Source organism: Berghia stephanieae, chromosome 7 (assembly GCF_034508935.2).
Source record: "Berghia stephanieae isolate SIO BIC M18660-M18661 chromosome 7, UCSD_Bste_1.3, whole genome shotgun sequence".
NCBI lineage: Eukaryota > Metazoa > Mollusca > Gastropoda > Nudibranchia > Aeolidiidae > Berghia > Berghia stephanieae.
In genome coordinates, this window is record NC_088366.1 from 25387132 (window position 1) to 25452335 (window position 65204).

General features: G+C 34.9%; 1 protein-coding gene and 1 pseudogene across 2 annotated transcripts; one reads left to right on the top strand and one right to left on the bottom strand.

The window, feature by feature from the left end:
* Positions 1–2506: 2506 nt before the first annotated feature.
* On the bottom strand, positions 2507–51050 carry LOC144976938 (Y+L amino acid transporter 2-like). Of its 2 annotated transcripts, XM_078921563.1 has the most exons (11): positions 51034–51050; positions 38152–38748; positions 35157–35282; positions 30600–30699; positions 29668–29712; positions 18096–18219; positions 15409–15512; positions 14182–14278; positions 7873–8022; positions 4893–5070; positions 2507–2696 (listed from the first exon to the last, which is right to left on the bottom strand). In XM_078921563.1, exons 2-11 carry the CDS (start codon positions 38603–38605, stop codon positions 2632–2634), a joined length of 1443 nt encoding a protein of 480 aa, XP_078777689.1. In that variant the 5' UTR covers positions 38606–38748; positions 51034–51050; the 3' UTR covers positions 2507–2631. The 2 variants fall into 2 exon arrangements, with proteins under 2 accessions (XP_078777689.1, XP_078777688.1); XM_078921562.1 differs by lacking the exon at positions 51034–51050 and having other exon boundaries at positions 38152–39192.
* LOC144977707 (5S ribosomal RNA) lies at positions 31327–31445 on the top strand (annotated as a pseudogene).
* Positions 51051–65204: the final 14154 nt, after the last annotated feature.

The following is a 65204-nucleotide window of genomic DNA, read 5'->3' on the forward strand; positions in this document are numbered from 1 at the left end:
ACTCTCAACTTCTCCTAAAATCTCAAACCTGTTCAATGAGATAATTTTGATGCAATTTGAAGTGTCGGGTTTGAAAAGTTTCAACAATTGAGGAGTCAATTTAATTGGTTGATATAATATTTGAAAATGAATCAGAAACAATCTGTCTTTCGTTGTTGTACTCCATCTATCTCTGTTGCAGGGGAGATAATCGAGATCGTTTATATAGGCTATAGGATTCTATGTGAGATTTACTTCCCCTGCGTTTAATGAGCCTGAACGTTAAAATTTCCGGTAATTGCTAATCTCTCCTCTTATTTGTATAAATTATTGATCAACAAAACCCCTTAATAATCCAGAATACAGCATTACTCAAACAAGGACGTGGCAAAAGTAATTAGAAAATGAATTAAACATAATGCTATAATCATGTATGTTCTAAATGATTTTGAAAGGTTTTGAAATATACATACTGGATAAAATAATCTCAAAAAAGTAGCCATGGAAATTTTTTATGAGAATTATATTGACGCAATGCATTTCTTTTTAGTTATGTTATAGCGTTGCCATTAAATGCTGTATCTTTCAACTTTATGTATTTATTGTAATGTAATGGTTTTGTTAATCAAATGCAACTTTGTTTTTGTTCTTTTTTTATGAATAATATCAATAGTTTGAATATTAGGATACATTGGAACAGAACGCGAGCTTCTATAATTATAAAGCGCATCATCAGTGCCAATGTTCATGACACCCAAATCCCCCCCCCCCCCCCTTTTTTTTTTTCCCCCACTTTTCGGCGTTTATCAACAATCAATGACGAACCAAGACTTTATTTTAATGCAAGAGGAAAAAAACAGTGACGCAGGCTGGCACAGATGATTATTCTATTCCACCAGTCGCAATAGAAATCCAGAAACATTTATTGTACGTATTAATTTGTTGACCCCGTTTTGGATGTCAGAGCGGTGTTACGGGAAGAGACGTGAATTCATTGTTTTATTTCACTTATTATTCTTTTCGTGTGTGTGATTTGTATTTTTATTTTTTGTGTTCTTGTTCTTTGTTGTTTTTGTTTTTGTTTTTGTTTTTGTTTTTGTTTTTTTGTTTTTTTTTTTTTGGGGGGGGGGGTTGTCTTGTTTTGTTATGTTTAATATTGTTTTTGTTTTTGTTTGTTTTGTTGTTGTTTTTTTGTTGTTGTTGTAAACATTCAATTTTAAGCTCCAGGTTACTCACTCTCTCAATCCACTCTGCGCCGTCGGGTTCTTAACGCAACAACAAGGTATCGCCAATGTTCTCGGTCTTTCGTTGCATGGGTTGCGGTCTGTAGGCTGATGAGACCCTGGGCTTTTCCTTCTCTCTGTGCAGTTTTTCAACGGTTTCCCCACTGTATAAGATCGTTTTGTGGTGGCTGGTCACATCTTAGAAGAAGAGAATCTTTTAGACACATTTACGCACAATAATACGGTTATACGGGCAAACAAGGGGATGCCAAGCTGTTAAAATGAGCCAAAAATATATGTAGTGCCGACATGAATTCAGGTCTGTAAATTACTTTTATTTTGCCCAAAATTGTGAAGAAAAAAAACCCCATAAGTACTTGATCTTTTATATAGCGCAATCTCCACTGAACGTGCTCAAATCGCTTTACATGGGGCCCTTAGCCAACAGCAAGATTTAGCATGTAGGTCGAAACGTGATGTATTATTGTAAAACATAGAGAAGGCTACCAATTGTCGATAGCAAATAACAAACTTATTCGATCCGTTATTGAATAAGTAAGCAATGTTCTCATTGTTTCAATTAAAATCAATTCACCTATCTCTGTTCTCCTTTAGTGTTTAATAATTTAAATAGACCTGGCCTCACGATTTCCGTTAAACAAATTATTGTAAACAGCGTGGAATAAAATAAGGCATCCATCTTGAAACCGGAGATTACAATTTTAAGATGTATTCAAAGGGAAGACTGGATAAACCCAGGCGTCAGCCGCAGTGCAGGACATCAAAGTAAGCTAGAGGATGTGACTTGCTCAAGGTCAAAAAGCACGTCGATGAAACAAGCACTTCAGTTCTGGGTACGAAGCAAAGACCAAATCGTTTTGCCAGGATGTTCTAAAACATGACGCATTCAAAGTTAATCTAGACTTATAACTTTGGCGATGTGTTTTAATGACTCATAAATGTTGAGCTTGTTAACATAAATTACCATTTTTCGTTAGTACCTTTGGGGAACAATTGATTTTACTATAACAGCAGTGGTGTCCCAATCATCCTTGGTAAAAAAAAAAAACGTATGAGATCAATAAATATTTCCTCACGCAACATCCGGTTTTACGAAAATTAGATTTTAACACGCAATGATATCTTTATTACCATTATGATGATTCTTGGGGTCAAATATTTATTGATTCATGATTGAGGTTATTGGAGGGGCATAACAAAAGTATTCTTAACCCCCGCGTTTGAAATACCGAGCACATTCCCTTCCCAATACATGCTATCTCTCATGATCGAGACTCCAAAAGTGGGTTTTCAAGAATATTTTATTAATAAGCATAATAATGCATTAAGGATATCAGCTGTGTTTTAATATCTTACAATCAAAATCAAACATGACATACATTCTATACACCATCACTTTTATGTTGTTTCAATCGTTCTGGGGTTCTTCGTGAACTGCAGTGAATAATTTTTGTACAAAGTTGGAGCATGATTCTGTGGACGAGAAACAAGACAATTTAACATTCAATAACTCAAAATCAAATTTATTCAAAACAATCAAAGAAAAGTTAAAATGTGACGACTTTAATCGTCTATTATGATGGATTGAAACCGACGGATACTAACTTGCAGGTATGATAACTCAAATTGTTGTGAGTACATTGTTGTAATGGAAATACTCTCAAACCAACACAAAATAAGCCCATTACACCAGTGCTAAATCAAGCCCCTAATAACATTTGATTATCAGACCTGCAAATACCATGTATACGTCGGTTGGAACAGATGTAGAAATAGAATAAAGTTAAAATGACAAATAATTCCCTTTGTTTTCTTTCTTATTTGCAGTTTAAAAAAATAAAATCACTTCCTTTAATAAAGCACAATAAGTTAAGACAGGTTTCATGTTGTAGACTGTAAACTTAAATAAATACAGTAAATTAATGATATCATAATACCAATTTGTGGGCGGGGAGAAATTTATCGCATAAAATATTTTAACTAGAAAGACACAGAGGGCGATATATATATATATATATATATATATATATATATATATATATATATATATATATATATATATATATATATATATACATATATATACATATATATATATATATATATATATATATAGAGAGAGAGAGAGAGAGAGAGAGAGAGAGAGAGAGAGGGAGAGAGAGAGATAGGAGAGAGAAAGAGATAGCGAAATAGAGAAAGCTAGTGGAGAGAGAGAGAGAGAGAGAGAGAGAGAGAAAGAGAGAGAGAGAGACAGAGAGAGACAGAGAGAGAGAGAGAGAGAGAGAGAGGGAGAGAGAGAGGGAGAGTAAGAGAGGGAGAAGAGAGGGAGAGAAGAAGAGAGAGAGAGCAGGCTAATCTCTTTTTGACCTAACAGTCCAAGCTGCTAAGCACTCAATAAATTTGTTTACAACAGCTTAAAAACATGAATGTTTAACAACTTATTACTTCCTCAACGTTATAAGTACACACGCCCATCTTTCCCATAGAACCGACATCGGAAAAAAAAAAAACACATATTAAAAATATTGGCCAGGAAACTTGTCTTGAGTTTTCGACCAAATTTTCCATGCCACATATTTTTAAAAAATAAATAAATAAATTTTATAAAAACATTTTTTTAAAAGAAAGAATGAAAAAATAAATAAATAAATAAATAAATAAATAAATAAATAAATAAATAAATAAATAAATAATAATAAAAAAAAAAAAAATATATATATATATATATATATATATATATATATATATATATATATATATATATATTTATAAGTTTTAAAACGACGTGTTCCGTGAGAAAGCGTATGGTCCATCCTTGTTAGCCTGATATTATCTGCAATATAAAACAGTAACCCTCTGATGTGCTGATGGAATACCCGCTATTTTTTTTTCTTTTTAAAATAAGATTCCAAAAGGTTGGATCCTTACACTTTTAATTTTACTGACCCTGTTTGTTATGTAACCATCAAGTAAAGAGTTACAAAATCAAAAAAAAAAGTATGAAATAAATATAAGACATTGTCCTGTAAAATATTGTATATTTAAAAGCCATAATTTTGTCCAAGTCTGCGCAATTTGAGGAATAGCGCCTTCAGCCTTTCTTGTCCAAACAATCATCAATAAAGACTCACATGTTTTCTCACAATGTTATCTTTTTCAAGTGTTTTTTTTTTTGTTTTCAATATTTACATCACTTTCTTCCTAAACACATTTTCCAGCATAACAGCTTTTATACAGCACGCTATCCGCTACAGTGTTTGCTCAAAGCGCTTTACAAGGGATTCCAAGACAAAAGCAACACTAACTATAAAATAGGATGAGGCAGGACGACTGTATATTTTAGGGCCCTATTATAATAGGATTCAATAGTCTGATGTCACGACCGCCCAGCAAAGGACAGCTTGGTTCTAAACATAGAAAATCGGTAATTTTTTATTCTCCATGCAAGCTAGAACTTATTCACATGTCATGTGATCAGAATGTATAAAAGTCAAAACGTGATCAGATTTATAATGTTTTTCTCCTCTGGATTCACTTTTATGCTCGTTGGAGAAGTATTTCATAAGCCATTGTTTCGATATTTTAGAATCAGTTACTAATTTACTATGCGTCATTACGAGGGAAGTTACGTCACGACTGTTGGACCCTATTGATATGATTGATTCTTACTCAGTGCGACATTAAACCATTCTGGTTTCCTTTTCCACTTGACCCCAATCAGATAAACGGGAATCCCCGTTGTTATCATGACCACTCCCATGAAGCATTCCATCGGGTTGGTTAGCAAGGGTGTGACAATGAGGAACGCACATAGGATCAGGAACAACACATGGAAAATTAGGTTCACCTGCGGGAAAAAAACCAGAAAGCTCGATATTAAATCAATAAATAAATAATAAATAAATAAATAAATGCCAAAAATGATGGCTTCAAAACGAATTAATGAAGGGAAGAAAAAGATGCCCAAAATCTTGTAGTCTGCTGATGTCCTGTAACGTTGCACTTTACACATATCCATGGAGATGTGTATTGAGTTATTATTTTTGTACGCAATTCATTTTCATTAGGTTATTGGATATTATTAATTCATGTGGTATTACAAGGTACCGCATTATTTTTGTTCGTTGTTCAAGCCAGCACTTCATGTTGTGCATATGGTAGAAAAGATCAGTATCTTTTATTTTCTTTTAATAAAAATTGGGAAAGTCCATCAGTATGAATCGATTCATTTGTAAAGATGATTTTAAAGTGAACATAACCAAAAGTGTGAGGGTTTTCTTTTTTTTTTTAATTTGTTTGTTTTGTTTTGTATTTCTTTTTGTTTGTTTTTGTTTTGTTTTGTTTTTATTGGGGGGGGGGGTTAATTGTTTTTTTGTGTGTGTGTGTTTTATTTTTGTTTTGTATTCCAAGAAATCTTTATCATTCTTTTCAATAGAACACATGAACTAAACCCAAGTCATTCGTGACCAACAGCCACGAGCAGTTATGATGTCGTGGTGAACTAGGATATATTACGTCTCAAAACTGAATTTAAAGACAAAATGATCGGAATGAATATGAATGTTTAGTTTTTCCCTCTTTGAGAAACAATGATATTCTTTCTCTTCGGCAACACAAACAGATACAACCCATCATATGTTCTCATATGTTATTTGGCTATGTTATAAACAATTTACAATATCTAAACAATATCTAAACATCTCCTACATTATTATACCAACTGGAGGCGATGAGTCACAAATTTTGATTGGCAGCATCTGCCACTTTGCTGCCACTATGATTGGCAGCATCAAAATTAGCCCGAAGTATTACCGTTTTGAGGCGGAAAGTCACCAAAATAAAATAAAAAATCGTTCCATTTTTTTAATCTCCGATGGGAGATTTTTTTTTTTCTTCTTTATAGACAATTCCAAGGGAAGACTGGAAAGACAAAGGTGTCAACCTCAGTGTGGGCCGCAAAAGGGAGCCAAGGTGACGAAACTAATTCGAGACCAACGGCAAGGTCGGGAAACACAGTCGGTCCGTTCCCTTGAGATCTTTAGTGAAAAAGGATTCCCTCCATCGGTTGCTGAGATTTCTGTTTGTTTCCTTCATTCAATATTTTTTGTTTTGTGTTCATGTTGGGTTTTTTTGGGGTTTTTTTATTTGGGGGGGGGGGGGGGTTGGGTTATTTTGGGTTGTTTTTTTAAAAGTTTTCTTTTGTTGTTTGTTCTTTTTTTATGGGGGAGGGGAGGTGGGTTGGTTCGCTTTTTGGTTGTGGTTTGTTTTGTTTTGTTGTTTGTTTTTTTGGGGCGGAGGTATTTTTTTTGTTTTGTTATTTTTAAAAAGACCAAAATGACATAGCTGCAAGACAGGTCGCTGAGCCTCAACCTGTTCAAGGATAACTCATAAAGGCGGCAGTGTCGCATCCATGAACATAAAAGAAAGGAACTTGAACAAAGGGGGCGTGGTCTTCTTTTCGTTTGTTAAAATACAATGACTTCCGCCATGCTCAGAGACATTTCCATTTTAATGGAGTACTGTCTAAATCTCTAGTGTTTACCTTAGATAACTCATAATTTTCTATAAAATACTCTCAAAAGTCTTTGCGATTTTTGCAATCATAAGAATTGTTATGATATAAACTTTGTATCAATCATAATGGTTAACTTTAGGATTATAAAATTCACAGTACTTTTGCCTTTTTAAAAGGCTAAATTAGTTTAAAATTAAATTTCAAAATTCCATAATAAGAAATAGTTCCCTGTGGCCGTCTTGTCATATCTATGGTCGTTTATGAGATCTGAGTCTCTATGGAGGCAAAAAGCCTTGTTGTTATGTCCCATTACTATAAAATGATCTAACAAGCCCTGTGTGGTCAATGTAGACCGTTCCAATAATAGAGAGAATATGTGATAAACATCACAACATATTATTGTCTTCAACTTATGCGGCTCTGTGGTCTTGTAATATATGATACTCACTTTTGGATTGGAACATCCTGGATTCGATCCTCACTCGGCGCATAGCTGAGTCCTTGGAAAAGGCTCTTTACTCACAAATCTCTCACCGAACTCAGGTGTACAATGAGTACATGTTCGTTAACAGCGTTGGCTCTGTCGGAAAAAAAAATTATGTCGCCTAACAGGCTCATAGCTCGTAATATATGTTTCTTGTTGTTGGTGGTCAGGGACCCTATGTAAAGCGGTTTGAGCACGTTTACTTGATATTGCGCTAAATAAAAGCTCAAGGTATTAATTGTTGCTTTGAACAAAAACAACATTGACTCAATGGACCTTATTAACAAATCTATCGTGCTATCAGCGCAAACAAAGTAACATTAACCTATGTCTTAGAGCGGCCCATAGTTGCGTTAATGTAACTGACTCTTTACTCACATTATCTCATCATACTCATGTGTAAAACAGTTAATAGTTAGCATCATTGTCTCTGTGCAGAAAAACCCTGTAATATTGCCTCCAAAAAAATCGTCATGCCTCGAGATAAAAAAAAAAAAACGTTAGCTCAGGATAGAGAAGGATGGAAAATGTTTGTCTGTGGCCTACAACCTGGCCCAGGGTGAAAAAGGCAATGATGATCATCATCATAATGATGATGATGATGATGATGATGATGATGATGATGATGATGATGATCACACAATTCAAACCTTGATGGGTCGTTTCATATTTGGTCTGGTAACCCTGAGAACGATCAGCCCGACTACCACCAGAGACTTGAAGACTGCGTCAGCGAAACTGGCGTAGTTAATGAGTGTTATTACATCACTGGAGCACAGCCATAGCATAGCTATCAGAGACTGGAGATGATAACAACAAAATATCATAGGTAATTTACATATCGTTTTATTCTACTCAATTATAAAAGAAAATAAGAGCATTTATATAGAGCAATATCCACTGAACGTGCTCAAAGCTCTCTGGCCAACAGCAACACGTAACCTATAGAATGAGACATGACGCCTTTTAGACGATATTACATTTTTTTTACAGAGACAACGCTGTTAACGGCCACGTACTCATTTTACACCTGAGTATAGTGACTGAAGGTGAGTAAACAGCCTTTTCCAAGGACTCAACTATGCGCCGAGCGAGACCTTCCAATCCGAAAGCGAGTGTCATACCACAAGACCACATAGCCTGACAAATTAGTATCTTGTCTCAGAAAATAACGGGATGTAGTCTAGTAATATTTCAAAGCCAATGGAGCCGGCGTTTATCCCCGTTTCTATAACGTGAAACGGACAATAGCAATTGCTACAGACAGCATGTTCGATTTAAAACTTATGTGTCAAATAATAACGAAATGTAAATGCTGCTGCCCGAAGCTCCAAGAAATAAATAATATTGTGAAATTGATTGTAAGCTTCAATTTAATTACAAAAACAGATCAAATTAACGTTTCGGGTTTCCCCTTTATCAACAAAACAGGATGAATGAAACACCACAGATGAATGAGATAATGTGGCAGTGGCGTAGTTAGGATGAATAAACAAACACCATTTAAATAATAACGAAGAGTGCCATTCTTTTTTTTTTGTCGTCCTGTCCTAATGCGGTACCCCCCTAAGTTAACTTGTGACGTCATCGAGCCCGTTGTCATATCATTCAAAGATAACATAACCAATATGTGTCTGCTTTGTTCGTCCATTTAGCGGAGGAAACATGACAAAATACTAATGTCTGTTTATCTGTTTGCCTGAGGAAATAATATCTGTTTGTTTGCCAAAAATAAAACTCGGATTTTTATTAAAGTAACGTGCTAAGCGTGTCCAAAATTAATTTAGATGTCTGTTTGTTTGTGTGCACTCACAAGACACAGACAGCTGACTTGCTGGAGGACTTTTGGGTTACTTGTTGTTGTTGTTGTTGTTGTTGTTGTTGTTGTTGTCATTATTTATTTATTTTTGTGTGGGTTGTTTTTGTCTGTTTCGTTTTTCTTTTGTTTTGTTTTGTTTTTTGTTTGTTGTTTTTTTTTTGGAAAGGGGGGGGGGGGGTTGTGGGGTTGGGGTTTTTTGGGTTGTTTTTTTTGGGGGGGGGGGGGGTGTTTTGGTTTTGTTTTTGTTTTTGTTTTTTTTATTTCTTATTGAGGGAAGTTGAGTCTTTTGGGAGTGGTGGGGATATTTAATATTAGGCGGGATTGCTGGAAACACTGGTATTGTGTGCTGAAATAAAACTTGAGAGATTTCTTTTTTTATATAAATTTATAGAAATCGAACGTGTGCATTTTTTCTTTTTTTTTAAAAAATAGAATACGGGTCTAGAGATTTCCCAACAATCTTGCCTCTTACTCTCGATAGTGATTTGAAACAATTCAATGACGACGCCATATAAACATCACTGGCATAATATCAAAGATCAGACAAAAGGCACAAGACAGAGACAATTGGAGAATCATCACTGCAAGAATAAGAGGAGCGGCCGAAGCTGCGAAGTCGAACGACATAGAAAGCGGAAGGCTTTAAGTCAGTCAGTCAATGAGTCCAATTGCCCATTTGACATTTATACTACTAAATGTAAACAAAAAGTTTTATATTTTTCAAAATTATAACTCAAAATTTGTGTTTATATTATTATTTTGTTCTTTAGCTGTAAATGATGACAAAAAGAATGTTATTCCTATATTATTATCATTGTTAAAATAATTTGTTCAGAGAGATGTTATGGTCATTGGCAACTTGTACGTGTATGCAGGTTGGACATCTAACGCAGTTAAAGGCCAAGTAAGGTACTGTTGTAATGGACAATATTTTGCATCATTTTTTGAGATTTCCAATACAACATTGACCCCACAATGAATTGGGTTATCAGACTTGTAAATAAGTGCACCGGTCATAATTGGCCAATTGTCTAAAATAAACTCTTGAATCTTGAGCCTTGTATCAAGTTCAACGCGACCTAATAAAAGTAGGGTCAGTGCATGACATAATCAGTCGGCAGGTGACAATTTTGGATCTGCATTTTGTTTTTGCATTTTCTGAAAGAATATGCTCCCAAAGCATTTTATCTTTATTTCAGGTAAATCTGGTGATTTTTCATGAAGTTATGGTCAGATGTATGGGAAAGGTATCCAGCAACTTTTCTCAAATTGCATACTTTTTCAACTTGGCTAGCTGTAAAAAAATATTTAGAAATAAAATTAAGCTTTGATATTTCCCGAAGATGTACAAAAAGGGTTGATTTTATCATTTATGACAAGAACTCATATTTGATCAAAACTTACCTTCTAACTAAACTTGGCAATATCTCAGTTCAAACCTTTTCATTATCCGACTAGTTATGCCATTCACTGGAACGGATCATACATCTGAGGTACAAATTACTTCATAACTTAAAATAAACCCGATATAGTCATTCATTTTTGAATTGTTTTGGTGATAATTTGAGCTTTATTCTGTATTTCCTATGAACATTAGATAGGTAGAGAATTGATATTGTGCGTCCAGGTAAAACTCTTACAAGAGCTGCCAGTCAAATTAGAAATACCAACACAAAACTGCGTGTAACCTTACTTTAATGCTTAACAGAGAACTTGTCACAAACAGGCTGTTTAAAAATAATTAACAGAGAGCTTAGTGACGGTAGTTCATTCTTTCTACAAAATGAATGAAGTTGACGTCACTCATATCTTTGTTACTTTTTAGACAGCCTGTTAGTGATTAGTTCTGACTAAATTATATCAATCAGACTAAAAACGTTTAAGGTTACTCACAGTTTTCTGTGTTGGTGTGAAATATTAGGCTGTCGGATGTTGTGAGAATTTTACTAAACGCACTGGCGGTCGGTCAATAGAGCGAAGTTGTTTTGTGCCGCCCTATATTTTCCGTAGATTAGCATGTCAACCAAACGAAAAACTTCAATTTAAAAATTTTGATAAGATTAAAAATTTAGCACATACTGCTTTTTGTTTTGAATTTAATATTTGATGACTCGTGCGTCGCCCCGCGAAGTTAGCGTCAAATCGGCACGTTTCATCTTTCCCCCGTTGCCCGCGCGGGGTGACAATGAGCGGAGGGTGTGGTGTGGTGGGGAAGTTTTTTTTGTTTATATGAGCCAGTATTCGTTTGGCCGTCCTGTCCTTATCTGTTGTACCTTGAAGAAAGTTAGTTACCACTCCCCAATCTCCCTCCACCCTCCCTCCCCAACTAACTATTGTCTTTCACTGCTAAAATAATTAGGCCAAGACGGCCAATCTAGCGATGCAGGCACTTATGTTGGTAACAACAAGATATGAAGTGAATAGAAAAGTGCCAGAAGACAATAGAGAATAAAAAATTTTTCGCGGCGGTGGTGGGGTTTGAACCTGCGACCTTATTGGTACGACAACTCCGCCTGGCAGGTGAGAGCGTGGCTCTACCGTGTGAGCTATCCACGAACACAAAAATATTCGTTTCAAACTCAAAGTCATTACTAGATCCCTCTCTCACCCACTTCTTGAGACCGCCGATTCGTTCGTACACCACCATCGCGAATAATTTTGACCAGCAGTTAAGCTTAATAGCCAATATTCTCAACACAAACATATAACATAGAAACGATTGAGACATTGAGTATGCTCCGGTGTATGGGGTGAATTTTTAATTCAGAAAAGTGAGTGGAGCAGGCACTTATGTTGGTAACAACAAGATATGAAGTGAATAGAAAAGTGCCAGAAGACAATAGAGAATAAAAATTGTTATTCTCTATTGTCTTCTGGCACTTTTCTATTCACTTCATATCTTGTTGTTACCAACATAAGTGCCTGCTCCACTCACTTTTCTGAATTAAAAATTCACCCCATACACCGGAGCATACTCAATGTCTCAATCGTTTCTATGTTATATGTTTGTGTTGAGAATATTGGCTATTAAGCTTAACTGCTGGTCAAAATTATTCGCGATGGTGGTGTACGAACGAATCGGCGGTCTCAAGAAGTGGGTGAGAGAGGGATCTAGTAATGACTTTGAGTTTGAAACGAATATTTTTGTGTTCGTGGATAGCTCACACGGTAGAGCCACGCTCTCACCTGCCAGGCGGAGTTGTCGTACCAATAAGGTCGCAGGTTCGAACCCCACCACCGCCGCGAAAAAATTTTTTATTCTCTATTGTCTTCTGGCACTTTTCTACTCACTTCATATCTTGTTGTTATCAATCTAGCGATGCACGCCCTGAGGTCCTACTTGGGATAAATTAAAACCATATCAGTTTTATCACTGAAAGAAGAGGCTTTGCTTCACTTAGATATACGGATGAAGAGAATGGCAATAAATATATATTTTATCATTGTTGGTTTTGCTTAAATATATATTAAATATAAAGAACAGTAAACAAAGTATGCACCGAGAAGAGCCACATGGCACTATAAATAAAAATCCCTGACCCCACGGAGTCCTTCATCCCCGCACACTCCCAACGATCCCTACTCAACTTGTATTGTGTGCATTGTCTAATAATAGTAATAGTATAATTATAAAGATGTCGCTGATTGTGTGTGAAGTTAACAAGTGCTTTGCGTTTGGAATTAAATGTGGATTTTTAAATTCAATTATTCTAAAGTTGTGTGTCATACCGTTAGTATTCAGAGAAAATGTATTATCGCTGTTGTCATTGTTTATGAAAACTACCTGTTTTTATCTTGAATCATTTTATTTTAAAAAGTTATTTCTGTAATTTGTAACCAATCATGAATCATGTTGATTTTTAAATTGAAAATCGATTCCGACACTTATCCCCTCAAGAGAAAATAGTGGTGAAAGATTTAGGTCCACACAAACCAGTGAATTTTAACTTAGTTTCTAACACACCGAGGAGACAGCGCCGATTTAATAATGATTATTTTTAAAATGTTGAATGGCTTACTGCCAGTGAAAGCCGTTAAAAACGCTTCATTGTTTTTATTGCTTGACTTTTGATGATGTATGCTATAACGGACAACAGGAGGATTCAGTGATATTGCGCACATTTCTCAGGCACTGAAGAAACATTCTGAATCAAATAGCCATGTCACAGATGCTGTTAAATATAAACTTTTCAACGTTGTAGATATAAGAAATCAGTTCGAAACAGGACATGCTGCGTCTGTGAGTCGTTATAATGAACAGGTGAAAGTTAACAGACAAGTTTTGTCCAAGATAATTGATGCTCTTTTGTGAGTACGTCTCGTTAATATTCTAACACACACACATACACGCACACACAAATACACGCACATATGCAAACAATTGCAATACCCCCCTCCACACACACACATACACACACACACACACACACACATACAAAGTAGGTCAAATTAAGTTAAATTAACTAGACCAATAAAATTTGATTCTGTATTTCGGATTTGTGCCGCCTTAAATACAATGTGACCAACCGCCCCTGACTAAACGCTAACATCAACTTCAAGATCAGAGAGCTTTTAACGTTTAAGGTTACACATAGTTTTTTTGTGTGTTGCTTCGTTTAATTCGTTAGAAAAGGTTGTGAGTATTTTACTTAAACGCATAGCATCAATTCAGTGCTACTGATGGATCGGTCTAAAACTAAAACTTCATTCTGTGGCGTTAAAGAAGGGAGAAAATCTATGAAATTATGAATACGATGTGTTGTGAAAAAGCATTGCTTCCCTTTAATATTAATTTTTTTTACAATGTACTGAAACGTAAGACATTAGTTATCGTCTATTGTTGAAAAAGGCCCTCAATGAAACATAAATTTAACCCGAGTTATTATTATATACCAAACTTACTTCCATAATGTACGCCCATTTATCACGACGCCCGACATAATATCGTTCTGAGACGATGAGCCACATAAATATATATTTATTTTTTTTTCTCTTCTCTTTCTCTCTCCCCCCCCCTCTCTCTCTCTCTCTCTCTCTCTCTCTCTCTCTCTCTCTCTCTCTCTCTCTTTTCTTTCTTTCTCTTTGGAACATGACCTTGGAAATAAATATACCCCCCCCCCCTTTCTCCCAAATATCTTACCCCTAGCAACAATGAAGGTAAAGGTGTCATGTTTTCCAATTTGATTGTGGCCAGAAAACCAGGAAGGTGGCCATTTCGAGCCCCGACAAAATACGTTCTGAAATAGATTAGTTTAAACATCAATTTTCAGACAATGGAGTAAATCTTATTGAAAAGTCAAAAAATATAACAAACTCACTGCCCTCTACTTCGCTGCCTAAAATGTACATTCAATATAACAACATATGAATAATGGCCAAGATTAGTAACCCCCGATTTGCTCTCTTGGACAACCTGGGTGATTCATGTTGACATCAGACATCCTGTTTGATGGATTATCTGTATTCCTTAATGGAATGCCTAGGCGACGGGATCATATAGTTCCGCTCTGAAATGGCGTAATTTATATATATTATTATTCTATTACAAAACAAGTAAATGTTTTTAACCACACACACACTGGGGTTTTGTGTTAAGTGCATAAAGTCACCCAAAGGGTTACTGAGCACGCTTTATATCTCTGACTATATGACCAGAATATACAGGGTCGCATCGAGACAGCGAAGGCAATAGAAACATTTTAAAATTGTGCGACGTGACCAGATAAAATGCTAATTTAAGTGGCCCTGTGATTTGAACAGCCTTCACTAGCTGGTAGTTACGTTGTCAACCGCCGAACTTAGTATCTAGTATCTCTCGAGCCACAGTAGTCGAGAAAGTATTCGACACGCCAGTGAGCGCTATGGCTAATAAACGCTTACCCAACACACAGCGTAATCTAATTTAGTCTCGTACTTGTACTGATCGTTCTCAATGAAGGCATTGAATTTAGATGGAATTTTAAAAAAGCTAAGCTTAAAATTAATTAAAGTATCAAGTATAGACCGACATGATAAATACAATAAATATTATCCGAACCTCTCCATAATACATTCCCACGGTCTAAGCATGCTCAATACACTTCACAATGTTTCATTCATTCCCCCAGCAGGCCATATTATTTGGAACCATATTTCCATTCTATACAGTACCAATCGCTTGTAAGAGATCCTTTGTGTGTTAGTAATCTTAGAATATCCACCATTACAAGTAGCCAGATACTCATGCATACCTTATTCAAGTGGCGCAATGTGTGCAAAGAGCGTTGGGTGCCACTGACCGCGTTTAACATTGGTGACTTTTGTGACAAACGAGACACGAGATCTTTGATCTACAGCAAATGGTCACCTAAAATGAGACAATACCCACCTTGATAAGGTGAAAATGATACCATTCAAAGATCCAAAGGTAGATAATGCAACAAGGGCAGACATGGTCCATGACATCACATTTAACGTTCTGTCGGCAAATGTCTGGAAACGTTAGAAATATGTGAAACAACTTTAGTAACTGAATGCCTTAAATTGGTACAATGAAGATGTTACTTAGTTGAAAACTGAATTGTGAGTTTCATTAAAATCCAACTTGAGTTTAAGGCTTTAAATAGATGCTGTGCGCGTGGCTAAGAAAATCATAGCATTGCCATCCGGAAATATAACGGACCAACACACAAAACTATGTGTAACCGTGAATGTTTATAGCCTGGTTAATACAGTTTAATGAGAATTACTCAAAAACATGGATGGCAAAACATAATAACACAGATCTGATTGACGTCAACTTCGTTCTATCTTTTAACTGATACTCATAAAATGTGATCAAAGGTCTTTCAAAAGGTTCAAAGCCAACAGGGACAAGATATGAAACTTACTATGGTGTCTTTTAGACAGAGACAAAGCTGTTATCAGGCAGGTAGTTGTATTACATTTTATAATATACGTATATGATCTGAAAAAGTGCGTATGAAAAAGTGCCAGACAAAGCAAGAAAGAAAATACATCCCAAAAAGTCGGTCTTCCTCGGCCGAATATCGAACCTCCTGATTACGGGTCGATCCCCAGTCCAGAAAGACTGACTTTTGGGTTTTTCTTCTATTTTTCTTTCTTGCTTTGTTTGACACTGTTTCATGAACACTTTTCAGATCTTTATCTCACGCACATTTCTAATGTCCCACATCTGAGTAGGGTAAATGTCCGTTGAGTCTATTCAACTGATTAAACTTTGCGGCTCGAAATAGGACAAAAGAATAGCCACCTTAAATACTTTAATATTTCCTAAAACAATCAGCCCACAAGTTCTGATCATTACTCAAAATTTTAACAAAAGTGATTAAAATAATGCATATTATTTTGATGTGCACCCACAAACTGTAAAACTGGCCGATTCGGTTCTTTGATATGTTCCAAAGGTACTGGAGCATTCGACCTTAAGGTCATAATGAGAACCAAAAGTCTTGACGACTAACAAGGATTGTTCCATACTGAATCATAGGGTGGCATAGCTATTTTAGTAACAGGGGCGTAAAAGTGCAAGGATGGATGATCTTTATTAACTGCAAACGTTTATTTGGGCTAGAAAATAAGATGCCATCACACTGAAACAAGAAGATTAGTTGCACAAGGTATTATCCAGCGCTCCGGAGGACTGATTTCACACTTCCAAGGAGATTGGAACCAGTATTTTGACAATCCACTATTGTTCCCTATTTGAGTTCCATTGCACTAGATAACAAGACAATTCATCTATGTTAAATATATAGCTGTAACTTCATTATAAAGATGAATCCTGTACCTAATTTTGAAAATAGTATTTAAAATCATATTGTCTCAAATGTAAACTCTCGTCCACATTCAAATGTAGACAGTGAGAAAGATTAACCTGTTTAGACATATATGTACATACACAAACTTATCTAGTACTACGAAAATTTCGTAGATATACTAATTTTTGGCTGTAGCTCCAGGATTGCACTCGTCTCTTTGACTCAAATAAATCTTGTTGAAAAGGAAAGTTTAGCTCCTTAGATCCTATATTCAGGACTTTTGAGCATGTTTGAATCATGCTGAGGGCAAATTATTTATTTCTAAAGCTATCTAGCTTGACTTTTTCCTTTTTCCCCTAGTGTAAATGTTGCTGCTTGAAGCTCGAAGAAATAAATAATAACGTGAAGTTGAATGTAAGCTTCAATTTAATTACAAAAACAGATCAAATGAACGTTTCAGGTTTCCCCTTTATCAACAAAACAGAATGAATGAAACACCACAGATGAATGAGATGATGTGGTAGTGGCGTAGTCAACCAATGTTTTGTTTATTCATCTTAACTACGCCACTACCACATCATCTCATTCATCTGTGGTGTTTCATTCATCCTGTTTTGTTGATAAAGGGGAAACCCGAAACGTTCATTTGATCTGTTTTTGTAATTAAATCGAAGCTTACCTTCAACTTCACGTTATTATTTATTCCTTTTTCCCCTGAGAAACTACGAATTTTTTTAATTTCAAGAAGGCAGCTCTGCATATGTATGTGGAATTTAATTGTCCCGTTACGGTAGACGTCAATTTGTTGTGTGAACCACGACGTAATAATTGATTGCTTGCTGATATCTGCCCTATCGCAATGTTCTACTTAATTGTTTTCGCTACTTCTAATATCAGGGTCAAAGTTTCTGTAACCATTATGTAAAGTGCTGTGCACACTTTATATTGCCATATTTATTTTTCATTTTCTCAATTCCAAAATCAAAATAATGCAATAATATTAGGTAATGTTTACGTTGCTAAAATTTAGAGGCAAAATGTGAAATTTGCATGTGATGTCAAACATGTATTATTTTATCTTTTTCTTTTTTTTCAGGAACACTGGGTTATATGGATATTTTGTGAGGCGAAAACTTAAACCTCGGCCTCAGGGGTCAGGAATATCTGGATCTTCGACTCTTTCATCCAGGTATCACGGGGGTTTGAACTGTCACTCACCTAATTACTGGCAACCCTTAATGTTGCAAGACCCTATGAAATGAATAGACCTGTAAAGATTTTTTTAAAAACCTACGACCGCCACGGCATCAGAAGCAATAATTTCAGCTGGCGTCAACACAGCAAAATAAGCCACATTTGTGAGGATGTAGATGACAGTGACTATTGGAATAGACATGAAGATGGCTCTTGGAAGGTTTCTGTGAAATTAAAATATAATAATAATATGAAATCTTAAACCTTTGTGTCAATTTTTTTTTTAAAATTAAAAATTTAAAAAAAATAAAAATTGAACTTTATATAGCACAATATCCACTAAATGTGCTCAAAGCGCTTTACAAGGGGTCCCTGGTCAACAGCAACATTTAACATGTAGGACAGGAGCAGGTACGATAAAGATCTGAAAAATGGTATATGAAACATGTTTTCAAAAACCTGTGTCCCATCGTTTGCGTCAATCTGGTATCAAGTCAATATTGTTGTTATGCGTTTATATAAAATACTCACAAAATATGCCCACTAGATGAAACATACCAGCATACAAAACTAGGTTTATTCTTAAATGCTTATCGATTGATTGATATATTTTATAGAGAGAACTAATCACCCAATTGGCGGTCTAAAAACAATAACAAAGAGCTGTGTAACGTCAACTTAATTCCTTTTAGGGACAATGTAAAGAGAATAGCTACGACGAAACTGTAAGACTTTCGAACTTAATGTTTGCTGTATTTTTCGTTTTTGTTTTTAATTTTGTTTCGGATTTTTTTTTCAAGTTTAAGAAATTGTCCATTAAAAAATTTTCAAATCTTAAAATGCTTGTATCTCAACTAATACTGATCTCTCAGAGTGGTTCTATAGCATAAATGATATGACTTTTCATGTTCCATATAACATAAATAATCGTCATGCTTTCAACCTTAATTTGCACAATTCAATGGGATTATTTGGGCATAATTCCCTCTACTGTTAAAACATTATCTATATCGATTCTCCTACTTTAAACATACACTAAAACCAAGTCTCATCTTTTTAAAAATTGGAAATTCATTATTTCTGCATCTAGGTCAATCCACATAATACAGTTTTGAGGCTCTGGTCACATATTTTTCAACGAGTATAAGAATTTTATTTTTTGATTTGATTGCTATGTTATGATGCGTGAAAGCCGCTTGATAAGGCTATTGGATCGGCTATTGTTGGACGAGCACGTATACCAGATTTCAGTTAATTATGGTATCTGACAATATTATTGTGTACTTATTGAAGTGATGGAGTTGGCTATGCAATTATATTGTCGTGCATATGTGTGTGTTTGTTTGTGTGTGTGTGTGTGTGTTGTTTATGTATATGTGTGTGTCTTTTTAATGAGTGGTGCATACACTAATACACTTCCTTTTATTTGTGTCAGGAAACAAACATTAATTTCAATGGGAAACAGACTTCATGACACCATACCATCCTCTGTTCCGGTTTAAAACTTATTGGAAGTGTGTAGCCAGTCCTCCGGAGGATTTAAATGAATAGATAACAATTTGAATCATAAGGTGGTATCACTTTATCAGTAGCAGGATGCATAGACAGAGAGCGAGTGGGTGGTCACCAGCGTCTATTTAGTCGAGAAAATAAGATGCCGTCACCCTGAAACCAGAAGATCAACTGCAACAGGTATGTATCAAGTCCTCTTGAGGACTGGGTTCACATTTAGAAAGAGATTTAATCCAGCATTTTGACATCACACTATTTTTTAAATATGATAATTATTGATAAAAATGTCACCCAAACATAGGCTACTTTAGTGCATGTGTGAGACCCGAAATAGTCAGCTCAAAAGATCCTGAGCATTACTCACAACCTGTCAAAATAATAATACAGTCCACTCCGGATAATCGCAACACCGTGGGATCAGCGAAAATGTTGCGATTAACCGAAGTTACAACTAACCGCAGTTGAGCTTCCTGTCCATTATTGCAACATTTTTCACAACTATGATAATCTCCAACCAGTTGTTGTAAACATTGTTCTGAGTCCACGACAGACTGAGCAATTTGATTGAAATAAAAACTTTATGGCAGCCCTGTATAGATTTTGTCAAGCAAAAGCAGCTTTGATGCAAGTCGACATCTTATTCAGATTGGATTAACTAAAAAATAATTTTTTAAAATTAAAATTGAGCTTTATATAACGCATTATCCACTAAATGTGCTCAAAGCGCTTTACAATGGGTCCCTGGTCAACAGCAACATTTAACATGTAGGACGGGACATGACGCCTGTTAGGCTATATTACAATTTTTGGGCACAGACAACGCTGTTAACGGCCAGGTACTCATTTTACACCTGAGTACGGTGAGAGAATGTGAGTAAAGAGCCTTCTCCAAGGACTCACCTATGCGCCGAACGCGAGGCTCGAACCCTGGACCTTCCGATACGAAAGCGAGTGTAATACCACAAGACCACATAGCCGCATCACTCTTTTGTTCTCAACATTTGTAAGAGTCAAAGAGATTAGCCGTGATGAGAGACAATAAGCTCTCACCAACCCCGTTGGTCACAATGCACAGTTGTCAATCCTAAAACAAAGGACATCGCCCATTCTCTCTTTACAACTGTGATTGACTACCTGTTGATAAGGCTATGACCAACCCTCGACTCCTATTTAATGGCCACAGATGACATTACAAACCCATACTGCAAGGTCTCACCTCTTTTGTCTGTAATAGAGGGGTGACACACTACTGTAGCATTAATCCCGCTCATTCTCGATTCTTCAACCTGTCACGATTTCATCCACTGTAAAATTTAATATTTTGTTTGCTTGATTTCTTGATTTTGCAACATTTTGAGAGCGAAAATTTGTTGCGATTAACCGAAGTTTGTTGCAATTAACCAGTGACTTTTATATAGAATTAATTCCGATTCTTGGGAAATGTTGCGATTAACCGAAAGATGCGATTAACCGAGTTGTGATTATCCGGAGTGGACAGTATGCATATTGTCGTCATATACGGTAATGAATTTTTATGATAATGTGTCAGAATATTTTGATGAATGCTCACGAACCCTGGGGCTGATTTTGCTGCTTAGAATATTCTTCAGGTGACAATGCCGCCATTTGTATATTGTTAAACACATCTTTGAAAAGTCAAGTTTTAGAATAGTTTGATGGTGATGGCAGGGGACCCGGCAAACGGTGCGGGAAAGGGTACTCGCAATTTTTTTTTAATAGACTGACATTGTATACAAAAAAATTATTTCGCATAGCGAAAAATCATGCTTTCCCTTGTGTCATGGTCTCAAGTGAGTAAAGAGCTACTCGACTATGCATAAAGATATATGTAGAATGAGGCCCCAGAATTTACTAGTTACTATAAATGAAAAACAATTAACGATTTGTTTACAATGAAATAAAAATGATGATGAAATTTAATTAAAAGAGATAAACAGTGATCGTGGCGGTTACAAATAGAGATATGAATACTTTACGTAACTTATGATAATATATCAGGTTCATAAGTTTACGTTTCCAGGCAGTTGATGGGCTTGGATGATCTATTCCTCTGATAACAGGATTGGACTCGTAAAATTCCACTTCCAGGCAATTGGTAAGGGGTTATAGTGTAGTACAGCGGGCTTGGGTTTGATCCTTGAAGATTATACAATCAAAGTTAAAAGCTCCGGCGTCTTAATGGTGTAGATATAATATCTACAAAGTCCCAAAAGATAAAAATCTTACAATATATATATAGGAATAGAGTGACTGGCCGTCCGGCATAGATTGTGGAGAGAAAGTGAGTGTAGAATATTAGACCTATCAGCTTTTATAATAAATGGCTACGTGACAGAATGTAGAACGAAAAGTATTCACTAATTAGAAATTAATTCGAGGGAAGGCTATAAAAGGAAAGACGATCTAATATTAGAAGGTAAAGTTTATCTAAGCCTACCGAAATATAACTGGAGTGAGATGAATTCAGTTCTTAATAAAATAAAATTTAATAAGATAATTGTGAACAATCTTTACTGTGACACCCCCCACCCACGTTTAAAATATACTCTTTAACCATTATGGGAAAGATAGATTTTACAAACGGAAGTAAATTTACTATCATGATACTCTAGCATTAATCCATTGTTATGATTTGTGCTACAATTAAATTATTTATTAACTAGACATGGAAATGTTTATATTAACGTAGGTATATGAATGGGTGACAATAACAATGAAAGATTGTGATTACAAATCATTGTGATGAACGACATGATGGCAATGTGATTACAAATCATTGTGATAAACAATATGATGGCAATGTGATTACAAATCATTGTGATAAACAATAGTGATGGTAATGAAGCATGATTTAAGTCGATGATATGAAGGTAATTTTCTGAATGAAATGAATGAAAATGTAAATGGAATATTGACATTTCAATTATTAATCATAAATGAGTGAAAATTCATAACAATAATAGATAAAGAGAAGATTTCCCAAATCATGAATGGGTATGGTATATATATCCAAACAATACTCAATGTTACATTAAGTTGGGTCATCATGTTTACAAATAAAATTATCGAAATTGTGCGTTCTGATTTGGCATAGTTTGCGAGGTAACTAACAGTATGCATGGGAGGTTAAGTTATACCCTTCTCACGTCATTACACTAATCGAGAAAGTAGGTCGGCGTGAATATTTTCACAACCTGGTATGTGAGAGATACTGAAAGTGTAATTTTGCAAAAATAGACTCCACCTTAGTACTCTACTATTATTCATTTTGTTATTTCTTATGTACGTGAGTGGTTTATGGTCCGTTTCGACCACAAACTCTTTTAGCAGTAGATATCTGCTGAATGTCTTTAAAGCAAAGACGATGGCCAGTCCTTCACGCTCTATTACAGAGTATCGTGATTCTCTGTCCAATAATTTTTCTGCTTGCATATAAGCAAGGCATTAGAGTTCCCTCATGTTCCTGTAATAGTACACCTGCGATGCCCTTATCAGACGCGTCAGTTCTTACAACAAATTCTTTTGATATGTCGGGTAATTTAAGAATTGGTTCTGAACAGAGTAATGCCTTTAATTGGTTAAAGCTATTCTGACACGCTTCTGTCCAAACAATTTTGTTCGGTGACCCATTCTTTGTCAGATTTGTTAGCGGTGTCGCGATGTGCGCGAAGTTGTAAATGTATTTCCTGTAAAAATTTAGGAGCCCAAGTACTTTGCGTACTTCTTTTTTTGTCTTAGGTGGTTGCAATTGTGCGATTTTTGTTTGTTTTTCTGTCTCGGGTGTCTGTGTCCCATGACCAACGGTATGATCAATCCTGCATTTGAAGCTTCGATATTAGTAAACATAGGTTGCGACACTGTGTCTCTATCAAAATATTTTTTTAGCATATTTGCATGGAATGTCTTTGTTGTGTTGTTAATTTTAATCTCGTAATTAACATTAGATTTTACTGCTGTTATTTTGAATGGTCCTTTCCATGTAGCTAAAAGTTTACTCGAGTCATCGGGTAAGAGTATTAGTACTTTGTCACCAATCTCAAATTTTCTTGACTTGCTTTTTCTATCGGAGTATTCCTTGTATTTCTCTGCTTTTTTAGTGACGGATTCCTGTGCTAGCTTACATGTATCCACTATTCTGTCTTTCAGGTTTCTTACATATTCGTAAGCAAACATAATTTCGTTATTGTCCTCCTCATTCCCTTTACAAATGTCGGCTACTATATTGATCGGGCCGCGAGGTGATCGTCCATACATCAACTCAAATGGGGAGTAGCCTGTAGATTCTTGGGGTATTTCTCTATATGCAAATAGGATTGCTGGTAAGTATCTGTCCCAATCATCTGGTTTTTCTGCTGACACTTTTCTTAACATATTCTTTAGAGTGCCATTAAATCTTTCACAAAGACCATTTGCTTGGGGGTGGTAGGGAGTTGTGAATGAGTGTTGGATTCCCATGAGTTTCATGGTTTCATGCATAATATGTGATGTGAATTGGGGTCCATTGTCCGACAGTATCTCATTTGGTATGCCTATTCTAGTAAAAATTGTCATCAATGCTTCAGCTATGTGATCCGATGTAGTTGATTTCAATGCTATCGCTTCTGGCCACCTGGTTGCGTAATCGACTAGTGTTAGTATGTGTGTATGGTTTCTATCTGATTTTGTTAAAGGGCCTATAATGTCAATTGCAACTTTTTGAAAAACTTTTTCAATAACTGGGGTTGTCTCTAATGGCAATCTCGGTATTCTGCCTTTTGCGACTCTTCTTTGGCATGTGTCACAAGATTTCACATATTCTCGGACGTCTTTAGTAATTCCAGGCCATGTGAAATTCTCGGATATTCTCTTCAATGTGGAAGAGCTCCCAAGATGTCCAGAAGTTATTGAATCGTGCGCTATTCCAAGGATTTTGTTTCTGTAAATACTCGGCGTGACCAGTTGTTTAGCTATTTTGTTTCTTTTCCTATGTAACCTGAACAGAATATCTTTTTCAATGATGTATTCAACTTTTGATTTCGTCCCTTTGTTTGCGATATTGAAATATGAAGTTAAAGTCGGGTCCTTTTTCTGTTCTTCAATGAACGTGTTCCTGTCAAATTGTTGTGGTTCAAGAGAAATAGTCATTGGCTTCTCTGTTGTCTTAGTCATCTTTCTTGTTTCTGCTAGACAAGCTGTTTCTTGGGTTAATGACCATTCTTTTACATCTTTTGGGTTGTCTTTAAGACCTTTTATATTGCCAACAATAACATCAGCGACGGGGTTGGGAAGTATACAGCATTCCACTATTCCTGTATAGTATGGGGTTTCTATGTACACATTAGCTGTTTCAAAGGTTTCGACTGTGCCACTGAATGTGATGCATTGTACCGTTTTTCCAGTTTTGTCTTCGTCATTGATCAAAGATGCTTTTATTCCTACTGTACTGCATCCTGTGTCTCTCAATATTTTGCAATCAGTTCCATTAGCTTTGCCTTCACAAAAAAATAGCGATCCTGATTTGTGAGTTTGTGTTAAAAGTGACATACCTTTCACGCAATACACATTTATATTTTCTCCTGACATTACTCGTGTCTGATTGTTTACACCTGTTTGGAGTGATGCATTTGCAGTTTCTTTTGGATATCCCACGATTTTGTAACATTTGTCTGCTGTGTGGCCTTTCATTCCACAATATTGACATTTAATTATAGGTTTGTTGGTTTTCTTATACTCAGTATTATTGTCAGTGCTATTTCTTGTTTTGTTTTGATAGGGTCGGCTATGGTCTCTATTGAACTGTTTGTTCCATGGTTTGTTACTATGATCCTCCTGTTTCACTTGCGTGTTCCGAGTGATTGATCGGCTCGTTCTATTTGAGTACTGAACTTTAGGTGTACCTGGACTCTGAGCAGCAGCAGCGTAGTATGGTTCCTTCAATGTTCTGCTAAGGGGTGTCAATGGATGTGCGCTGTTAAAGTTTTCTGCGTAGATTTTTAATTTGTCCAAGTTTTCTGGCTTTCTCTCTTTAAAGAATGCGACTAAATCTGGGTTGCAAGCTTGATAGATTCGATTCTTCAGCGTGAGATAGTAAAGGCCTGCAAAGTCGTCTTGTTTTACGTTTGCCAACTCAAGCCACCGATTTAGAAATTGAGTAATTCGGTTCACGAATGTATTAAAGTCTTCTCCACTTTCCGGTTTTGCAGTGTGAAACCTTTCCTGGTAACCATCTTCCGTTAATCTAAATCTTTTTAGTAGAGCGTCTTTAATTTTTCCATAGTCATCTGCATCTTCAGTTGTTAAGGTATAGAAAACTTTTAGCGGTTCTCCAGATAAGCAGTTAATCAAGGCTGTGGCCCATTTGCTTTCTGGCCAACGATAACCTTTAGCCTGAACTTCGAATCGGTGTAAGAAGGATTCTAGACAGTCTGATCGTTCATCGTATGTTGGCATGCGTGGAAGTTTCACGAAAAATTCATCACTATTATTATGTTTTTTTTCATGACCGGTTTTTGTTTTTTCAATTTCCAGCATCATTTGGGTCCTTTTGGTTTCTTCTTCTGCTAATGCTATTTGTCTTTTTAGTTCCCTTTCTTGGACTCTTTCTTCTCGTTCTTCTCTACGTATTCTTTCTTCGTGTTCTTTTTCTTCTCTACGAATTCTTTCTTCATTTTCTTCTCTACGAATTCTTTCTTCATGTTCTTCTCTACGAATTCTTTCTTCATTTTCTTCTCTACGAATTCTTTCTTCATGTTCTTTTTCTTCTTTTACTTTCTCTTCGCACCATGAAAATATTCTTTCCTGGGGTATTTCTAAGTCCTTTGCGAGACTTAAGTATCTTTTATATGCTTCCATGTTGTAATAAATTAGTTACGATATTGTATATATATTATATTGACAGGATACTGTTACTGACTGTTTTATTTATTTACACTTACTGGAATGAACTGTTCTATTTTTAGAAATCTCTCTCTCTTATTTCAACTTATTATGTATGTTGAATTTGATGCCTTTTATCGTTATATCTTATAAAGCAATGTGTCAATACAATGCGGATTATTATGACTTGTGTCAATAACAATGTGTCAATCGCGTGTACTCTAAACTATGTTACTACGAAAAATGTATCACCAATGTGTGTGACTCGTCGTTAGTTTGTGTACAATTATTCGCAATGACGCTAATATACTAGAGTGTGATAACAATAATAGGATGCCAAAATAATCCCAAGTTATCTATCACTAAATATAACACGACGGCTAGTAGACTCCTTTTATTATTATTTAGTTTTTAAAAACTCACTTTTCAGAACATAATATATAAGTGGTTTTCGGTAACAGTAGTATGCCAAAAATGCATTTAAAACAAATCACTATGCAAAACAAATCACGATGTCTATAGTTACTATGTGATGCCCAACTCATGTAAAAGAGAATAATGAAGGATATATTTACCAACTCAGTTCGTGGCTGGGACCTCTCTCTTGTTCAATGGTTGTTCAACAATTGTAATTAGGCATTGAAGAGTGTTTAACAGTGATGTCTGAAATACAAAACAATAAAATATCGTAAGATTTACAATAGTTACAAAATGTGTTCACAACACTGAGTGATTGGATGACAGGTGAATGAATCGTTATGGAATGTAAACATATTGAAAACAATTCATGAATGAGGCAAACAACAAAATGAAATGAGTGATATAATAACAAAGTGGACAAGGAATGAATGAATGAATGAAAAACTGAGTGAATAGATGAATGAATGAATGGATAATGTATGAATGAAAGAATGAAGGGAGGAATAAATGTATGAATGATTGGATAAATGAGTGAATAAACGAATGAATGGATGAATGAATGAATAAATAAATAAATGAATGAACAATGAATGAATGAATAATTTATAAATGAATAAATGAATGAAGGAATGAATCAATAAAATGCTATTCAATTTGAATGAAAGAATGAATGGATAAATTGCTATTCCTTTTAAATGAAGAAATGAAAAAGAAAAAAAAAATGAATCCTGTAAATAGGGAGTTCAATTAAAATATGATCAAGTGGGGCAATTAAGAGTTTTACAATTTAAACTTTAAAGTTAGATGAAATAGATATAAGTAACTAAATAAATTCAATTCTTTATATGTGTCCCCTCCAAAATGTCATGGTCTCAAGTGAGTAAAGAGCTACTCGACTATGCATAAAGATATATGTAGAATGAGGCCCAGAATTTACTAGTTACTATAAATGAAAAACAATTAACGATTTGTTTACAATGAAATAAAAATGATGATGAAATTTAATTAAAAGAGATAAACAGTGATCGTGGCAGTTACAAATAGAGATATGAATACTTTACGTAACTTATGATAATATATCAGGTTCATAAGTTTACGTTTCCAGGCAGTTGATGGGCTTGGATGATCTATTCCTCTGATAACAGGATTGGACTCGTAAAATTCCACTTCCAGGCAATTGGTAAGGGGTTATAGTGTAGTACAGCGGGCTTGGGTTTGATCCTTGAAGATTATACAATCAAAGTTAAAAGCTCCGGCGTCTTAATGGTGTAGATATAATATCTACAAAGTCCCAAAAGATAAAAATCTTACAATATATATATATATAGGAATAGAGTGACTGGCCGTCCGGCATAGATTGTGGAGAGAAAGTGAGTGTAGAATATTAGACCTATCAGCTTTTATAATAAATGGCTACGTGACAGAATGTAGAACGAAAAGTATTCACTAATTAGAAATTAATTCGAGGGAAGGCTATAAAAGGAAAGACGATCTAATATTAGAAGGTAAAGTTTATCTAAGCCTACCGAAATATAACTGGAGTGAGATGAATTCAGTTCTTAATAAAATAAAATTTAATAAGATAATTGTGAACAATCTTTACTGTGACACCTTGGAGAAGAAAGAATAAAAACTACAGAAGAACTGCTGTATCTATTAAACACGATTTAATATTAAAACGCTAAGATACCAACGTGATAGGGTGTTCGTATTTAGGAATTACAATTTGTCTATTTTTATACACGATTCATTCCTTTGTGGGTAAGCGCGAGTTTCTTGGTCGCCTGTCTCCAATGGGAGCGATCTATATTCATGTTTTCGTCCAACCAGGTCATCAATCACATGATTTGTTGCTGTCCAACGATTGGATATTTCTTAACAAACGTTTACATAAGTTATAAACATACCACTGTGCCAAGCTGAATCAAATGACCAATCGTGATGTTAGATATTTAAAAAGCTGTGAACACTTTTCACTATGTGGTCATTTTGAGCACATTTTGCAATATGACCAATGACCTCTAGCAATTGGAAAGTTAATATAGATCATGCCCATTGCCAGGGTAATAAAATAGGTGGATAATCAGATCACTACTTTTTCACGATAACATTTCATTTTGCTATCAGCAGATGAAGTAATTGTTTGTTTAATTGTTAGACTTTATGACAATTACAATGCCATTTTATCATCTATAATTGAATGAAAGCTTTTTTTTCTAAAATGATAAAAGTGTTTTGTCAACAATAACGGAATGCGAGATGTTTTTGGCTTGGCTGATTCGCGTTGGTGATGAGATAATAATAATTGGAGCGATTTCCATGCAGGTTTTTGTCCAACCCTATCATCGATCACATACCTTGTTGTCCAACAATTGGATATGTCTCTATAAATTATGTAAACACGCTGCATTGTTTATGAAAGTTGTAAACATCCTCATTATTCAAGCTTAACAATATTACCGTTTATGGTGTTGGATATTTCAAAATCTGTGAAGACTTTTTTTAAAATTATGTACCTAGGTCATTTCGAGTTATGTTATGTGACTAATGACCAAGATGTGATACAGGGTAAAATGGATGGCAAACGAAGAAGGGGAAAACCCCAGGCCTAGTTATATAAAAAAAAAAACATCCTAGAATGGACAGAGATGAATGGAAGAGAACTATAATAATATGATACAGTCAACAGACGAAGGGATTGGGCAGACTTTTGTCATTGCAGATTTCGGGCAGTCGACGACAAATGAGGACGCTGAATAGTGAGTGACTAATGAATGACTCGAGCACATGGAAAAAAATACAGATCGTCCCCTTTGTTTTATGTATGATTTTAAATTTTATGTGGAAGCCTCTCGTCGACTTACTTGTGTGGATCTTTCATCTCCTCTGTCACGTTATTCAGACAAGTCCTGAAAGTGGATTTAATGTGTTTTATATTTGAGTGTTTTTGGGAGGGTGAGGCTGGGCGATAGACAAAAAGAGACAGGATGGAAGGTAGAATATATATATATATATATATATTTTATATATATATATATATATATATATATATATATATATATATATATATAAAATATATATATATATATTTATATATATATAATATATATATATAGATATATATGTGTGTGTGTGTGTGTGTGTGTGTAGGTAGGTAGGTGGGTAGATAGAGTGATAGATGGGAGAGGGGGAGAAAGAGATAGAGAGAAAAGTGATATTTTAAAAATAAAATTTCTCCTATTTGTATCCCATCTAACGTTAATATAGTAATGGTATTTAATCATCTTTAAAATTTGGGATTTTATAGACAAATAATCATTACTATCATCATCTATCGTTTTTACTATTGATTATTACCATCATCGTCATCCTCCTTAATATTATTATTATATTTTATCTATCCATCTATCTATCTATCTATCTATCTATCTATCTATCTATCTATCTATCTATCTATCTATCTATCTACCTATCCATCTATCTATCTATCTATCTATCTATCTATCTATCTTCTTTTCCTCTTTCTCATTCTCACACACAAACGCATTCCCCCCCCCCCCCCCTTCTCTCTCTCTCTCTCTCTCTCTCTCTCTCTCTCTCTCTCTCTCTCTCTGTCTCTCTTTTTTTTTCTCGGTTTGACACAACGCACTCACATACATAAGTAAACACACAATAAAGTAAATATGATATATCACACAAAAAGAAAAGAATAGGCGAACAAAGTACAAGCTAAAGAAAATAACAACAAACAACAACAACAACAACAAACAACAACAACAACAATGTGGGTCCTCACCATCCAGAATATGAAAAGAGACCCGAATAGAATGCTAGTGATATTTTGCCTGGATCTGTCGTTGTCCCTTCAAATGGCTGATAGAAGTTGTCTGTATAACCTGTTGAAATAGAAAATAAAATCATGAAAGTCAAACTATTTGTGACTAATCGTTCCCAAACGGTGTCATTTCGGGATGAACCTATTGTTAAAATTTGAATTCTAAGTCTTACGCATTTAATTCGAGTTAATCCTCTCCTTACAAACTCCAGGGAAAGCGTCACATTCGTTACGATACAAACCAACATTCTTCTTATTCAGAATTTTCAAACGCCGTAATTCAATAATCTTATAGTTATACCTCTCCAAAGACCTCACCTATATCATTTCCCATCAAAATGTATTCACTTTTTGCAACATGCCCTTACAGAGAGAACGTAACCGTGGTTTTGCGCATGCGTCTCTCGTCCTCGCTTCCGCTGAAGTGTCTCATGCCCCTTTCAAGATAGCCCATCGCCATTTTGAATGTTGTCAGTCATGTGATAAATCCAAAGTTCACAAAGTTTGAAACCGAAATTGCGGAACGAAAAATAGTAATAAATTCTCCAGTAACGACAAATTGAGCAACAGACGAATACAACACGCTATTTCAACTAACAATATTATACATTTCTAAACTATCTTCATCATTATATAAATTAGAAATAGTGTTTTAATATTATATTAAATTCTATTTTCGACACTTGTTGTTTACGACCGTACTACGTAGATAATACCGGTTCTCGTCTGATCACCGAAGTCAAGCAACGTCAGGCGTGGTTAGTACTTAGAATGGTGACCGCTTGGGAACCCTACGTGTTGTAGACTGCATTTTTTTATTAAAGTTTTTTAAAAAATTAATTTATCTATTTTACAATTTTATTACATTTTTTTTTCTTTTATTCTATTTGTTTCAGTGGCGGTTCTAGCCTATTTACAGTGGTTGGGCAAAGATGATCCGGTCATATATATATATATATATATATATATATATATATATATATATATATATATATATATATATTATTTATTTATTTTTTTTAATTATAATTTTTTTTCACCTTTAAAAAAATATTTCAACCACAAATAATCACATTCACAATGAAATGACAATACCAGTAGATTTTAATTATTCCAAACGTAATCAAAAAATAATCACGAAAGAGAATACAACTAAAAACTAAAGCGACGAGACATAATGCGACAACACCTTGACAATAGAAGTCCATTTCGTTCACTCGAAAAATTAAAGAGATGCTTTAATCCCTCAACGGCGAGATTAATATTTCTGTTACATTACTGGTTTTCAGTAGTATGTAGTAACCTTAAAGTTTTCATCGAGAAGCAACAACAGCGATATGACTCGAGTTTCATTCAGAGCTGAAATTGCATCATTTTTACTGCTGTGTTGGTGGTTAGAATGATTGTGCCGGTGGTGGTAGTGGTTGGAATAGTGGTAGCGGTGGTGGTGGTGGGGTGGAGGAGGAGAAGGAAGACGAGGCGGTGAGGGAGGATGTAATTATGATAGTGGTTTTGGTGGTGCTGTTGGTTAGAATGATAGTTGTGGAGACGATTGTTGTACTTGTTGTTAATATTGTTGTTGTTGTTGTTGTTGTTGTTGTTGTTGTTGTTGTTAATGATGATGATGAATGATGATGATGATGATGATGATGATGATGATGATGATGATGATGATGATGATGACAACCACGATGTCGTCGACAATGATGGTTACCACCATACGATATTACAAAGTTTATTTAATCTTAGGCTTTCGCCAATAATTCACACAATACAATTAAGACAAAAGAATGTTATCAATCTCTCCTCATGCATTCGTTATACTATCACAATAACGACCGTGTTATCTTTACTCCTTCCCAATGCTATCTATACAAGAGTGCTATGCTCCTTCCCCAACCAACCCCTAGCTTCCCGCCTCTTCGTTGCGAACTATCTTATGTATGTATTAGCTTCAGGACGGGCAAGTACGGAATCTGCCCACCCTTCCTTTAAACGTCTTTATTTCCTCTATAACTTAGAATTCAACTCTCTCCTTACTCAGAAGAGTATTTCTCGTATACTAATTCAATTGTTGAGAAAACCAAAATGGTGGTTGTATTAATATTTATTTAGTCGTGACTTTTGAATAAAATGTTTTGTTTTATTAGAGGAAATACAATAGAAAATTACATTGTTTTGCAAAATTATTTAGTCTGGCAATAAAAATACAGCGGTAATTACTTTAAGAATAATAAAAAAAAGAACTAACAAATTAATTTGTTAAAAAACAAAAACAAAAAAACAACAAAAAACAAATAAGAAAACAATTTAAATAAATGAGTTTTGAGAAGTACTTAAAGAAAACGAGAAAAAAAAAGAAATAATTTAAATGGATAAACAAATATATAAAAACAACACAAATTAATACTAAATTGATATAATATTAGTAAGTTAATAAATTTAATTCAATACTGGAACCTTCCCAAAGTCATTACATCAATGGTACCAGCACAAGTAAGGCAATAAATAAGAAAAAGTTCGTTTGCCAAAAGCTCTATTCAGTGTTCACTGGTTATTAAGGTGGGCTCATTTGAATTAGCCCGACCTAGTACTAGAGAGGCCAGACAGCAAAAATCGGAGTTAGTTCACCGTCAGGCGACGTGACGATGAGATGACGATGTGGGCGGAGTGGAGTGGTTGGGAGGGGAGGGGGGGGGTTGATAAAAAGAACAGGAGCGTATCCTGGTTTATGCATTACGGGGTGCATGGTCATTCGCAATCTATCAAAAAATACACACAAATTGATTTCAGTACGAAGTATCAAGTTTAAGTAGTAACTTTTGAAATTATCTAATTTAGATTAGATTATTTCGGACCTGGTAATACAGCTTATAACTTGAAAAAAACAGGCTGGTATTTGCCCACCCTGCCCATTATTACCAGCCGTCCCTGATTTGTTTTGTTTTTTTTAATTGTTATTTAAATTTTGTTTTTGTAGTAGTAGTAGTAGTAGTAATAGTAGTAGTAGTAGTGGTAGTAGTAGTAGTAGTAGTAGTAGTAGTAGTAGTAGTAGTAGTAGTAGTAGTAGTAGTAGTAGTAGTAGTAGCAGTAGTACTAGTAGTAGTAGTAGTAGTAGTAGTAGCAGCAGTAGTAGTAGTAGTAGTAGTAGTAGTAGTAGTAGTAGTAGTAGTAGGAGGAGGAGGAGGAGGAGGAGGAATAGTAGTAGTAGTAGTAGTAGTAGTAGTAGTAGTAGTAGTAGTAGTAGTTGTTGTTGTTGTTGTTGTTGTTGTTGTTGTTGTAATGATATATGCATTGGGCGGTTTTAATCATTCTCTTTCGTCATTAAGGATTGAAAAACAACATTTATTGTGAACATCTTAAATTATCTGTTTGATACCCATTTTGCGACCTAATTTGGGGGTTTGACATAAAAAAAATTTAACAATCTTATGGCAAACGTTCCACAAATAATAATGAAGGAATGACCTTCATATTCTTGCATCTTATCAATAGTGTAGCATAGTGTGTCACCATAGAGAGATTTTACGGTTTTAGCTTATGGAATTTTTACAAAGTTGAGAATCAAAATGTTATGACAAATTGATGTTAAAAATTGAGAATTAGGATTATAATTCAAAATTCACATATCTTATCAGAAAAATCTCTCTATGGCGACATAATACATTATCTCTGTGATGACTTTGGAAATTTTCAGACAATTTCATTGAATAGATTCTGAGAAACGTTTGACACAGTATCCCATACCCTTAGAAAAATGACATATTGAGAAAATAGCAAAATAGCTTTCCTTTTTTCACACTTTTCTTACTACCTGTACCCTTTTCGACTGTACTTGTCGTGCCTTTATAGTCTACTTTAAGAATTTGCACTTCAACTATATTATTTCTAAGATAATAAAATATCATTTTCCACCAAAATCTAAAATTAAATTTTTCGAAGGATTTGCCTAATAATTAGACCCAAACTGCGTGTTTTTCTGTTATTTTCTGAGCTGTCCCTCTATCAAAAGTTGTAACATTTTCAGTCAGCATCCGAATAAATTTGTCTTAACTAAATATAAATTTTAGACCGTATTGATACGTATTGATACCACATCAAAAAAGTTTTCTTCTTTAATATATATTTTTTAAAAACACTCTAAAACTATTGTCATAAAATTAGAGATTTTACACTGTTAAATATGTAAACAAGTTACGAAGCACCTGCAGTTGATAAGAAAGAGTTAAACAGACTAATAAGCAGTTTTTAATTAAATAAAAACCTTTAATGAAAATATACTTTAAATTTAAACACAATGAACATACGCGATAGACAAATATTCGTTCCATAATTTATATATATTTTAGCACAGAGCTAGACTTATTTACACTAATTTATGAAATGTGTCTGATTTAATTTATAAGATATTTTTTTTTAAAAAGTAAAAATAACTTTTTGGAATAGACCTTCCTTAAGCTTATTTAACAAAGCAAATAAAAAAAAACGAGCAAACTTTTAAATTGATTGTTTACTTACCCATTGCGATTTTGACCATTCCGACAACGATGATAACAACAAGGGCGACAACTTTGGTACAGGTAAAAGTGTCCTGTACTTGGATTGCCCACTTCACGTTTCGACAGTTGATGTACGTCAGAAGACCTGTTAGAAGATGTGAGAGAAAAATAAGAAACTACTGAAGAGCAAAAATAAGGCAACAAAACTTGAGACAAGTGTAAATGTTGAACTTCTTTAAATAATTTCTAAACCGAATGGAAAAATATTAGAACTAACTAACATAAATTTAGCAATAGGTGTAATATTTCATATGAAATAATTTGTGAACCAAGTAACATTATTTTGAATCCAGCAACATAACCTTTGAACGAAGTAACATAATTTTTTCACCAAATAATATCATGCTGTAACCAGACAAGATGTTTTCTGAACTATATAACACAGAATTTGAATTTAGTAACATACAAAGAGTTTTGAAACCTTGTAATATCATTTTAAACCAGGTGACATAATTCCGAAACTAAGTAGCAGGGTATTTACCTTAGTCGAGATAACAACAAATAACAACGAATAACAACCAAAAAAAAAACAACTGATAACAACAATTAACAAACAACAAATAGCAACTGATAACAACAAATAACAACTGAAAACAAAAATTTCCAAACAAGAAATAGCAACTGATAACACAAAAATACTTTGATTCTAGCCTCAAAAATCAATATTCATGTGGCCAACTAGACCACAACTTTACGTGCACAACTGCCGAAGTAGAATATTCTTTAGCGATGACCGGAGTTGCGTCCCTTTTTTGTTAATCAAAGATGTGTTGTGGTATTCAGGCAAAGCCATTGTCTGATGACTGATGTTCTGTCTTTGTTTTGTTTTTTTTTGTTTTTTGTGACACTCGATGTTCTTTCACAAACTTTTCTCTTTTATTTGTTATTATCAGTTGTTATTTGTTGTTATTTGTTGTGATCAGTTATTATTTGTTGTTACCAGTTGTTATTTGTTGTTATCAGTTGTTATCAGTTGTTATTTGTTGTTATCAGTTGTTATCAGTTGTTATTTGTTGTTATTTGTTGTTATCAGTTGTCATTTGTTGTTACCAGTTGTTATCAGTTGTTATTTGTTGTTATTTGTTGTTATCAGTTGTTATTTGTTGTTATAATCTAGATGTGTATAACGCCTGGCCGGAGGTTGTGTTTTCAGTGTTATGACTTTGTTCTTTTTTTCCTAATTTTTATGCAATAGTTTTGATTTCTATATCGTCGAATCTGTTAGTTATTTGTCTTTCTATACATCAAGTTTTATATATATTGGAGCCTATGATAAGTATGGAAAACTTTTAATATACCATTTTCATTTATCTACACAGCACACCATGTTAACATATTTTTACTTGATCTTGCTAGAAATTTTAGTCACCCTGTGTAAAACAAACTTTTATTTTTATCCTACTAATTGTTTTTACAACAACAACTGGAATTTTTATGAACACTGTTCTTTTAATTCTTACTACCGTCGTACTGGGGGCGGCAAACGAAAACAAAACGCAATACCAACCGTCAGTAGTCGTCGCCCGCCCAGCCCTACCCGTAGATTTCGACCCCCACCGACACTGACTACTATTAAAAGAAGTCACCCCGGTCCATGAACCAACCCACCTGGCCTTACTCTGAACACTTCGCAATGTGATGATGGTGACAATAATATTTTACTCAATAATCGATTTAATCAGAGTAACAAGAAGAGTGTGATGTATTTTAATGCAAGATCAATTCGTAATAAATCTCACGAAATTAACACCGTAACTACCGATTCGAAGAGCGACCAAGTATTTATTGTTGAGACATGGCTCAACCCCAGATAGAGACGAAGTTATATTACATGAAACAACACCATTAACGGTGGTGGAATTTGCGTTTTATATTAAGACCATTTAAGGATTAAGAGGAATAATATAAAAGATCCATCAAATTACAACACTTAACACCAGAGAATTAACTTCGCTGAGATTGACATGTTATTATTTTTTATATTATGTAAAAGTTGTACAATTATAATTTCAGCCCTGGGCAGATTTTAATACCTGCAATAATCTATAATTGCTGGGTTTGTCTTTACATTGCCATATGAATGCAATTGTTTTTATTACCATTTGTCATTTGTAAAATGGTCTGTAAAAGTTGCCACCAAAATTATATCTCTTGAATTTATGTAGCATTTTTTTATGCTATGAGATCTGTACACTTATGGTTCTAAACACATGGGCCTAATTTAACAATTTGGGTTATGAGCCCTGCAAATAAAGTACACGTCGTCACAAACCAATTTATATGACATTAAGTGGTTATGTGGCAAACAATAAGGAATTTAAATAATTAATCCGATATGCGATATCCAGCCTTGAAGAAGATAAGAAGATAAGGTTAACCCCGGGTTTAAAATCTTATTTTTAACTTAACTAAAGACAATAAGCATTGTTTCTTTAACTTAAAAGAAAAGAAAATAATAGATAACATTCATAATTCTTAATACATCGACATTTAACTCAATTTTCTCAATCTAATTCCGACATAATCCTGATGAGGGTGGTCACATAATATTTGCAAGGTCTAATAATCAAACTCGATTATGAGCTTTTTTTTCAATTCCTGAAATGAAAATATTTTTCTTTGGTTTGAGATTATTTACATTTCATCAATGATATCATAATCATTAGGGCAGTCAAAACTGTACAGATGATCTATCGTCTCAAAAGGGTATTATCTCGGGATGACTGGATCCCGGAAAATGCATTAATGATTAAAATGATATAAAATATAGATTATTTTTTTAGCTTTTGCAAAGTGAGAAACTGATTCTCGACAATATCAAATAGAAATTAACACGATATTCATATTTGTGTTCATAAATTTAATTTTCAGCACCCAGGCAATCCCGACATAATTTTGCTTTGAGACGGTGGGTGACAAATAAGTACACGGCGCTACTTAACACAGATACTTACAGATACACAAAGCAGCTACCAGTGCAACTGCATTCTTTGGAGCACCACAGTCAGGGAAAAAAGGCTGAATCATGTAGCTGGCGAAGGTAAGAGCAATGATAGCGTTTTCAGCAGGCGCAATCACCATCAAGGTCACCCATAAATGCAAGAATGCTGAGAAATCTCCAAGCGACTCCTGAAGATAGACATAGTCGGCGCCCGAAGACGGTATGCAAGTTCCTAACTCCGCATAGGAAAGAGCTCCTATCATACAGAATAATCCACAAAGTCCCCATACCAGAATACAGGCCCCAACGGATCCAGACTCCATGATGACGCCTTTCGGGGACACGAATATCCCACTTCCGATTATGATTCCCACGATAATTCCAACACCATTCACCAGACCCAAATGTTTCCGTAGTCGGACAGGGGTATCTGTTTCCATTGTCACTGGTATTTTGTCCTTGTCCATACAATTTTTATCTGGTTTCTTTTCTTTTTAAAGTTTTTACATTCGGTGTTGGATTTTGGTTGAACTTGACATTTGTCACACCAATAGTTTTCACGAGAGCAGTTTCATCAATGTTGAATCAATGACATCAATTGGTGTTGCGACTAAGAAACGTTAATAGTAATGAGCAAAAATATCAATTCGATAAAATAAGCCCCTTAGTCAACGTGTCAATAAAGAGGGGAACTTTTATTTCATCATTTTAAAAAAATTTATTTGCCAGTTCAAAAATATATTCTATCCAAAAATGTTAAATTTAATTTATTATATCATCATAAACGATATTCACCGAAAACGTGATATTTTAAGTATCCTCGTGATAGAACGATGACAACAAGGGAATAACGATATTTTTGAAAATAATAAACTATTGCTATTGTGTTTTTCGGCATCGGTTTGGTACTCATGATAATATGGGTACAGAAACGTTTAAATGTCAATCTTAATCAGTATTGATAATCGGACAGTACTATCATGTAGACTATGTCACACTTGATGATATTAACACATTAATGTCAGTGATTAAAACACGCATAGATCAGCGTATTCTATATGCAATATTATTTTAACCTTCTCCTTAAACAGAAACCAGAAATGATATCAAATTTATTATTATTATTATTATTATTATTATTATTATTATTATTATTACTATTATTATTATTATTATTATTATTATTATTATTATTATTATCCAGATATGATAATCTTCTGCGGATCCGCAGAATAATAATAATAATAATAATAATAATAATAATAATAATAATAATAATAATAATAATAATAATAATAATAATAATAATACTTTATTGCATCCCAAAAAGGGAATTTTTGTGCAGAGGTGTTATAATTTACACACTAAGATAAAAATACAATGGAAATAGGATGTATATATAAAAAAGGAGCAGCTCCATAACCAGATCTGCGCTTTATAATATGAATAATTTCAACACTGTAAAATAGTTAAAACTGTCACTATAAATTGAGAATTGAAAAGATTGCAAAACAAATAAATTAATAAATTAATATTTACATTTTTTAAAAAGTAAAAATGCGAAATAATTATATAAAATGATTATTACGTGTTGTTATGAAGCCTAATACTGGACGGCAGAAAAGATGTTCGGTGTCTCTCTGTTTTCGTTGAAATAGAGAAAGGGCGACCACTTCTTTCTGACATAATGACTGATGGTCTTAGTGGATGATAATGGTCATTTAATATTTTAGTTATTTTATTTATACAAAATTTCTCGTATAAAAGATCTACATCGTCAACATCATTTATATAGCGTTTAATTGATTTTTTAATATTTGAATTTATTTTGTTCCTTTCCACTGCTAAGCAAAATACAAAATGACAAAACACGTTCGATTACTGCTCTATAAAATAATGTGCAGAGGGTTTTATCTATTCTAAACTGAGAGTTTTGATCAAAATATGTACGTCTGCAAATCTTATGCCTAATTATTTTCAAGTGTTCATCCCATTTGAGCCTCTCATCAATCGTGACACCAAGGTATTTGTAGTGAGGAACTCGCTGGAGAATTGGTCCTTTAATTTTAACGGTTCTATCGGTTCCTTCACTCTCTTAAAGTCAATCACTAGCTCCTTTGTCTTGCTTATGTTAAATTCTAGGTGCTGGGCATCACACCAAGACACAAATCTATCAATTTCTTGCCTATAAGCCATTTCGTTGCCATTTGTTATGAGACTTTGAAGAGCGGTGTCATCTGCAAACTTTATTAAAGGTACACTCAGGTTTTGACTTCTACAGTCATTCATGTATATTCTGAATAATACAGGGAACAATACACAACCTTGAGGAGCACCAGTATTTGTAGTTATACAGGAAGATATGTTTTGTCCTAATTGAACATATTGTGCTCTCTCCGTAAGAAATTCGAGCACCCAAGCAATAATATACTTGTTTAAATTCAGACTAGTCAATTGTTGAACAACCAACTGAGGTTGCATTGTATTGAACGCTGAGGAAAAATCTGCAAAAAGCAATCTGCAATAGTTCTTAGCGTGATCTAGATGCCTGTAGATGTTGTTTGTAAACAGCAAAATGGCATCCTCTACGCCACGTCCTGGTTTGTAAGCAAATTGATAACTATCACTCAATGGCATAGACTGGTTACTAATTTTAACAAGAACAAGTTTTTCTAAAGATTTCATGACTATTGAAGTCAGTGCAACAGGTCTGAGATCGTTCATAGATTGAAGTTTTTCTTTTTTTGGAATAGGAATAATTTTTGAAGTTTTCCAAATTTCAAGGATCGAAACGTATTGGAGGGACCAGTTAAAAATATGTGTAAAAATGGGGGAAAGCTGATGGGCACATTCTTTTAATAATTTTCCTTTCAATCCATCCGGCCCAGCAGCCTTCCTCTCGTTTAGTTTCGAAAACGCGAATCTCGTTTCTTCTTCACTGACCTCAATAGTCATTTCATCTTTCAAAGCCCTGTTTAATTTATGTTTTTCATTTTCAATATCAAATTTGCTGTGTTGAAACGTGAATAAAATTTATTTAGAGTTTCAATTTCGATATCTTCTGATATAATCATTGTCATGGTCTCAAGTGAGTAAAGAGCTACTCGACTATGCATAAAGATATATGTAGAATGAGGCCCCAGAATTTACTAGTTACTATAAATGAAAAACAATTAACGATTTGTTTACAATGAAATAAAAATAATGATGAAATTTAATTAAAAGAGATAAACAGTGATCGTGGCAGTTACAAATAGAGATATGAATATTTTACGTAACTTATGATAATATGTCAGGTTCGTAAGTTTACGTTTCCAGGCAGTTGATGGGCTTGGATGATCTATTCCTCTGATAATAGGATTGGACTCGTAAAATTCCACTTCCAGGCTATTGGTAAGAGGTTATAGTGTAGTACAGCGGGCTTGGGTTTGATCCTTGAAGATTATACAATCAAAGTTAAAAGCTCCGGCGTCTTAATGGTGTAGATATAATATCTACAAAGTCCCAAAAGATAAAAATCTTACAATATATATATAGGAATAGAGTGACTGGCCGTCCGGCATAGATTGTGGAGAGAAAGTGAGTGTAGAATATTAGACCTATCAGCTTTTATAATAAATGGCTACGTGACAGAATGTAGAACGAAAAGTATTCACTAATTAGAAATTAATTCGAGGGAAGGCTATAAAAGGAAAGACGATCTAATATTAGAAGGTAAAGTTTATCTAAGCCTACCGAAATATAACTGGAGTGAGATGAATTCAGTTCTTAATAAAATAAAATTTAATAAGATAATTGTGAACAATCTTTACTGTGACACCCCCCACCCACGTTTAAAATATACTCTTTAACCATTATGGGAAAGATAGATTTTACAAACGGAAGTAAATTTACTATCATGATACTCTAGCATTAATCCATTGTTATGATTTGTGCTACAATTAAATTATTTATTAACTAGACATGGAAATGTTTATATTAACGTAGGTATATGAATGGGTGACAATAACAATGAAAGATTGTGATTACAAATCATTGTGATGAACGACATGATGGCAATGTGATTACAAATCATTGTGATAAACAATAGTGATGGTAATGAAGCATGATTTAAGTCGATGATATGAAGGTAATTTTCTGAATGAAATGAATGAAAATGTAAATGGAATATTGACATTTCAATTATTAATCATAAATGAGTGAAAATTCATAACAATAATAGATAAAGAGAAGATTTCCCAAATCATGAATGGGTATGGTATATATATCCAAACAATACTCAATGTTACATTAAGTTGGGTCATCATGTTTACAAATAAAATTATCGAATTTGTGTGTTCTGATTTGGCATAATTTGCGAGGTAACTAACAGTATGCATGGGAGGTTAAGTTATACCCTTCTCACGTCATTACACTAATCGAGAAAGTAGGTCGGCGTGAATATTTTCACAACCTGGTATGTGAGAGATACTGAAAGTGTAATTTTGCAAAAATAGACTCCACCTTAGTACTCTACTATTATTCATTTTGTTATTTCTTATGTACGTGAGTGGTTTATGGTCCGTTTCGACCACAAACTCTTTTAGCAGTAGATATCTGCTGAATGTCTTTAAAGCAAAGACGATGGCCAGTCCTTCACGCTCTATTACAGAGTATCGTGATTCTCTGTCCAATAATTTTCTGCTTGCATATAAGCAAGGCATTAGAGTTCCCTCATGTTCCTGTAATAGTACACCTGCGATGCCCTTATCAGACGCGTCAGTTCTTACAACAAATTCTTTTGATATGTCGGGTAATTTAAGAATTGGTTCTGAACAGAGTAATGCCTTTAATTGGTTAAAGCTATTCTGACACACTTCTGTCCAAACAATTTTGTTCGGTGACCCATTCTTTGTCAGATTTGTTAGCGGTGTCGCGATGTGCGCGAAGTTGTAAATGTATTTCCTGTAAAAATTTAGGAGCCCAAGTACTTTGCGTACTTCTTTTTTGTCTTAGGTGGTTGCAATTGTGAGATTTTTGTTTGTTTTTCTGTCTCGGGTGTCTGTGTCCCATGACCAACGGTATGATTAATCCTGCATTTGAAGCTTCGATATTAGTAAACATAGGTTGCGACACTGTGTCTCTATCAAAATACTTTTTTAGCATATTTGCATGGAATGTCTTTGTTGTGTTGTTAATTTGAATCTCGTAATTAACATTAGATTTTACTGCTGTTATTTTGAATGGTCCTTTCCATGTAGCTAAAAGTTTACTCGAGTCATCGGGTAAGAGTATTAGTACTTTGTCACCAATCTCAAATTTTCTTGACTTGCTTTTTCGATCGGAGTATTCCTTGTATTTCTCTGCTTTTTTAGTGACGGATTCCTGTGCTAGCTTACATGTGTCCTCTATTCTGTCTTTCAGGTTTCTTACATATTCGTAAGCAAACATAATTTCGTTATTGTCCTCCTCATTCCCTTTACAAATGTCGGCTACTATATTGATCGGGCCGCGAGGTGATCGTCCATACATCAACTCAAATGGGGAGTAGCCTGTAGATTCTTGGGGTATTTCTCTATATGCAAATAGGATTGCTGGTAAGTATCTGTCCCAATCATCTGGTTTTTCTGCTGACACTTTTCTTAACATATTCTTTAGAGTGCCATTAAATATTTCACAAAGACCATTTGCTTGGGGTGGTAGGGAGTTGTGAATGAGTGTTGGATTCCCATGAGTTTCATGGTTTCATGCATAATATGTGATGTGAATTGGGGTCCATTGTCCGACAGTATCTCATTTGGTATGCCTATTCTAGTAAAAATTGTCATCAATGCTTCAGCTATGTGATCCGATGTAGTTGATTTCAATGCTATCGCTTCTGGCCACCTGGTTGCGTAATCGACTAGTGTTAGTATGTGTGTATGGTTTCTATCTGATTTTGTTAAAGGGCCTATAATGTCAATTGCAACTTTTTGAAAAACTTTTTCAATAACTGGGGTTGTCTCTAATGGCAATCTCGGTATTCTGCCTTTTGCGACTCTTCTTTGGCATGTGTCACAAGATTTCACATATTCTCGGACGTCTTTAGTAATTCCAGGCCATGTGAAATTCTCGGATATTCTCTTCAATGTGGAAGAGCTCCCAAGATGTCCAGAAGTTATTGAATCGTGCGCTATTCCAAGGATTTTGTTTCTGTAAATACTCGGCGTGACCAGTTGTTTAGCTATTTTGTTTCTTTTCCTATGTAACCTGAACAGAATATCTTTTTCAATGATGTATTCAACTTTTGATTTCGTCCCTTTGTTTGCGATATTGAAATATGAAGTTAAAGTCGGGTCCTTTTTCTGTTCTTCAATGAACGTGTTCCTGTCAAATTGTTGTGGTTCAAGAGAAATAGTCATTGGCTTCTCTGTTGTCTTAGTCATCTTTCTTGTTTCTGCTAGACAAGCTGTTTCTTGGGTTAATGACCATTCTTTTACATCTGTTGGGTTGTCTTTAAGACCTTTTATATTGCCAACAATAATATCAGCGACGGGGTTGGGAAGTATACAGCATTCCACTATTCCTGTATAGTATGGGGTTTCTATGTACACGTTAGCTGTTTCAAAGGTTTCGACTGTGCCACTGAATGTGATGCATTGTACCGTTTTTCCAGTTTTGTCTTCGTCATTGATCAAAGATGCTTTTATTCCTACTGTACTGCATCCTGTGTCTCTCAATATTTTGCAATCAGTTCCATTAGCTTTGCCTTCACAAAAAAATAGCGATCCTGATTTGTGAGTTTGTGTTAAAAGTGACATACCTTTCACGCAATACACATTTATATTTTCTCCTGACATTACTCGTGTCTGATTGTTTACACCTGTTTGGAGTGATGCATTTGCAGTTTCTTTTGGATATCCCACGATTTTGTAACATTTGTCTGCTGTGTGGCCTTTTATTCCACAATATTGACATTTAATTATAGGTTTGTTGGTTTTCTTATACTCAGTATTATTGTCAGTGCTATTTCTTGTTTTGTTTTGATAGGGTCGGCTATGGTCTCTATTGAACTGTTTGTTCCATGGTTTGTTACTATGATCCTCCTGTTTCACTTGCGTGTTCCGAGTGATTGATCGGCTCGTTCTATTTGAGTACTGAACTTTAGGTGTACCTGGACTCTGAGCAGCAGCAGCGTAGTATGGTTCCTTCAATGTTCTGCTAAGGGGTGTCAATGGATGTGCGCTGTTAAAGTTTTCTGCGTAGATTTTTAATTTGTCCAAGTTTTCTGGCTTTCTCTCTTTAAAGAATGCGACTAAATCTGGGTTGCAAGCTTGATAGATTCGATTCTTCAGCGTGAGATAGTAAAGGCCTGCAAAGTCGTCTTGTTTTACGTTTGCCAACTCAAGCCACCGATTTAGAAATTGAGTAATTCGGTTCACGAATGTATTAAAGTCTTCTCCACTTTCCGGTTTTGCAGTGTGAAACCTTTCCTGGTAACCATCTTCCGTTAATCTAAATCTTTTTAGTAGAGCGTCTTTAATTTTTCCATAGTCATCTGCATCTTCAGTTGTTAAGGTATAGAAAACTTTTAGCGGTTCTCCAGATAAGCAGTTAATCAAGGCTGTGGCCCATTTGCTTTCTGGCCAACGATAACCTTTAGCCTGAACTTCGAATCGGTGTAAGAAGGATTCTAAACAGTCTGAGCGTTCATCGTATGTTGGCATGCGTGGAAGTTTCACGAAAAATTCATCACTATTATTATGTTTTCTTTCATGACCGGTTTTTGTTTTTTCAATTTCCAGCATCATTTGGGTCCTTTTGGTTTCTTCTTCTGCTAATGCTATTTGTCTTTTTAGTTCCCTTTCTTGGACTCTTTCTTCTCGTTCTTCTCTACGTATTCTTTCTTCGTGTTCTTTTTCTTCTCTACGAATTCTTTCTTCATTTTCTTCTCTACGAATTCTTTCTTCGTGTTCTTTTTCTTCTTTACGAATTCTTTCTTCATTTTCTTCTCTACGAATTCTTTCTTCATTTTCTTCTCTACGAATTCTTTCTTCATTTTCTTCTCTACGAATTCTTTCTTCATGTTCTTTTTCTTCTTTTACTTTCTCTTCGCACCATGAAAATATTCTTTCCTGGGGTATTTCTAAGTCCTTTGCGAGACTTAAGTATCTTTTATATGCTTCCATGTTGTAATAAATTAGTTACGATATTTTATATATATTATATTGACAGGATACTGTTACTGACTGTTTTATTTATTTACACTTACTGGAATGAACTGTTCTATTTTTAGAAATCTCTCTCTCTTATTTCAACTTATTATGTATGTTGAATTTGATGCCTTTTATCGTTATATCTTATAAAGCAATGTGTCAATACAATGCGGAGTTATTATGATTTGTGTCAATAACAATGTGTCAATCGCGTGTACTCTAAACTATGTTACTACGAAAAATGTATCACCAATGTGTGTGACTCGTCGTTAGTTTGTGTACAATTATTCGCAATGACGCTAATGTACTAGAGTGTGATAACAATAATAGGATGCCAAAATAATCCCAAGTTATCTATCACTAAATATAACACGACGGCTAGTAGACTCCTTTTATTATTATTTAGTTTTTAAAGACTCACTTTTCAGAACATAATATATAAGTGGTTTTCGGTAACAGTAATATGCCAAAAATGCATTTAAAACAAATCACTATGCAAAACAAATCACGATGTCTATAGTTACTATGTGATGCCCAACTCATGTAAAAGAGAATAATGAAGGATATATTTACCAACTCAGTTCGTGGCTGGGACCTCTCTCTTGTTCAATGGTTGTTCAACAATTGTAATTAGGCATTGAAGAGTGTTTAACAGTGATGTCTGAAATACAAAACAATAAAATATCGTAAGATTTACAATAGTTACAAAATGTGTTCACAACACTGAGTGATTGGATGACAGGTGAATGAATCGTTATGGAATGTAAACATATTGAAAACAATTCATGAATGAGGCAAACAACAAAATGAAATGAGTGATATAATAACAAAGTGGACAAGGAATGAATGAATGAATGAAAAACTGAGTGAATAGATGAATGAATGAATGGATAATGTATGAATGAAAGAATGAAGGGAGGAATAAATGTATGAATGATTGGATAAATGAGTGAATAAACGGATGAATGGATGAATGGATGAATGAATGAATGAATGAATAAATAAATGAATGAACAATGAATGAATGAATAATTTATAAATGAATAAATGAATGAAGGAATGAATCAATAAAATGCTATTCAATTTGAATGAAAGAATGAATGGATAAATTGCTATTCCATTTAAATGAAGAAATGAAAAAGAAAAAAATTAATCCTGTAAATAGGGAGTTCAATTAAAATATGATCAAGTGGGGCAATTAAGAGTTTTACAATTTAAACTTTAAAGTTAGATGAAATAGATATAAGTAACTAAATAAATTCAATTCTTTATATGTGTCCCCTCCAAAATGTCATGGTCTCAAGTGAGTAAAGAGCTACTCGACTATGCATAAAGATATATGTAGAATGAGGCCCCAGAATTTACTAGTTACTATAAATGAAAAACAATTAACGATTTGTTTACAATGAAATAAAAATAATGATGAAATTTAATTAAAAGAGATAAACAGTGATCGTGGCAGTTACAAATAGAGATATGAATATTTTACGTAACTTATGATAATATGTCAGGTTCGTAAGTTTACGTTTCCAGGCAGTTGATGGGCTTGGATGATCTATTCCTCTGATAATAGGATTGGACTCGTAAAATTCCACTTCCAGGCAATTGGTAAGAGGTTATAGTGTAGTACAGCGGGCTTGGGTTTGATCCTTGAAGATTATACAATCAAAGTTAAAAGCTCCGGCGTCTTAATGGTGTAGATATAATATCTACAAAGTCCCAAAAGATAAAAATCTTACAATATATATATAGGAATAGAGTGACTGGCCGTCCGGCATAGATTGTGGAGAGAAAGTGAGTGTAGAATATTAGACCTATCAGCTTTTATAATAAATGGCTACGTGACAGAATGTAGAACGAAAAGTATTCACTAATTAGAAATTAATTCGAGGGAAGGCTATAAAAGGAAAGACGATCTAATATTAGAAGGTAAAGTTTATCTAAGCCTACCGAAATATAACTGGAGTGAGATGAATTCAGTTCTTAATAAAATAAAATTTAATAAGATAATTGTGAACAATCTTTACTGTGACAATCATGGGCTTGGGATTATAGTTAACAGCAGTTTTAAGTCCCCGCCACGTGTCCCGTATATCCCCAGAAGAAAAGCATTTTTCAATTTTTTTTTGTACTTGTCTCTACAACTAGATATTATTCTCTTTATCTCTTTTTGTTTTGTTTTCAGATCTTTTTTTTTTGTTTCCACTAGTAAAGAGAGTTTTCTTTTGGTTCAATAAAAGTTTTAGATCTTTTGTTATCCAAGGCTTATTGTTAGGATAATATTTTATTTCTTCTTTACAAGACACTAGCTGTTCACAGAATTTTAAATACTCACTCACGCAATCATTCAGCTCATCCATACTATCACATGATTCGATAAAAACATTCCAGTCAGTGCATTCAAAACAACCACGCTAATCTTCACTCACACTTCCGTTCCAGATCTGTACACTTTTCTTTACTGGTTTTACACGTTTAAAAACAGGGTGGTAGGTGGGGAGTAGCAGGAGCATGCAGTGGTCAGATAAACCTAATGGGGCACGGGGTAAACATTTATAACTATTTTTAATATTACACAGGAATAAATCTAATGTTTTTTTGCCCCTTGTCTCGCAGTACACGTATTGATGAAGTCCAGGGAGAGTGAAATCGTTACATTGGTTAAAATCGCCAGTGACCATCAATACGGCATCGGGTGACTTAATTTGAATGTCCTGTATTTCTTTCCTCAAAATATTTTTCGCTGTGGTGTGTCTGATGATGGTGGAATGTAGACGTTGATGTTGATGACATGAGTATATTCCCGGGGTAGATAATATGTTTGTGACGAAACAGTAATAACTTCAATATATTCGTCACAATACATTTTCTTTATCTGACACCCCCAGTTCGTTTATTTACATTAGTCCGATCTCCTCGAAATAGTGAATATTGTTCAATATCAAAACATGATGATGGTATGTGAGGAGAGAGCCAAGTCTCTGTTAAAGCTATTATGGAGGCTTGACGATAGTCACTATTGTAATTACACAGTGAAAACAGTTCATCAATTTTATTCTTCAGTGATCTTACATTACCTGTCACTACACAGGGTAAAAATGGACGAAAAGGCCGTCTGTTGAATTTTGTTTTTATTCCTCTTTTTCTCCCCCTCTTTCTTACTTTAATAAACGATGTGTCAATAGTGGGTGGTGGGGCTGACACGGGTTGGAGGGATCGGAGAGAGTCTCTGGAGTATATGTTATTGATAGGCTTTTGGCAGCAAAATCACAGGCTAAAACACCATTTATGCTTGTAAATATACTAATAAATATAGAAATCAGGAACAATATATACTTCACATCCATTTTGAATAAAAATTAGGCGTAAATTCCGGCGATTGAATGATAAATGAATAAAAATATGTGTAGAAAATACGTAATATTCACAACACGTCTGTTGTCGCCGGAAGCCAGCGACACATATAATTCCGGGATTTTGAGATTTTCTCATAAAGTTTCCGATGATTTTTCAGTGACAGACATTTTCACTGAGTAAAGCTCAGGTCAAATGGTGGATCCATTTTGTGTCATACTTTAACACCTGTGCTCAGTTGCACGAATTTTGATGATAATCCCATTGGACAAACTGGCGCCAGTTGTCAAAATTGAGACAAGGCAATTGATGGTCGAAAAGGAATGAGGGTGAGGGAGGGGGGTAAATTAGTCTAGATTTTATTTGTAAGTGGGTCAAGAGTGGTAGTACCGTTATAGGTCCGTTTAAAAATATAATTATTAATAATTTATCCCTAACTTGAAAAAAAGTCCCGATAACTAAACTACTCTCCCTCTCTTTCTCTCTCTCTCTCTCACTCTCTCTCCCTCTCTCTCTCTCTCTCTCTCTCTCTCTCTCTCTCTCTCTTCCTCTTTCTTTTTCACTCTCCCCCGCTGTCACTCTTTCTTTTTCCCACACTCTCTTTCTGTTTCTCTTTTTCTATCTTTCCCCTTATCCATATGTCTTTCAACCATTCTTCCATTAATTTATCATGTTTACTTTATAAACGTCATCTGATTATAGAGAGATGAGATTAATACGTTACGACTGTAATTGGTGCTCAACTTACTTTACCCTTTTTACCTTTGCTTATACCATGTTTTACAATTTTAATTTATTAAAGATAGTCTTATTTGTAAGATCCGTAACCACTGGTTTACAGTAACAAAGATAAAACAAGTAAAAGCAAATACTTTCAGGCCTTTTGACCAAAAGTTAATTTTAAATCTATTGAATAGAAGGTATTTTGAAAAAATCGTTTTAAGGAAAGGACAATTCATTTTTTAAATGATATAAAGTGAGCTATATATTTACTATTAAGAATAAATGTACACTATAGAAATAGTAATGTAGAATATGAAACCATGATATTTTATGTTATGATTTTGTTTGGGTTTGATCGATGGACCGATACATATTCCACCTTTTTGACAAATTGTCATTATCATCACTGATTATATCAAACACGATTCAATTATATAATATATATATATATATATATATATATATATATATATATATATGTATGTGTGTATGTGTGTGAGTGTGTGCGTGTATGTGTGTGTGTGTGTGTGTGTGTGTGTGGTTGTGCATGTGTGTGTACAAAATTTTCACAACAAAGTTTGCTTTTAAGCATTGAAATGATTTTGCCTTTATGACATTGTGAATCCAAGTTTAAATGATAGCACCTTAATTGTGGCCAACACGATAATTATATTGTAATGCCTTGTTTGTCCTGAAAAAAATATCCCATGGAATGAAACGTAGGTCACCAAGTTCAAATGATTGCGGTAGTCTTTTGAACAGAAAGATCTAAAAAAATGTTTTGATGTCACAGACCATGACCGCTTTTATAATGCTTACTAGCTGATCAGCTCATAGCAGCCTTTGTTTACTCTGCCGTACTATAGATAAAACGCTTATTTAAAAATTTGGCCAGAAAAGTCGTACTTCAAATATCGATCGATTTAACTGACCCTCATCTTGGCCAAAACTCTCAAACCTGGGACTTCGCTTGACACTGATTACAGATTGCGTAAACAATGGTGGAGGACGACCATGAAGTTAACAGTAATGTATTTCGAAAAATGTTCGATGGTGTTCTTAGTACTATTATAAACAGCCCACTTTCCACTTTTTTTTTGTATCGACACAATATATTGCTATGGAAGTATTATATTAAGCCATGAGAGCTACGCTGCCGTTTTATTAAAGAACACAGTATGTGCTATTTGGTTAACATTGCATATACTGTGTTTTTAAATCAACGGCAATGCGGTAGAAACCAGTAAGTTTATCACGATAGTAACAGAGGAGAGGACATTCAAAACCTGCTTAGTCAAGTCCAGATAGAAATTGAGTTAACACTCTTTAGCAATCGTTTTGGCACATTAGAATCATTAGGAAAATAATAATTTTCAAAGCAATCAGGTCATTGTTCCCCGTTAGGTATTTTGTTAATTACTTTTACAGGCCACAGCCGTTCATTTTTATGACCAGTTCTCATTAAATCATATCAATCAATAAACGGTTAAGTTTATACATAGTTTTGTGTGTTGGTACGTTTTATCCGGCTGGTGGATATTATGAGTAATTTAGCTAAAAGCATAGCATTAACAAGACAAACAAGATATGTATTTTTCTCTTTTAAGTCATAAAATAAATAACAAAAAATTGCACTTTTCCTTGAATGATGAATTATGCTACTTAACCGGTTTTGTGAGTTTACTCCTCATTTATCACCATTAAAAAATATAAAACAGTTCACTGTTCTTTTTCATGCTGGCTAGAACTTTTCATATACCTTGTGATCAGAATGTGTGAAAGTCAAAACATTATCAAATTTATGGGGTTTTTTTCCCTCTGGATACCCTTTATGCTCGTCGGAGAAATATTTCATACGGGTGTTCGCCATTGTTCCCATAGTTTAGAGCCATGTAAAAAAACATAGGTTGTCTCATAACCAGTAAAATTAGTACCCTTGAAAAATACGCACTTAGAAATTTAGCCATTGGATTCGTCCTTCCAATGTCAATCGATTTAAATGACCCTCATCTTGGGCAAAAACTCTCAAACCTTGGACTTCGCGAAGTCCCAGATTTGCCAAGATGAGGGTCATTTAATTCGATTGTTATTTGGACAAGTTGTCTGGTCATATCTTTAAAAATGAGGGTTTTTGTTAACCAGAATTCTACAATGAACTGGCTAAAGTCAACTTATTACCTTAATTTCAACCCGCCCGCCACGCTTTATACTATTGTTTCGTGCATGAAACAATAATATAAGACTGGGAGGAGTCAAATTGGACCAGTCGTGAAAACATTCAAATTGGACCAGTAAATAATCCCCCTTCGCCCCCCCCCTCTCCCAACACACACACGCAAACACACACACACGCACACACACACACACACACACACTCGAATAAAAAAACTAAAAGACAAACGTTTTGAAGACGAAATTGAAGTTTTAAGAGCTTCAGAAGACTGGTTTAAATCAAAACCAAATACCTACTTTGAATGACTTTTCACGGTCAGGAAAAGATGGTAGAAGTGTACCACCACTATAGCTATGACATGTTGAAAAAATAAATGTAATTGATTATCCTGTTTAAATTAGTCCACACCGGCGTGACAGTTGAATAAAATTACAGCCCCCCCCCCCCCTAAGCCTTTATCATATTATAACAAAGAGCAATTATTACTGATGTCAAACTGTGAAGTATTCAATTTAACTAAACAAAAACAAGTTGTGTCAAACAGAAACAAACTGTTTTCGATCACAGCAATGATAAAAACATCCCATAATTTCAGTTCGCATACCCAGCTGCCAACCCGCATCTTGTGCAATGGTGTATTGTAATGCGCCAGCTTTATTCTGCTAAAGTGTATTGGATAGTATAAAAGATTGTATCTATAATTTTGCAAAATATTGAACAAAGGAAAAATAATATTATATTTCTTGACAGCAATTGGAATCATCATCATCATCATCATCATCATCATCATCATCATCATCATCATCATCATCATCATCATCATCATTATCATCATCTTTCTCATGATAATAATAATAATAATAATAATAATAATAATAATAATAATAATAATAATAATAATAATAATAATAATAATAATAATAATAATGATAATAATAATAATAATAATAATAATAAAAGAAAGAAGAAGAAGAAGAAGAAGAAGAAGAAGAAGAAGAAGAAGAAGAAGAAGAAGAAGAAATAATATTTGTCACGTCTATGTTGGAGGGTGGCAAGTAGGAGTAGAGAGATACGAGTCAGATAGTTTCCTCATAGACTAGTTAATATGTGCCACTCTTATGTTTCCCTGATATTGTCGGGTAAAAAGCTCCAGACAACTTGACTGATAGTAAGAGAATAGTTTTAGGTTTAAAGAAATATGTAGTAGAAGTAGTGGTAGATTATTGGAACGTTATATAGGGATCGGTAGGTTCAGAAGGTAAGTATCAATCCCCGTTAAAGAAGAAGTACTTTAATATAAATCAGCAAAATTGCCTCATACAATAAAAAGTTAACACATAATTAGCCAAAGAATAATTGTGCTGGTTTTAATTGATTAAATTTAGGTTATGGGTATTTAATTTTGATCCCGTATCACAAACTATTCATTTTTCTTTTTTAAGTGTGCTTATGTTTAGAGGTGACTGGTGGCGGCACTAAGGTTTGTTCTGTTATATGGGACAGGCCGTTTCGTTCCAGTAGTTTCAGTGGATCGCTTGTAAGATTCCACTCTATATCACTTGTAGCAAAATGTACATTTGTTTGTTCTCAGGGGCATGGTTGATCGGTAACCCGATACATGTTTGTCAGTAACCTATGCAGGTTTGGTTAGTAACCGATCTGTGAAAATACCGGAGCAAATCTTTGACTAGGTTGCAACATTTTAATATTCAATAAATAGTAGAGTCGTGAGGGATTTCAATTAATACCCTTGACATCACCACTGATCAGAAAATTTAATTAACGGGACACATGAAAGATAGTGGGATGGGGAAACATATGTACCAATGAGAACATAATAATCGATGCATATAAATACTAAATAGAACTATCGTGTATTAGTGATAGAACATTAGTAAATGTAATTCGTATCATGTAATGCATTCAGCTGGAAGTCATACACACTATATATACAATAATATATATAATATATATATATATATATATATATATATATATATATATATATATATATATATATATATATATATAGATAAAGATAGTGAATGATTATCTTATAATAACATGAGTTATCAATTACTGTTAATAACATGAGTTATTGATTTCATTATATATGGTTGTCTCTACTCACGGCCAGACGAAACAAAATATTAATTATCACTCCTACACACACTAGTTTAATTTATTAATTGATTTTAACATAATGTATGTCCATCACCCACCCTCATTCACACATGTTTCTCGCTATGAAGAAATTTTGAGTTCCCTAGAGAAGCAGTGAGCTATAAACAGATTAAATGGGAGAGAGCGATATTGATCACTGTTATCGCTTATATGTATTTCTCTCGAGAGTTGGTGAATCACAAGGAACCAACAATATTCCAGGATTTGGGCTTGCCTGGTTTACTATTGGTTATTTTCTTTAGACCAATCGTGTACTGCGTCTGTAATTTTGTTAATTCCTAAATACGTCGGTTATGTGTGCCCGTTACATTGACGGTCAAACACATGGTCCATCTTGCCTAGCACCAAGGTGTGAATTGAAGCAGTTTCAATGCGGTGTCAATTCCGTAGCTATAACACATGGTCTTGTTTAATTGTGCCTAGTGCAATAACGATTAACACGACGCTGCGAGAGTAGGTATTGAGAATATATATTGATTTATTTTAAATCCTGGGAAAGTTGAGAGCGATTTGAAAGATATCACTACAATATTAATATATATATATATATATATATATATATATATATATTAGCCTCCTGATGGCAATGTTTTGAGCTTCTTAACTCTATTAGTTCTATTCTTAGTTCTATCTATAGATAGTATGCGTTTGGCTACGAATCTCACAACATTGCCATCCTGAATTTTAACGGACCAAAACACAAAACAATGTGTAATCTTAAACGTTTATAATCTGGTTAATACAGTTTCGTGAGAAATACTCACAAACATGGATGACAATAATAAACAATAACAAAGGCCTGAGTGATGTCATCTTCGTTCTATCTATGTGGAACCTTGAACGTTTATAGTCTGATATAATTTAATGAGAATTAATCACAAAAATGGGTGTCTAAAAACAATATAAAGAGATGAGTGACGTCAATTTGCTTCCTACTATACATATCCAAGAACGTTACTCACTCCATCCGCTCTCTCCTCCTTCTCGCATTCTCTCATCTTGTTTACGTAGTAAATGAATACCTCGCTTGAGCACCTTTAGTGATTATAGCGCTACATAAAAACACAAGTTGTGTTTGTTTTATTTATTGCATACAGCATTCCCCTCTCTCTTTCTCTCTATCTATCTATCTCTCTCTCTCTCTCTCTATATATATATATATATATATATATATCTCTCTCTCTCTCTCTCTCTCTCTCTCTCTCTCTCTCTCTCTCTCTCTCTCTCTCTCGACATGTTGCATTATTATAGCTATTACTACATATCATTCGAAAGCCTGAAAGGCGGGATTTGCGAGCGACCAACCGTCCCTCGGCTTGTCGCCCAGGTATTTGGCCATTCACATTGCGATTTCATTACGATGTGCTTCAGCCGTGTCTGTTTCCAGATCGTCACCAGTAGAAAGCACCAAGTGTATGGGGCCTCTTAGTTGGGTCCAAAACTGTAAACACCATACAGACAACTTAGACGCGAACACTATTTATCTAGGCGTGATGGTTTCTACGAGGGTACGCAACTCAGAAATCACACAAACACATTCGAACGCTTAGATGGCAGTTCTGTGCGTTTCCATCCTTGCTATTTGAGTTTGTCACTAATCAGGGGACTGAATTAGACAGCTAATGAAAAGAAAGAAAAACATGTTTTTAAACATTTGGCCACCAGAAAACCCGTCCTTCAAATATCGATCGATTTAAATTACCCTCATCTTGATCACTCAACTCAGAAGTGCTAAGTGATCATGTGAGAGAACAGTTTTATTACTGAGTATAAGTTAGAGTGTATACAAATATATCGCAACAACATTGTAAGTACGAAAAGCAGTATAAATAACTCAAACATGGAAAGTAAGGAACAAAGAGCGCAACCTTCTCTAGGGCACAAATACTAATTTAAACAATGGACTTAATGAATAATAACTAATTAAGTTGTAACTAAAATCAAATTAACTAATAACAAAGGGGAGCAAACCTTTCCAAGCGTAACTTGATGTATAAGTCCATAACACCTCCCTGTTTAGCCTGAGAAGTATTTTGAAGTTTAGAAGTTTAAGTCGATCGGGGAATTTTCTGTTACGACACGATCTTCTCAGTTAGACACGATCCGATTCACGATTCGAATCTGCTCCGGGAGTAGCTGCATTCAATGATGAACGCCCACAATAATCACCGATAGGATTAGTAACGAAATCGTCCTGTATGGTATCATTTGCTGAAGCAGATACGTTTTGACGAGGAAGGTTGTAACGTGGTTTTATTTGTTCAATATGACGCTTCCACCTTGTTCCGTCTCTCTGGAGAGTTACCATGACATGACGTGGTCCCAACACTTTGGTGACAGTAGCGGGAATCCATTTCGCCTCTCCATCATTTAGATTAGCAAAACGTAACGAATAAATGTTTGTCCCAACTTCATAAAGCGTTTTTGCTATAAGTGGTTTGGAATTTGAGGTGGAGAATGGGAGAATTGTATTGATCAATGTACGAATTTGACATCCATGAAGCAATTCACTCGGTGACGAACCGGAAGCTAATGGTGTGCGACGATATTGCATAAGAAATTGTTTCAAGGTTTGTCTTGGAGGAAAAGGCGATTTTCTCAAAGCCTTTTTAAAACGTCCCACAAGTCGTTCTGCGGCACCGTTTGTAGCGGGATGATAGGGAGCTCCAGTGAGATGTTTGATTTCCCTCTTCCTACACAATGTCTGAAATTCGTCAGAAGTTGAGCATGCTGCGTTGTCCGACACGATTGCGTGAGGATATCCGAAGTGAGCGAAGTCCTCTTCCAGAAAGCTAGTTTTGCTTTCGTTAACGTCGAACTGGTGGCATGAATGCATGGGTAATTCGAGTAGACGTCGACTATTACTAACCAGTTATTGCCCATAAAATTCACTGCGTAATCGATGTGTACTCGACTCCACGGTGAGTCTGAGGTTATCCATGGATGGTTTGGCTCCTTTGGTGGGTTGTTTTGATGTTCTGCACACGTAACACATCCATGAAACGATGGATTGACGATGTCAGAATCAATTCCTGGCCAATATACGATCGTTCGCGCTAATTGTTTCATGCGTTGCATGCCGAAATGACCGTGGTGGAGGACATTGAGGACGTCACGTTGAGGGCTCTTAGGAATAACGATTCTTGATCCGTAGAATAAACATCCATTATACGTTGACAGCGTGTCCTTTATCTTGAAGAATGGTTTAAGATTGTCCGTTTTGGAATCTGATTTAGACCATTTACGACGCGGTTGGCAGCTAAAGCAGATACTGGTTTTCTTCAACCAAAGAGCGACAATAAAGCTTGTGATCGTTGACAAGTATCAAATTGCGACCGTAAAGAAATTTATAAAATTTACTCAGCGCAAAATGATTAATAACGCTTCTTTCTGAATCTGACTGTATCTTTGCTGAGTATTGTTTAAAATTTTAGAAGCATTGGCAATCGGTCTTTCACTACCATCTGGTAAGCGATGGAACAATACGACTCCAATTCCAACATTTGATGCGTCACAAGATATACCCACGTCGAGAGATGGATCAAAATGCACAAGAATTGTTCCGTCACAAAGAAGTCTCTTCACATGTTGAAAAGCTGTTTGTTCTTTATCTGTCCATTTCAATTTAATTTCTTTCTTAGTTAACTGATAGAGTGGCTCTAAGACAGTTGAAAGATTTGGTAAAAATTTCAAATAAAATTGTACTTGTGCTAAGAACGATTTTAGGCTCAATACATTAGTGGGTGGCGGCTTTTTAGTGATTGCATCAACTTTTGTACCTTTTGCAATGCCGTCTTTTGATAGTAGATGACCCAAATACTCACACTGTGGTTCTGAGAAAGAACATTTTTGGAGACTACAGCGTAGTGGCTTATCATGAAGTCGCTGTAATAATCTTTGCAGATTGTGTAAATGATCGGTGGCATCCTTGTCACTCACAAGGATATCGTCGATATAGACTGCGACACCTGGAAGATCCTGAGTCAGTTGATCCATTATTTGTTGAAAATATCCGGAGCTGAACGGATGCCAAAAGGTAGTCTTGTTTGAAGAAGAACACCTTTATGCGTGCTGAGTGCGAGGCGTTCTTGCGATTTTAGTGACAACGGGATTTGTGTGTAAGCCTAGGCTATGTCGATTTTGGAAAATCCTTAGCCTCCTCCCAATTTGCACATGAAATCCTCGGGTAACGGTATCGGATATCTGTGAGTTTCCAATTGCGGATGAACTGTAACAGAGTAGTCTCGAATTTTCGGTCTCTCACCACTGGTTGTCTTCTTTTTTTTATTGGAACAATCGGTGTTCCAAATTCGTTGAAAGATATAGGTTTCCAAATACCCTTTGCAATACCGGCATCCAAGCTTTTGTTGAGGTCGTCCTGAATCGCATCTGGGACGGATCGAGGCTTTTGAAACACGGGCGTCACATCGGCTTTGAATTTAATGTCAAGTTCAAAATATTTCAATTTACTGAGTTCTGATTTGAAGACATCAGGAAATTCTTCACACACTTGTTTACATGGCTTTTGAAGATGTAACATGTCTGTTGCGGGCTTACTACGAACAGATTTTACTTTTTTCGTTTGAAACAGTTGATCTACCGAAACATTGAGCAGTTGTATGGCAGAACATCCTAATAAGTGTAACGGTATAGTGGTGACAACAAAGTTTATTTCGCGGCACTTATCTTTCACACACTGGCAAGAAAACAGTTTCAATTACGGGGAGTTCCTGGTTAGATGCACATTGATACTTAATGTTAGCATAAGAGAGTTGTGGTTTGCCAATCCTCTCCCATGTCCTATTGAAATGAAATTGTCACCTATCCCTGTATCGATTTCGAAAACAATTTCATGGTTGGATACAGTCGTAGCTAACTTAAGTGGTGCCACTGAAACGAAATTGACCCGTGATATGCGACGAATCGTGTTAACGTGAGGTGAACTCGACATTCTCTTTTTACGTCTACAGGCTCTCTCGATGTGTCCAGTTTACTGGCAGAAGCGACAAATGGCTGTTTTGAATTTGCAGTTTTGTCTGTTGTGGCGCCCAATCGCATCTCGAGCAGGTTTTATTCTTATTGTCAAACTCCGTTGTCGGCTCTGTCTGTTTTCATTCGAACGTTTAATACGCTGTTTGTTTTGACTGCCTTGCTGAATTATCGGAATCTGTTTTCTTTGAGGCTTAATTTTATTGACCTCAGGTTGAACAGATAATGCAGTCTCGTCAGCCACTCTTGAGGCATCTTCTATCTCCGTGGCGACCTCGATTGCTTTATTAAACGAAAGCTCGTCCTCCTTGTGCTTGAATAGCGCTTCAAAAACAGCTGTTTTGTTAACTCGCACATAAAACAGGTATGCATGGCTTCATCCAAGGGGTTTTCAATGGATGAGAAAGCGCATGTGACAGCTGGTTTCCTCTGGAGGCCAATCCAAAATTTTTAACGTTATCTGACAACAAATAGTCTAGGGTGGTACTGCTCCATAATATATTTTTTCGATTTCTGCAAGACTGAGCGCGGTTATCGCCTTAGCTGGTGTTTCTTGACTCGCCATGTTAGTCAGTATTTTATAAACAACCGGCGATTGGTTGACAAGGAACACGTCTGCTTTCTTCTCATCAGGCACGGAGTGAGCAGTTAAAAATGTATTAAAACGTTGCCAGTAGTCGCTCCATATCTCTAAGGCAGGGTCGAATGCGACAAAGTTCGGAATTGCTGGAGGTTTTCGTAAATATGTATTGCTACCGATCATAAGTTTCATGAACATTTCCATTTACTTTTCTTGTCGTTCAACGACTTGCTTCATTTGCTCATTTTGTTGTTCAATCTGTCATTGTAATATGGTGATGAGCTCTTTATTTGACATGATGACAGTAGTGCTGACTCGACTCTATTGTGTACAATAAGGGTACGAAGGTGTGACGCGAGCGAAGGGTAGTAACTTTTTGACTAAATATAACTAAAATTACTCACCCAAGCGTCCGACTGCTAGGTTATGTCCTAGCAACCAGTGAGTGCCATGACAGGATGATTTTCAGATCTCAAATTTGAGGCAGGAAAGTCATGGAAAAAATCAAGTCTTCAATGAATGGATCTGCTCTTGAGAGTTTTTGACAAGATAATAGTCATTTAAATCGATCGATATTTGAAGGAGAAGTTTTCAGCCTAAAGTTTTAACTCTTTCCTTGCCAGCCATCTTCTAACACAAAAATATATTTTTTATCACTAAAACACAATAGCAGTGAAGTTCTTGCGATACATAATTTCTTGAGCAAAACATGCTCTATAACACACTTTTCAATTTTTATAATTTGTATGATGTACAAAAGAAATTTGAATAAGAAAAATGTTGGTTGTATCGTAACAAACGTGACGATTTTCCTATGCGTGGTAAGGAGAGGGTTAATAGGCGTCTTTCTAGAGTACGGCAGTTAACTGGCAAAGAAGATTGTTTGGACATGAGACTTAGATGATTTCTTTGTTGATCAAGCGACCATATTAAAAATGGACTGAAAGGGATGTAAGTCCTCAAATAGCCCTCACTGTTTTGGAATTTACTATTTAATATCCATTACTTCCCCTCTTTCTCGCGGCCCTTTAAACTTATTATGAAGTGATAATATCAACGCAATAAGATTTACTGAAAAATCATATAAATTATCGTCTAAATGTTAACTAATAGTTTATATATATATATATAATATATATATATATATATATATATATATATATATATATATATATATATATTGGCTCTGAAAGACTACTACAATATTACACTCACGTCCCTCGATAGAATATATAATTTCGACCAAAGTCTGATATTTTTGGCTATAGATTCAATTTTCAGCATTTTCATCACCCGATATTATAGTACCGTTTCGAGACGATGGGTCTCAAATAAATTCTATATTTTTGACTTTTTGTGTTGGCGATAATATTAATCTATCAATACACATTATTAGGTAAAAGCCTTTTTTGCCAAAACGAACTGAATGTGTTCTGTCGGTGTATGGCAGTTTGGCTTTTTAATATCATTTGTTTCTCTTTGTTCTATATTACCAATTAACAAATATTTAGAATATTCTATTAAATCAGGCAATTGTGTCATTGTATAGCAGAGCAAATTAGCATTACTGCCATACAATGACAATTTACTCCTTTATTAATATTCGGGCCAGTAGACTTTTATAAGTCCACATCTGTCTCCCCCCCCCCCCCCCCCCCCCCCCCCGACCACAGACTACTATGCTATCTATGGCCCCGACCGCCGCGTCAGGGAGTGAAAGATTTGATTCCTTACAAACACGTGCGATGACCCTCATGATGAGTGTTTCTTCACATCAACAAATGGGGTTCTTCAGGGAGAGTCTCTGTCTCCGTTTCTTTTCTCTATGGTTTTAAATGACATTAACGAAGCTTTTGAACAGCATAAAGATATAGGTAAACATTAACTCATTGTTGTTAACTGTCCTTTTATTTACCGATAATATGGTTTTATTCAGTGAAACCAGAACTGGTATACAACATGGACTTAATTGTATAAGTGATTACTGTTACAAATGGGGTTTGTGCGTTAACACAACAAAAACCAAATGCGTTGCCTTTAAAAGAGGTGGAAAGATCGGGATGATGGACAGATGGTTTTATAGAGACACGTTATTAGAAACAGGAGGGCAATTCAAATATCTGGGGTTTATGTTCGGTAGTAGTGGACGATTTACAAAAGGAATACAGAACCTTGTCGACCTAGGTCGTAGAGCAATGTTTAACTTAAATTCTCTGCTCCACCAAAATCAGGAATTATCTCCTTCCGCCCAACTCCATATTATGTTAAATACTTTAATATCACCAATACGTAATTGTTCCTGTGAAATATGGGGCTATTGTGAAGCGGTAAAAATGAAACAAATGCATTTAGGTTTCTTAAAATCCATACTGGGCGTAAGGAAATCTACACCGTCAGCTTTCGTATATCATGAATTAAAAGTATTTCCATTAATCAACCAGAGATTAATAAGAGTAATTAAATACTGGTTTGAAATTTTAAAACTACAAGAAAACAATCCAGTCAAGATAATTTATAATACGTTATTAACACAGGCTGCAGAGCATATCTCATGTACTAACTGGGTAACTTTGCTAAGAGGAATGTTGTATAAATATCGTTTTGGATACGTTTGGGTTAATCAATACGTTGAAAGTGAGAATATGTTTTTATATACTTTCAGTCAACGCCTTAGCGATATTTTTTTTTACAAAAGTGTAAAGAGGAAATAAGATCCACTAGCGATCATATATTCTATATAACATTTGGACAATGAAAAATGTGTACGCTACATTTCCGAGATTAAAGAAAAAGTAATTCGATTCGCCATTACAAAAATTTGATTAGGTTCTCATAATTTTATGTGCGAAAGGGGTAGATGGCAGAGATCAAAAATTGATTTTCCTTCTAGGCTCTGTATAAATTGTAACTTAATTGAAGATGAGTACCACATAATATGTGAATGCAGACAGTATAATTATAAATATATTAGAGAAAAATATTTACCTGAATATTTAATTGAAAAGCCCAATATGTACAAGTTTATACAATTTATAAATAACTCCACAGGGACAGAATTGAGTAGATTTTGAATATTTTGTCGAAAAGTTTTGATCGAATATGAAAAAAATGTTAGGCACCTGGTATTACTGGAGAATTCAAAAACAGTTGGTCTTATATCTATTTTTTTTTAAATTATTTATTTACCTATTTATTGTGGTATGCATCAATGTATAATATTATGACATATATTATATGAATATTTCGTCTATTAGCCATGATTGAATCCTTTGAATTCATTTTTTTTCTTTTCTCACTGTTCGTTGTACAAGTGTTTTCGTAGATCAGTGTGTGTATATGCATGTATGTATGTATATGTGTGTGTGCGCGCGCGCACGCGTATGTGTATTTGTGTGGGTAGGTGGATATGTGTGTAGGCGAAGGGTGTGAATAGGGAACATATGTGTTTGATAGTCATTATAATCGAGCATGTCTTGTGCTTGACCGTGGCCTTCGTAAAGTTATGGCCTGATACTGACCAAAAAATGACGTCAAAATGCCAGTCTTTTGCCACAAAAGAAAATAAATCGTGAGTTGTATTCAATAGTTCAATGAAATAACTTGTTTCCATGAGCTCTACTAACGACAACTCACTAAGCGGTGCAAAAAAACAAATAATGACGTCAAACTGCCAGTCCTTTTGGATTTCAGTATCAGGCTATAACATAACGATGGCTACGGCTTGACACACATATGAGAAATATATTATATTAATGAATTTGTACAATTTTTATTTTTCGCTACTTGTAATGTATGAGTATCTTGTGACATTAGATATATGATTGGTAATCAATGAAGATCATAGTCACAACCCTTGTTGTTGCCATCATTAGTATTGTCTGTTGATGTTGATTTTCACTCTCACTGTTCACTGTTATTGTTACTAGTTTATTATGATAACGATAATGATGGTGGTAGTGGTGGTGATGATGGTAGTGACGGTAATGGTGGTGATAGTGATAATAATAATACTATTGTTATTATTGTTATTGTTGTCATCATTGTTATTATTGTTATTATTGTTGTTACTGTTGCTATTATTAGTCCGGGTGTCCCCTCCAAAATGTCATGGTCTCAAGTGAGTAAAGAGCTACTCGACTATGCATAAAGATATGTAGAATGAGGCCCCAGAATTTACTAGTTACTATAAATGAAAAACAATTAACGATTTGTTTACGATGAAATAAAAAGAAAGATGACATTTAATTAAAAGAGATAAATAGTGATTGTGGTAGTTACAAATAGAAACGTGAATATATTACGTAACTTATGATGATATAATGTCAGGTTCGTAAGGTTACGTTTCCAGGCAGTTGTCAGGAGTGGGTTCTATATTCGTCCGATAACGGGCTCAGGCTCGTAAAGTTCCACTTCCAGGTAGTTGGAAGGGGTTATTGTATAGTTCTTCGACAGCGGGCTCAGGTTTGATCCTTGAGGATTATACAGTCAAAGGTAAAAGCTCCGGCGTCTTGATGGTGGAGATTAAATATCCACAAAGTACCAACAGATATAAATCTTCAAATATATATAAGGAATGGAGCGACTGGCCGTCCGGCATAGATTTTAGAGAGAAGTGAGTGTAGAATGTTAGACCTATCAGCTTTTATAATAAGTGGCTACGTGACAGAATGTAGAACGAAAAGTATTCACTAATTAAAAATTAATTCGAGGGAAGGCTCTAAAAGGAAAGACGATCTAATATTAGAAGGTAAAGTTTATCTAAGCCTACCGAATTATAACTGGAGTGAGATGAATTCAGTTCTTAATAAAATAAAATTTAATAAGATAATTGTGAACAACCATTACTGTGACAATTAGTATTATTAGTATTACTGGTATTAGTGGTGGTG

What these genes read in the sequence shown, in the direction of transcription:
- LOC144976938 (XM_078921563.1), bottom strand. Translation starts at nt 38,605, where the DNA reads ATGGACAAGGACAAAATACCAGTGACAATGGAAACAGATACCCCTGTC. An exon ending in CTCTTTTCATATTCTGGATG is followed by an intron (nt 29,713 to 30,599) that starts GTGAGGACCCAC and finishes ATCCACTTTCAG; the next exon opens with GACTTGTCTGAATAACGTGA. An exon ending in ATGGTTTAATGTCGCACTGA is followed by an intron (nt 2,697 to 4,892) that starts GTAAGAATCAAT and finishes TCTCGTCCACAG; the next exon opens with AATCATGCTCCAACTTTGTA.